This window comes from Girardinichthys multiradiatus, chromosome X, assembly GCF_021462225.1.
Source record: "Girardinichthys multiradiatus isolate DD_20200921_A chromosome X, DD_fGirMul_XY1, whole genome shotgun sequence".
Classification (NCBI taxonomy): Eukaryota; Metazoa; Chordata; class Actinopteri; order Cyprinodontiformes; family Goodeidae; genus Girardinichthys; species Girardinichthys multiradiatus.
This window is the reverse complement of record NC_061817.1, coordinates 18,450,721-18,522,809: the sequence shown is the minus strand read 5'-3', so window position 1 is coordinate 18,522,809 and position 72,089 is coordinate 18,450,721. Positions and strand designations below refer to the sequence as shown.

Here is a 72,089-nt window from a genome sequence, read left to right as displayed (position 1 = left end):
GGGGACAAACTTCAGCCATTAGTGCTGACAGGCACCTTTCCTCTGAGAATTAGGTGCAATGAGCGAGTGGATCTCTTTTGTTCGTGTGAGTGAAGGAGAAGATGAGGGAATGTATATTCAAACAGGCACTGATGCAAATTATGCCAGAGTTCATAAAGGCCAGAGAGCTGCTTATTTGAATTTAGAGCAGATAGGGAGCAATGAAGAGATTGTAGTAGCTTCAGTCATCTTCTGAAGTCACAGAGACAGAGGAGAAAAAGGGAGTAAAAGAACAGAAAAAAAAAGTTTAAGTATTGTCTCATGATTGAAAGCTATTTTGTTTTATTTATACAATCACCTCCTTTCATTGGCATCTCATTATTCCCTTTTCGTTGTGCAGCCCTTTCGACCTGCCTTATCTGGCTCTCTGAGATAGGATCAGTGGGTCTGGACAACTCCCTGGACACTTAGCCTTGACAGCTGACAGGAGCTGGTTTCCATGCACGGTGCACGTATCTCAGGTGTGTAGGTTGGGTAAATGTTGGGCAGGCTGATTTAATTGAATAAATAAATGAAAAGAAAAATAGAAAAGGTTCGGGAAGTGCATCTAGGAGCTACATTTTCACAATAATAATCCCTCGCTGCTGCATTATGGGGCAGAATGGCATCCATTTATCTTCATTTTCCAGCCATACAAAGGGTAAAAAAAGTTCACAGCAACATTTCTCTGTAAAAGTTCCCACACTGTTCACTGACCCTCTATTTTTTTGCTCTGCATGGATGATATAGTTCAACCACAGCTGCCCAGTATTTCAGTTTTATAGTCAATGCTACTTGCATATGATGGCAGGCCATCTCTCAACACTTTGAAGATATACTGTCTGCTCACATAACTCCTTAATTGGCTAAAACCAAATCCACACATTCCCAGTAAATGTATGTGTTTATTTTTGCATAAACAAACTTTGTTGTACTTTTTAATTATAAATTACTTGAGTAGAATCCATATAATCCATTTTAGCTGGTTGGTGTGATGGAATGATTAACTGCAGTCTGTGGACATAAAGAACGTAATGGTTTTGATGCTGTAAGACATTACAGCACATCTGGAGGAGATCTGGGTGGAGATTTTTCCCTTTGGATTCAAATGGTCTGCATCTTATTTAGAATCTCTGACTTTTTTTGTATGTTTTAAAAGGCTTTAAGGTAGCTGTGATTAAACCTTTACTTAAGAAACCTTCGCTTGATCGAGATGACTTGAAAAATTACAGACCTATATCCAATCTTCCATTCTTATCTAAAATTCTTGAGAAAATAGTTGCTAATCAAATGTGTGAACATTTACACAGCAATGACCTGTTTGAAGAGTTTCAGTCAGGCTTCAGAGCTCATCATAGCACTGAAACAGCTCTGCTGAAAGTCACTAATGATATTCGTATGGCCTCAGATAATGGACTTGTGTCTGTACTGGTTCTGTTAGATCTCAGTGCTGCATTTGATACAGTCGATCACAATATTCTCTTAGAAAGGCTGGAATATGCTGTAGGGATCAGGGGAACAGCGCTAGGCTGGTTTAAATCTTATCTGTCTGACAGATTCCAGTTTGTTCATGTAAATGATAAATCATCTTTAAACTCCAGGGTTAATTGTGGAGTACCACAGGGTTCAGTACTTGGGCCAATTCTCTTTAATATATATATACGCTTCCAATAGGTCAAATTATCAGGCAGCATAGGATACATTTTCACTGTTACGCTGATGATACTCAGCTTTACTTATCCATGAATCCTGATGAGCCCAACCAGTGAGATAGACTACAAGCATGTCTTGAAGATATAAAAACTTGGATGACTTTAAATTTTTTGCTTCTAAATTCAGACAAAACAGAAGTTGTCGTCTTTGGACCGGAGTCTTTAAAAGAGAAACTACTTAGTCAGTCACTTAACCTGGATGGCATTAAATGACCTCCGGTGATAAAGTAAAAAACCTTGGTGTTACTTTTGACCAGGACATGTCATTTAAATCCCATATTAAACAGGTTTCTAGGATTGCCTTCTTTCACCTCCGGAACATTGCCAAAATTAGAAATATCCTATCCAGGGGTGACGCTGAAAAACTAGCCCATGCATTTGTTACTTCAAGGCTGGACTATTGTAATTGTTTACTATCAGGATGTCCACAAAATGCAGTTAAAAGCCTTCAACTGATTCAAAATGCTGCAGCAAGAGTTCTGATGAAAATTAAAAAGAGAGATCATATTTCTCCTATTTTAGCTTCCCTTCATTGGCTCCCTGTTAAATCCAGAATAGAATTTAAAATTCTCCTCCTCACATATAAAGCCCTTAATGATTTATCTCCATCATACATCAGAGATCTGATTGTTCCATATGTTCCTAACAGAGCACTTCGTTCTCAGATTGCAGGTTTACTGGTGGTTCCTAGAGTTTCTAGAAGTAGAATGGGAGGCAGATCCTTTAGTTATCAGGCTCCTCTCCTGTGGAACCAGCTCCCAGTTTTAGTCCGTGAGGCAGACACCCCGTCTACTTTTAAGGCTAGGCTTAAAACTTTCCTTTTTGATAAAGCTTATAGTTAGAGTGGCTTATTTTATCAGGGAGGGAGCCTTCCTCCCTCCCTGTTGGTTGGAGTAAGGGGGAGTCAGGTTTAGCCTAAACCGGCTCAGTTATGGTTGAGGTGCAAACACACCCTCCATTTCTGCTACCTGTATGACCCCCTCTCTTTTCCAATGGTTATAATCAGTCTGACAGAGGGAGACATCCCAATCGTTGTGGGATGCATGCTCAGTATGAGGGATTGCTGCAAAGTCAACGCCAGTGACTGTCCACTGTCTCTACATGTCATCCGGGAGGAGGGAATGCTGCAAGTCACTGACTGGATGCAATCTGCTGGGTTTCCTTAGATAGAAAAACTTTTTATCGAATTTGAATAAATAACTGAATCTGACTGCACTGTTCAATGGTTAGGATTAATTGGAATGTATGTACCTGACTTTTGTGAAGTGCCTTGAGACAACATGTGTTGTGAATTGGCGCTATATAAATAAAACTGAATTGAATTGAATTGAATTAATAAAGCAATGTCCACCACCTTACTGTATGGTGACTGCACACTTAATGTTGGTTGAACCAGTCTGGGCTACTTTGTCTGTCACTGGTGCAGAATGCAGCTGCAGGCCTGTTGACAAAATGACACAACAAAATCCTCTCACATTAGTCAGAGCTGCCCGTGATACTTAGGGTAAAACTTTAAATTTAGTTTTTTGCTTTTAAGACATTTTATGGGGAAGCACAAGTCCATATCACTAACCTTATTCATCCTTAGTGGCCACCAAGAGTTGTGAGGTCAGATGACCAGATGCTTCTTTCTGTTCCAACCAGTTATTTAGATGTAAAGTCGGTTATGTTTTTTTTCCGTGGAATACGCCAAATTATGGAACAGATTCCCACTCCATCTGCACTCTTTTTATCCCATTAAATGTTGTAAATCTAGATTAAAAACTCACTCACGTTCTGAGTCCTTTCAGAAAATGTGTCCTGTATTTTATGTGATTTAATCAAATTAGAATTTTAACTAATTGTTTTTGCTATTTGGTATATATGCAATACAGTACATTCTTTGAATCTTAAACTTATAATTGTGTGAAGCACTTTGGGACAACCTTTTGCTACACAAATGAAGCGACTTGATTTGACCTTGTTAGTTTCAATAGGTAGGGTAAATCTAATTTTACTTTGTGAACCAGATTTTTGAATAATATAGTGAGATTTGCTTTTATACCTACTATTCCTACTACTAAATGAAAGCTTTGGGAAAAGTATATTTAGTCATGGAGGAATAGGGATTTAGTGATAGGGATAAATACTTAAATGTTATTTTTGTGTACTGAACAAACACAAATCCTGAGCTGTAAGATGTACGGAGGTTAGTGCTGCCACCTTGCAGCAACAAGGTCTCTGAGTAAAATATATTTTTTTAGTTGGTTGTTTCTTTTCTGGGTGGTTTCTTCTACAAACTAACAGATTTGGTTAATTCAACATTCAACCTGAATGTATGTATGAGTCTGTGAGCATGCTTTTTGCTTACTGACCTACTACAGTGCTGTGAAAAGTGTTTTGGTCATTTACTGGTTTTTTCTGTTTTTGCTTTTTTTCTCACTAACATGTATCATATCATCAAACATTATATCTGGCATACAACTAAAACAGTATTTCAAAATCATCAAACATGAGCCCCTTTTCAGACTTCAAGGTGGGATGAAGGGGCCATCTCCATGTGTTTTGTGAAAGGGCCGATGCGTCAAGGTGGTTTGAAGTCTCCTTTATGCCCCTGACATGCCAATCAAGGTTGTAAAAGCCCTGCATCAGCTGACAGGTATAAAGGTAAGCCTGCTTCATTGTCGATGGTAGGATGAAATAATAATGTGTGGTTTGTGGAACCAGCCAGCATAAAAGCGTAAACAAAATTCAGAAATCATTTCCACCGAGAAAAGTAAGAAAGCAAGATATCCACCTTCATCCTGGTGGAGGAATAATTAGGTTAGCAACTTCTAGTACGATAGCAGTAGCAACTATGCTGCTATACACAATTAGGGTCCATTTTTTCAGGTCATCCCTCAATCTTTGACAGATGAAGGGACTGGCATGATGATATTGTCCCATTTGAGATGTCAATGTTGATGTTCCATTTACCCACATGTAAAAATGCCAAACCGGAAGTTGTCAAGAAATTTTGGACAATGTATCTCGCCATCAATAAGAATATAATTTAAATTGGAAGCATTTGTTGAATTAGGCAACAACACGTAGCAACATTGACTTATCCTGCAATATTGTTTTGGTGAGAATGGAATGGAAAGACTTTTGACATAGATTTTAATGAGTAGCGCTGATATCAATGTCACACCACAGCTCCTGTTTTCCCACATTACCGGCTTCCTTAGTGAATGCCCACAGCTGTGCGGGACATCACTGTCTTTACTTGTCATTTATGAACAGACAGAGGCAGCTAGCCATTGTGGGTTTATGATAGAAATGCTTTGTGAAACAGGCTATGGAGATGGCCGTCTGATAGTCTGAGGCTGCTCTTTACAACCAGTTAGAAGGTTTTGGGGCGCTTTGGAAAAAAAAGCAATTTTGCTGTAAAGCAGGGTAGGTTGAGGCTAAAAAATGTGGTGAGTCACAAATTAATTCATAATTTAACCATTTTTTTACACATAGGCCAGTTTGGTTAGCATAGCTTTTAATCCCTTTATAAAAGAAATCATTGTTTGAAAACTGCCTTTTTGTGTTTGCCCAGGTTATCTTGTCTAATATTAAAAGTTGTTTGATGATCTGAAACATGTAGGTGTGACAAAAAAGCAAAACCAAAAGAATACTCTTTCATACTTTTCCTACCTCTTCCTCATGCAGAACAACTCAAAACATTAGAATAAAACAGTCCAACCCTATACTGGTAAATACAGAAAGTAAGATTAAATGGATTCGACCAGACCACTCTTTCTGAGATACAGTCATAGTAATTAAATACTATTTTCACTGCTTATGTTAAGTCAGTCCAGTTATATGAAGTTGAAACAATCATATGTCATTGCTCCAAAAGACATTTCTTGATATTATTAGGAAACTCCTTATTTTTTTTTTAAAGGATTGATTATGATATTATTAACTAAGTTTTAGTGAATGGATTATAAATTGTCACTATCTTATCTGCAATAGAAAACGTCTTTGGCAAACTTATATCAAGGGAAAGAAGTTCAAACCATTCTGGTGACCTATTAGAGGGTTAGAGTGGGGCTTAGATTGAAGGAGATAATGTCAGCTTAAAACAAACAAAAACAAAATGTTATAGTGGTTCATGATACTATCTTAAAACCTTTTAATTTTACTAGCACTAGATGGTTATTAACATGGAAGTTTTTAGTTGCAACAAAGGCTATGTTAGTCTGCACTGTGCAAGCGATGATCTTTTCATGTAAAACACGTACTGGAAAACATTTTAAATGTAACAAATGATTACAAGTTAAGCACTATCTATTTTATGTTTTTTTATAGTTCTTAACAATGTGTTCACTTCTGATTAGGTGACGGTGATCTGAAGTTGTTAAGTTCATTGCAGGTTAGAGCTAAACTTATCCTTTAAAAACATACAAGCCTCTTTTAATGACTTTTTAAAGTTATTTCAGGATGGTTCTCGACTTAATGTCTTAATGTCCTGTGATGTGACAATATTCATAGTTGACTTTCTGATTCAACAGTAAATATTTAAAAGGACAAAACCCATCTGATCATGCTGAAATACATTGCAGTGAAAAGGTTTTTGCCCCTTACAGTTTTCTTCCATTATTGCCTTTGTTTAAACACACTTAAATGTTCCAGATCAACAAGCAAAGATAACCTGAGTAAATACAAAAAAGCAATTTTCAAATCATGAATTCATTAATTACAGAAAAAAGCTGCCATCACATGTTGATGATAACTGAAAATTTGTCTTTTACATCACTCTGGAGGACATTTGGTACAATGTATTTTAATTAATTGTTTTCAAGCGTAAATGGCATGTTTAAGGTAATGCCACAGCATTTCAATTGAGTATAGGGCCAGACTTTGACAAGGCTAATCCAAAACCTTCACTTTGGTTTTAATATATGGAGAGCCATTTCATTCAAAATTAAATAAATAAATAAATACTGCTATTGATAAATTATTAAGAAATATTCCATGAAATAAATATCCCATTAAATAAAACAAAATAATATTGTTAAAATACATTTTCATCTTATTTTAGTTAATTTATTTCAAGATTTATTTAGGGGCTGCACAGTGGCGCAGTTGGTAGCACTGTTGCCTTGCAGCAAGAAGGTTAGGTGTATGAATGAGTGTGTGCGTGGTTGTCTGTGTGTTGCCCTGCGATGGACTGATGACCTGTCCAGGGAGTACCCCGCCTCTCGCCCATAGACCGCTGGAGATAGGCACCGGCTTCCCCATGACCCACTATGGAGTAAGCGGTAGATAATGACTGACTGATTTATTTAATTTACTTAAAGATTTATTTATTTATTTCATAATGCATTTTTATTTTGTAAAGCTACTTTATGTATTTCAGTGATTTATATTTTTTAACCCCGTTTTTAATTTTAAGCTCTTTTTATTTAATGTTCTTTTATCCAAATGAGGGGACGTAGTTTTACCTGTGGGGCGGCGCTGGGACAGCAGGGCCGAGCTCAATTTGTGGCTGTGGCCGGCAGAAGCATGCCGCTGTCTGCCAGAAGACAGCATGCTGGAGGGAGCCAGGGGATTCCGCGAGGAATCAGCATATTTATTTTCCATCTCAGGTAAATACAGCCACCTTATGTTATGGGTCTAACGCTGTTTATTAAATAAAAACCAATAAAGACATCATCATTTAAAAGTAACAGCCTATGACAATAATGACATCCCGTTTCCCGATAATCAGCATTGGTTTCCACAAAAACAGCGGCAACCGCCGTGGCCGGGGGGACCCCTGTATGGAGCTAAATTGGGGCCAAAGTTTTGGAACTGAAAAAAAAAAAAAACAGATGTGAAACTGGAAAAAAAAAAGTTCAAAACTACTTTTCAGATTCAAGTTTTTTTTTCGAACTTGCAGATTGTTTTTCGGCTTCAAACTTTTGGCCCAGTTTTGGCGTGGGGGGCGGGGCCTCAGATCACGGGGGTGCGGAATCATGACTGACAGCTCAACACAGCGGCTGAACAACAGCTGTTGCATTCAGGGAATTGGAATTATCTGTAATACATCATCAATATTCTATATATATGTGATTGGTTTTGAAAGATAACATGCTTCACCAATAGAAGCGGCTTGCGTGAATACACGACGCACATCTCAGAGGAGAAAATATGATCTTGACAGATTTGCACAGCATTTTAAGTCCGTGTTGGAGATTTCCCATGCTCTCAACATCAAGCAAAAGAACCGCCAGACTAAGCGGCGGTATGAAACCAGATGCAAAACGAGCCGGTATTTTCCGAATATGCTTGCATAGTTAAGCCTGGACTTGTTTTTGATTTACACGTGTTTGGTCTCCATTTAGTGAAGTGACTCACAGCCAGGGGCAAACTGGTACGGGGCAACCGGGGCAACCGGGGAAATCCCTGGTGGACCGCTGGCTTAGTGGGACGGTGGTTCACTTCAGCCCGTGAAGATATAAATCTCAGTTTGTGCCTGGGATCCAGCAGAGAGGTGCGCAGTGCATCTCTCTGCTATCTCTCTCTCCCTCTCTCTCTATATATATATATATATACAGGTCCTTCTCAAAATATTAGCATATTGTGATAAAGTTCATTTTTTTCTTTAATGTCACGATGAAAATTTAACATTCATATATTTTAGATTCATTGCACACTCGCTGAAATATTTCAGGTCTTTTATTGTCTTAATACGGATGATTTTGGCATACAGCTCATGAAAACCCAAAATTCCTATCTCACAAAATTAGCATATCATTAAAAGAGTCTCTAAACGAGCTATGAACCTAATCATCTGAATCAACGAGTTAACTCTAAACACCTGCAAAAGATTCCTGAGGCCTTTAAAACTCCCAGCCTGGTTCATCACTCAAAACCCCAATCATGGGTAAGACTGCCGACCTGACTGCTGTCCAGAAGGCCACTATTGACACCCTCAAGCAAGAGGGTAAGACACAGAAAGACATTTCTGAACGAATAGGCTGTTCCCAGAGTGCTGTATCAAGGCACCTCAGTGGGAAGTCTGTGGGAAGGAAAATGTGTGGCAGAAAACGCTGCACAACGAGAAGAGGTGACCGGACCCTGAGGAAGATTGTGGAGAAGGGCCGATTCCAGACCTTGGGGGACCTGCGGAAGCAGTGGACTGAGTCTGAAGTAGAAACATCCAGAGCCACCGTGCACAGGCGTGTGCAGGAAATGGGCTACAGGTGCCGCATTCCCCAGGTCAAGCCACTTTTGAACCAGAAACAGCGGCAGAAGCGCCTGACCTGGGCTACAGAAGTCCAGTGTCAAGTACCCACAGTCAGTGATGGTCTGGGGTGCCGTGTCAGCTGCTGGTGTTGGTCCACTGTGTTTTATCAAGGGCAGGGTCAATGCAGCTGGCTATCAGGAGATTTTGGAGCAATTCATGCTTCCATCTGGTGAAAAGCTTTATGGAGATGAACATTTCATTTTTCAGCACGACCTGGCACCTGCTCACAGTGCCAAAACCACTGGTAAATGGTTTACTGACCATGGTATCACTGTGCTCAATTGGCCTGCCAACTCTCCTGACCTGAACCCCATAGAGAATCTGTGGGATATTGTGAAGAGAATATTGAGAGACTCAAGACCCAACTCTCTGGATGAGCTAAAGGCCGCTATTGAAGCATCCTGGGCCTCCATAAGACCTCAGCAGTGCCACAGGCTGATTGCCTCCATGCCACGCCACATTGAAGCAGTCATTTCTGCAAAAGGATTCCCGACCAAGTATTGAGTGCATAACTGTGCATGATTATTTGAAGGTTGATGTTTTTTGTATTAAAAACACTTTTCTTTTATTGATCGGATGTAATATGCTAATTTTGTGAGATAGAAATTTTGGGTTTTCATGAGCTGTATGCCAAAATCATCCGTATTAAGACAATAAAAGACCTGAAATATTTCAGTTAGTGTGCAATGAATCTAAAATATATGAATGTTAAATTTTCATCATGACATTATGGAAAATAAATAACTTTATCACAATTTGCTAATATTTTGAGAAGGACCTGTATATAAATAGTTTTTAGTAAGTGCCACTGTTTGTTTTAGTAGCCCGGGCTTTTTTTTCTGATCTCCGCTCTTCATTGTCAGCTCAGCGGGCCGCCCTGCAGCGCATGTTCATGTGTTACAAATCAGCTGTTCGCCAGCGCGCAGCAGAGCTGATCTACCTGACTGGAGCAGAGGAGAAGTTTGCCCGAGCTACCGCACCTTGTTGGCGGTCAGACCTCTCGGAGTTTCTCCAATCCTTGGTCCCCAGAAGCGATCACACTCTATCTAACACTGACTCTTAAAGGAACGACTCTCAAACAGTTTCTAACTTTCAGCTCCTTTAATCTAAATTAGGCAGAGGAATGATTACAGAGATCAGCACCGAGGCTCCCGTCTCGGACCGTCGCGTCTGTGAAAGGATGAGGAAGAGCCCCGAAAGAAGGTCACATGTAGTTTTATATCTGGCACTCCGATGCAATGGATGTTCCCTCCCTCAGTGTTTGTCAGTAGACTATGTGTCACCATTGTGGTGTCTATCTGGTACGTTGTGTAGTAGCTGGTGTCCATCCTTAATCTAAGTGTGCTGCTGCATTCTAATCAAACCAGTTACAGCCTGCTCCACCATCAAACCCAGTGCCCCAGCCACAAGTCATTCATGACAAACCTTGGGCCATTTATCCTTGTATTGTGTGTCAATGAGCATTCTTGTCCTATTCTAACAAAAAGGAAACATTAGAACTTATGCTTTATATCATTAAGGTATAAATGGGAAAAACTGCTATGAGTCATATAAATAAAGGTTATCCTTAACAGGTTGATATGGCATAGTTTAGGGCACAATGGTCCAGAAAAATATCAGCGCCCCAGAAACTGTCGCCTCTTGCATACTTGATGTCGCGCTCGCCCTGCGTCTGTGAAAGGCGGTTATTAAAAACTAAACATTCACAAAATAAGAAATGCCTAAGCCGGCGGTCCACCGGGGATTTCCCCAGTTGCCCCGTATGCCAGTTTGACCCTGGCTGTGAGTCACTTCACTAAATGAAGACCAAACACGTTTTAATGAAAAATGCACCAGAAACCGAAACCTGAGTCCAGTCCATGTGAAAACAAGTCCAGGCTTAATTATGCAAGGATATTCGGAAAATACCGGCTCATTTTGCATGTGGTTTCACACCGCTGCTTAGTCTGGCGGTTCTTTTGCTTGATGTTGAGAGCATGGGAAATCTCCAACACGGACTTAAAATGCTGTGCAAATCTGTCAAGATCATATTTTCTCCTCTGACATGCGCGTCGTGTTTTCACGTAAGCTGCTTCTATCGGTGAAGCATGTTATCTTTCAAAACCAATCACATATATATAGAATATCGATGATAGATAATTCCAGTTCCCACGGTCCCTGAATGCAACAGCTGGGAATATGTTGTTCAGCCGTGTTGAGCTGTCAGTCATGATTCCTCACCCCCGTGATCTGAGGCCCCGCTCCCCACGCCAGAACAGGGCCAAAGGTTTGAAGCCGAAAAAAAAATCTGCAAGTTCGAAAAAAAAACTTGAATCTGAAAAGTAGTTTTGAACTTGTTTTTTTCCAGTTTCACATCTGTTTTTTTTTCAGTTGCAAAACTTTTTTTTCCAGTTTTCAAATTTTTTTGGGGGAGGTTCAAAATAATTTTTCAGGTTCAAATGTTTTTCTTTTGAACAAACTTTTATTTTTCAGGTTCAAATTTGTTTCTATTGTACAAACTTTTATTTTTTAGGTTCAAATTTCTTTCGTTTGAACAAACTTTATGGCCCCAATTTAGCTCCATACGCCAGGCATCCTCCAGCATGCTGTCTTGTGGCCAGCAGCCACGAATTGAGCTCGGCCCTGCTGCCCCACAGATAAAACTCCGCCCCCTCATTTGAATATAAGAACATGAAATAAAAAGAGCTTAAAATGAAAAATGGGGTTAAAAAGTAAAACTAACTGAAATACGTAAAGTAGCTTTAAAAATAAAAGTGTCACAAAATAATAGGGCATTATGAAATAAATAAATATCGAATAAGGGGTAGAAAATAACTGAATGACTGACTAAATTAAATAAATCTTCATGTAAATTAAATAAATCTTGAAATGAATTAAATAAAATAAGATGAAAATTTCTTTAAACATAATTATTTTGTTTTATTTCATGGGATATTTATTTATTTCATGGAATATTTATTAATAATTTATCAATAGCAGTATTTATTTATTTAATTTTGAATGAAATGGCTCTCCATATTAATAGCCATTCAGAGGTAGACTTAGTGGAGTGCTTTGGATCGCTGTCTTGCTGCATAACCCAAGAGCATCTGTGCTAAACATCACCAACTGATAGCTGGATATTCTCCTCCAAGATTTTCTGGTACAGAACAAAATTCATGGCTCCACCAGCCACAGAAAAGTTCAGTATCTTGGTCTGTAAAAATAGCAAAACAGCTCCACACCATCATACTACCGCCTACATGTTTGACTGCTTTCTAAAATGCTGTTAGTTTTACACCAGATGGGACATACTGTATGTCTATAAAAACCAACCACTTTTGTCTTGCCAGTTCACATATTTTCCCAAAAGTCAGGGGAAACATCAGGATGTTTTTCTGACAAATGTGTGATGGATCTTTGTTTTCTTTTTCATTTTCACCTTGACTTTAACTGCAGGTGAGGTCTGCAGGGCTTTTTATGATGTTATTGGTTCTTCTATTTCTTCACTCACCCCAGGGATGATCACCACTTTGGAATAATGTATACCTTTGTGGATAATTCTTCTCACTGTGGATTTACTGGATACCCATAACCTTATACAACCCTTTCCATATTGCTAGAAGTCAGTGAATCAAATCAACAAAATCCAACCTCTCCACAATGGCCAAGACCAGAGCTTTGTAAGGAAATCGGGGATAAAATAGTAGACCTGCACAAGGCTGAGATGGGCTACAGGAAAAAAGCCAAGCAGCTTAGTGAGAAGGCAACAACTGCTGGCGCAACTATAAGAAAATGGAAGAAGTTCAAGATGACGGTCAGTCTCTCTTGATCTGGGGCTCCATGCAAGATCCCACCTCGTGGGGCATCAATGATCATGAGGAAGGTCAGCCCAGAACTACAGGGCAGGACCTAGTCAATGACCTGAAGAGAGCTGGGACATTGCCATGGATTATAATCCTGCAGCGCAAGCAAGGTCCCCTTGATTTTAGCCAATAACCTCCTTCCCTCAGTAAGGGCATTGAGGATGGGTCATGGCTGGGTCTTCCAGCATGACAACGACCTGAAGCACACTGCCAGGTCAACTAAGCAGTGGCTCCGTAAGCATCTCAAGGTCCCGGAGTGGCCTAGCCAGTCTCCAGACCTGAACCCTATTGAAAATCTTTGGAGGGAGTTGAAAGTCTGTATTGCCCATCGACAGCCCCGAAACCTGAAGCATCTGAAAAAGATCTGTATGGAGGAATGGTCCAAAATCCCTGCTGCAGTGTGTGCAAACCTCGTCAAGAACTACAGGAAACGTCTGATATCTGTAATTGCAAACAAAGGTTTCTGTACCAAATATTAAGTTTTGTTTTTCTGATGTATCAAATACTCATGTAATGCAATAAAATGCAAATTAATTACTTAAAAATCACACGTGGTTTTCTGTATTTTTGTTTTAGATTCCGTCACTCACAATTGATGAGTACCTATGATAGAAATAAAAGACTTCTACATGCTTTGCAAGTGGGAAAACCTGCAAAATCTGCACTGTATAAAATACTTCTTCTCCCCAAAGTAGGTCTGTCCATGTTTAGCCTAAACAAAGAAATGGAAAGTCAGGCTTGGTAAGCCTATTTGATCAACCCCAACTATCTTCCATCCACATTTAGACATAAGTAGATTTCTTTAAGTTGTCTTTTCTCCTTTCATTTTTCAACCATCATTTCCATGTATATTCAGTCAAAATTTCTTAGAGGGAACCATGTTACTTAAATTCAACCTTTTGAAAACCATATTGCCATCTTGTTTCATGTTCTAAGACAGTGGCACTATTTTCATTTGTAGATATGAACAAATTGCTAAAATATTTCTATTTCTCTTTCTTGTACTCAAAACACCAATACATTTATAGGACACTGCCATGATCTTTCCTTTTTAAAATCAGACTTTTTTTTTGTTGTTGTTGTGGTTTGGATACATAAATAAAAGGCAGAGGATTCTTTACTTATATTTTCCAAATACCTTTTCTCCTTATGTCTAGAAGAGCCTTGAACAATGCTGACTCATATCTGTCCTGCTAAAAGGAAAATACATTTGATTCATTTATTTCAAAAACATATTTCCATTTTTATCTTTAGAAATGTTTAAACAAGCTTTATTAGTCTGAGATCTCCTGTGCAGCTGTAAAGATATCAATATTTTCATGCTGGAGCAGAATAAAGGTTGCTACTGAGGCACAACCAGGTTGTTTTTAAGTCAAATTACTTTTTTTAAATCCATGTCTCAGGGGATCTTCTAGTTGCCAAGGCTAATCAAATCCTCACCACTGGGGCTCATGCAGCTGGATAGTATTTTATGAGTACACTCTTCCCAGACAGAAGGAAACAAAAGGAAAATCCCTAAATTTCAGATGACAAGGCATTTCTTCTGAAAAACCTTAGCGATAACTGACACATCCAGAAATCAGCACATATAAAAACACATTTAGAGCCACGGAGATGCAAAACACACCTTCCAGTCATTACACACATACTCCTCCACACTCTTGTGGTGACATTTGAAGGACAGCGGCCTGGAGGGAGAACTGGTTTCGAGAGACTAGATGAGGCAAAGGGCTGGCTGACTGGCCGACTGGTCGAGGGTGTGAGGTAAACAACACCTCAGAGTTTAGTGTGCATGCCTAATGTGCTCTCTCGCGCTGACGGCTCCGCTGGGCACTGCTGCTGATGACAAGCTGTCTGCAGAAGTTCCCTCTTCTCCAGTATCTCACCGATGTTTGGTAACTTCACTCAGCTGTCTGTGTCATCTCTGGGCTCTTCCTGCTCTCGTGTCTTCATCCTGTCTTCAGCTTTCTTTCTTTAAACTTTTCTGACTAGGCTGCTGTCACGACCAATTCTCTTTCAATGTAAATATTATATATGAAGATGAAGACTAGACATATACCATCATATAAAAAAAACAATCTTTTTAAATTTTTATAGTCATGTGCTGGAAGAAAACAATTGTTTCTGACTCAGACTGATTTTTTTTGGTGGTTTCATAGCAGAGGTCAAAAACACTGGGGCATTTCTTTTACCTTTGTACATTTTCTTATAAGATGCATACTAATTATATTTCCATGATCATTAGCAGCAATGCATACATGCAGCTCAAAACACATAGATATGTACAATTATGAGTTATACACTCAGAAAGTGTGTTTAGACAGAAGGCAAAGCAGGTTTGGTCCTGGGTTGATTATGTCTTAAATACAACGTAGAACCTAAAAATGGCAAAATTAACAAAAGGCAAAACTGGTAAATATTTACAAAAAAAACCCTCTGTGCCATGGTAAAATGTTGCCATTTTAAGTTTATAAAAATCTTAGATCCAAATCAGCTGTCTTTAACAAAAGAATGCCTTGCCATAACTACTTCGGCATCATAACGATGACTTACAAGAAACGTAAGACTTTTATAACCTTTTATTTAGAATCAAAACATCACCCTTTTATAATTGAGTTGTTGCTGTAATCTGACAAACATGAGGCAGTTTGTTGTACTGAGTAAATGAGGCCCTCATATGACAAAGTGATACTCTTCAGTACTTTTAAGTCATAAATTATATTGTGTTCTGGAGGTTCTAGCTTCAAATCATTAAACTAATAGGACTTGGTACCTGGTCATGTGCTAATTGCCATTAATAATACAACATATAACACATTTTTTATTCTATAGATTCTAAAACCTAAGAGATATGTTTACCAGTAAATATGGTACAGCAATTTTAGTGTCACTGGTTTATGTTGATACCATTAAGACTTTTTATTCCTGCAATTTTCATTATATTTTGTGTGTGCTGCAGTGATATTAGACATAAACCTCTGTAATGTTCTGGGACCTATGACGTTCCAAGGTAGAATTCCAACTTCTCTGGGTATTTTAGTTAATTTACTGATTTAAAGCTATAAAACTATGTCTTGTGTGTAATGCATAACAGGCCCCATCCACACTGAATACATGTATTTTGTAAACCAAATTTTATTATATCTGTTTTCACCTAGCATAAGCATTTAAGTGGGCGAATTTTTGGGAAAACGGTAGTGTTAAAGCACTTGACAAATGTACATTTTGGTAAAAGAATGATGTCACAAGGTATGCCATCCCACTATTACTTTCTTTAATTGTATGAAACCAGTAGATCTATTTTAACCATATTTTTAAAAATGCAGAGATTTCCCTGAATCACGGTGCCATTAAAATTAATCCGTCTGGTACAACAAGTTTAATACTGCAGGGAAGTTTTAATTGAGTCAAATAAAAGAAATTGCTAAAGTTTTGTGGATCATTAGCCATGTTCAGACTGTTGACTGTCTTGTTCTTCTTTTATTCAAATGTTGACACCTGCAGGATCAAAATGGATTTCTATGCATTTTAAACAAGCTTGCCAGAGAAAAAAAAACTAATAAAAAATTTAACTCCTGTAACATATTCAACGTTGTTGAAAATGAACTGCAACTCTGTTCATCTAGGTTAAGATTTGATTTCTTGTTTTGTTAGAGATAAATTTTTTTCAAATGGAATGAAAAAATATAAATAATAATGTTTGCTACTTACTGTATAAGGCACATGCCTTTGCACAATAATGCACATACTAAGCGGCAGTGTAAGAAACATTGAGATTACACTAAAATTCATCTAGAAAAGCCTCATATGCTTGCATAACCATAGTATTTTTAATTTTTTGTTAAACAGTACTTGACTATGCACTAATGTAAAGAAGAAGAGTGTTTAAGTGTGATCTTTAAGGCCAATTCAGTGCTGGCACTTATCTGAAACGAAATGGTAAATATAGTCAAGAGGGTCATTATCTAATCCCAACCTTTATGTTTTTGCAATATAATACAGTTGTACATGTTTTTTGAGTAAACAATTGCCTTCAAGTGAACATTGATATGTTCCTATCAGTATCCAAGGATCTTTTTCTAGTCTCTATCTGGCGACTGGATGGGGAGGTCATCCTCTCAACCTATATGCTGCAGGGGCTGCTAGATGTTGGATCCTGTTGACAAAGTTTTTTCACTTGTATCTGTATCCATAGTGTCACCCTTTACTTGACTTAGGTAAAGACAACAAGACATGAGGTCTCACCTAATTTACTTTATCCATGTCTTCTTTGGTGCATCATGTTGGATTCTCCGGTTTAAGAGGTTGCTGGCTCCAAAATACTTGATATGAGATTTGCAGACATCACCACCATGTTTTCATAGATAGTGCTGTTAGGAAATTTATCTTGTAAAGTGACTCCAAGAATTTGAATACACACCACAATTGATAAAGCATGAGTTGTTTGAAAATGGTCTGATATCCTTAAAGATCAAGTAGTATTTGAGAGCGGAAGAAGCAAATAAAGATCGTAAGGAAGAAACAGGGCTTCTTTCAGATTCAGAATCAAATCAATGCAAATTCAGAAGCTGTGGACCTAATTAGACCATGGAACTTTTTGATGCTACCTTCTGCAGTATGTCCAAATACCTGATGTAAATAAAGTCCTAGGCCTATTTGATCAGAGCGAACAATATAATTGGCCTCAGCATCATGATCTGCAAAAATTACCATGTTGCCATAATCTGTCGCAAACTAACGAAGTTGATGTATTTTGCCTTTTAACTCCTATGATATGATGCATCAATCACAACACTGATCAAGAGTAGGGAAAACAAATCGTGTATATGAAGAATTCTTCAGAAACGTGTAAATGTTACTCTAGTACACACAAAGAATCATGCATAATAAGCTGCAATGTGTATCTAAATAGGTTGCGTTTGGTTGAGGTGCTGTAAATCTTTGGAAATTTGTTTAGATTTGATTAATTCTTTTAGCAGTCCCTCTTGTTTGACATACAGTAAATGGGACCAATGAGTAAAGGAAAAAGTTGGATATATATTAATATGTCACCATGTTGCTGAGAGTTATTTCTGTTTCCAGATCTCAGGAGAGTGTTCTCTAATGATCCAAGACAGACCCTAAAACCAAAGTCTGTATAAACTGGGTCTAATGTGGACTTAAGGTGTTTATTTTCTTTAGCATAAATAGCTTTAGTTTGTACTGTTACCCTTAAGATTAATAAATAAATAAAAAATAATAAAATAAGTATAAAATAATAAATTAACAAATAAAAAATGACAATAGTTAACATTAAACAAAAGGTAATTAGAAAAAAGTGTTTGCATAAGGAAAACATGGTAAAATCATCTTAAGTTACTGGTAACTTTTAAAATCAGACTGAACATGAGCTGTAGCACGCATAATGTATAAAGGCACGGTTTGTTCACACAAAGATTTAACGCGGTCTTACAGCTCCTGTCTGGCTGCTAAAAGAGTTTGGGAACAGTGCAAAACCCTTTCAAAATTCAAAAGTGAGTCAGACCAGGTGAAATTCTGCTTTGCTTTATGTCTGAGCACAACTTTACAGCTATTGTATAGGATATTACTAGTGGTTTTTACCCCCTGACCTGAGTTCAATAACCTCATTTGTTCAAGTTGTCCAATTGGAGCCCATCTCTTCTTTGATTGGTCTCTGAGAGGGCAGAGGTACTTTCCGATTGGGTGTTATTTTTCAGACAAATAAAAGCGAAAAAGGACACTGATGAATTCTGTTGCTCTGAGGAGATAAAAATCACATTGACATCATTTACTCAGGGAACACACATGAAACATTTATTGCTGTGTTGTCAGGCTTAACCTTTGATGCCATGTTCATTGACAATGATTTGTCTTAAAAAGATATAATAGGACAATATATCTTTGAAGCTAAAACAGCCCTTGGTTGCTTTGCCTTTTCATTTTCATCCTTAGACCACAAGTACCCTCCTCACTGACAAACAGGACACTTCAGGAAAAGGCAAATCACTTTACCTAAAGTTATTGACATGCACGTACGCATGCACGCACACACACACGCGAACACACACACACACGCACACACACACACACACACACACACACTCACATACGTACAGGGGTTGGACAATGAAACTGAAACACCTGGTTTTAGACCACAATAATTTATTAGTATGGTGTAGGGCCTCCTTTTGCGGCCAATACAGCATCAATTCGTCTTGGGAATGACATATACAAGTCCTGCACAGTGGTTAGAGGGATTTTAAGCCATTCTTCTTGCAGGATAGTGGCCAGGTCACTACGTGATACTGGTGGAGGAAATCGTTTCCTAACTCGCTCCTCCAAAACACCCCAAAGTGGCTCAATAATATTTAGATCTGGTGACTGTGCAGGCCATGGGAGATGTTCAACTTTACTTTCATGTTCATCAAACCAATCTTTCACCAGTCTTGCTGTGTGTATTGGTGCATTGTCATCCTGATACACGGCACCGCCTTCAGGATACAATGTTTGAACCATTGGATGCACATGGTCCTCAAGAATGGTTCGGTAGTCCTTGGCAGTGACACGCCCATCTAGAACAAGTATTGGGCCAAGGGAATGCCATGATATGGCACCCCAAACCATCACTGATCCACCCCCATGCTTCACTCTGGGCATGCAACAGTCTGGGTGGTACGCTTCTTTGGGGCTTCTCCACACCGTAACTCTCCCGGATGTGGGGAAAACCGTAAAGGTGGACTCATCAGAGAACAATAAATGTTTCACATTGTCCACAGCCCAAGATTTGCGCTCCTTGCACCATTGAAACCGACGTTTGGCATTGGCATGAGTGACCAAAGGTTTGGCTATAGCAGCCCGGCCGTGTATATTGACCCTGTGGAGCTCCTGACGGACAGTTCTGGTGGAAACAGGAGGGTTGAGGTGCACATTTAATTCTGCCGTGATTTGGGCAGCTGTGGTTTTATGTTTTTTGGATACAATCCGGGTCAGCACCCGAACATCCCTTTCAGACAGCTTCCTCTTGCGTCCACAGTTAATCCTGCTGGATGTGGTTCGTCCTTCTTGGTGGTATGCTGACATTACCCTGGATACCGTGGCTCTTGATACATCACAAAGACTTGCTGTCTTGGTCACAGATGCACCAGCAAGACGTGCACCAACAATTTGTCCTCTTTTGAACTCTGGTATGTCACCCATAATGTTGTGTGCATTTCAATATTTTGAGCAAAACTGTGCTCTTACCCTGCTAATTGAACCTTCACACTCTGCTCTCACTGGTGCAATGTGCAATCAATGAAGACTGGCTACCAGGCTGGTCCAATTTAGCCATGAAACCTCCCACACTAAAATGACAGGTGTTTCAGTTTCATTGTCCAACTCCTGTATATCCGTCTCACCCATCGGAATCGAACTCCTTATGATAAAACATAGTCATCATAGTGATTTTGCATGATAAATGAGGTCGAACCCTCTTATTTTCTCACATCACCTTCATGTTTTGTTAATTCTTGGAAAAATTTAAAATGTTAGTTTTTATGTTTTTTTTTAAACAGTCTACCTCTAGAAATCAGGCTTCAGGATCTCCTGTTTGGATGGAGTAATTATTTAAATGGCAGTAACCAAAATACATTTTTGTTAAAAGTGGAAAAGCTTTGCACATTAGTTTAAAATTAAATGATAAAATTGGAAAGGGTTGCTACAATGAGATGGAGAAGATGAGTGCATCAAAATATCATGTCATAAATTAGCATACTGTATTGCAATCCCAGAACCATGCTTAAGGTGCACTAGGGTGCCCATAACCGATATGTTGTGATATAACTCTAAAATTAAAGCTTTCCTAGTGATGGTTTATGCTGTTAGAGATTTTCAGTCATGAGGCTACGGGCAAAGAATGTTGCAGCCATGTCTGTGAGCTAGACCATCCACAAGTGTTGAGTGAATATGGCTGTTCCCATTTCTGGTTGTCCACGCACTTCGACTCATGGGAAACTAAACACAAAACCTCCCAGAAGTCCTTGAGGAGCAAGTATTCCCATAGAGAAATGTGCAAGAAACAATCACTTCAGCGCAAAAGTTTCTTTGAAATTTTTTGCTTTGTTGTTTTACGCACTCTCCTCACTTAAAAAAAATTTTACAAAATTGGAAGCCACTGGCAGACGAAAGTCTTAGACAAGTCAAAGACACTGCAGGGATTCAATAAGGACAAACTAATGGCAATATGCAAACGTGCCTATTCTCTTGTCTACAAAAATAGTGGAATAGGAATCATACGGTTATCACCCAACATTGAAATCTTAATTCACATCTGTATATAGATAAAAAAAAATCATGGTTAAATGCAATCCCATCATGCAGTCGAGGTTCTGTGCAACAGTTTCCTTTCATTTAGAATCCTTGAAGAGGGAGAGAAAGAGTGCAGTCAAAAGAAGTGCACTTTGAGCTGCATTTCAGTGCACAAAAAGTTGTTCCATGCACGCACTTATGTGCTTGCTGACAGGATTTAGAGTTCCTTTCACTCCACCTCTCTTTCACACTTATTTTCCATCTTTTTGAGTGAGAGATGCTGGAGATAAAATGAAAAATAACCAATTTCACGAATCACTCCATGCAGTTATGCCTCCTCCGTCCCTCAGTTTATTTCCATTTTCCTCCAATGATGACCAGGTTGACAGACACGCAATGTCAGTACCTATATTCAGGTTTCAAATACACTGAGATGTGGTACAGCCAGTGATGAGAATGATTTAATTCATGCCTTGGATACCTGAGGCAGTGCTCGGACGCTCAAACAAAGACTGGGAGCAAACTACATTGAACTCGGCTTCCTCCTCACATTTAACTCAGATCTAAGCAGAAGGTTTGCCAGGAAAGATGGATATTGCATCTGCTCACTCCTTTTCTAGTCTTCTTTCTATCTTGATATATTCTAACCCAATACGTAGGTCCTACACAACCTCAAATTTAGCCCTGTCTTAGAGACACAAGTCTCTGTCTAGAAATGGATAGTTGGGTTTCCTTCCATTTTCCTTATTATCAACCCCCAAAAACTTTACACGTTAGAGAGAGGAGGAAACTGCTTCAGAGTAATTCCATTGCTGTTGGATTTTTTAGTTTTAGCTCCTTAGCCTCTACCTCAATTGACTTCCTGTCATAAACAAACTTAGTTGTTTTTCAGTGTGAACACAATGTTCCTTCGGATCATGTAGGACGACATCTCCTAAGACAGTAGAGAGGCTACTCCTGTGCCCCTGGGCATTGACTCTATAAGCCAATTTGGCACCATTAACCATAACCAAGACCACTCCCCTAAATAGCACACACAGGACTTGTCAAAAATGTATATAAAGAGGTTGAGAGGGCAAGATGAGGGTTTGGTGTTGAAATGCAGGGCATCATGTTTCATCAGACCTCTGTCTCACTGGTGAAGCAGAGAGAATAAGAGGAACAGCAGTGGGTTTAGTTCCAAGTAATGGAAAGACAAAAAAAGACTAAACAGTAGGATTCATCTGTTTTTTCGACAAGACCCTACTGTCATTTGGCTTGAGCTCTTTGCTTTCAAACTGTGCTCTGTATCTTCTATTACCCCAGTTCCTTCTCCTCCTCTGCTATCACCTAATACTCCTGTCCAGGGGTTGGCCAAAAAACCCTGGGGGTCCATTAGCTCCAGGCCCATAATTTTCCTGCGGCCCTCCCTGCACCGGGAAGAGAGCAGTAGACCCCCTTTGTCAAGGCTGCCTGTGCTGTTGCACTTCTTCATTTGCCCTCCAGGGCATAGGATGGTGCTAGGTGGCAAAAGGGATGTCAGTGACACGCTGCTCAGTGCCTCTGATAAGTGTTCAATGTTGCCTGTTTGGCTAGAGCCACAACCACCAATAGATGAGCAAATGCCTATGCCCAAGTCTTCATCTGAGGGGTCAATGGAGTCATCACGATTGTACCCAGGGCTTGTGCTACCCCGTCCACTGCTCTGGCTTCGTTGGTGACCCCTGGTGGCAAGAAGGGTAACAGCAGATTGAGGATTTGCCCTTGGCTTAAGGGCCTGAACTGGAGAAGAAATAGTAATTCTATCTTCAGGCTGTGAGATAGGGCACATGGGTGATAAGGAAGCTGTTGGGATTGGCAGTCCCAGGTTCTGCGGTGGAGAAATGCTGAAGCTCAGTCCTTCTTCCAGGGTTGTCTGAAGGCTACCTTCGGAGCTCCCAGTGGCAATGGATGAGTCACTGTGGGATGGGTACTAAGAAAAGAACAGATAATGAAGTGGAAAAGAAAAGTAAATGTACCAACCTATGTTTTTTCTCTAATGAAAGGTGCAACTGCTTACATTAATTTCTTTTAGGATTCTGATAACCTACAAAACCTCACAATTATATTTATATTCAGCTCCCCTTGTGCTATTCTTTCACTTTTTATTTAGTTTGTAACCTTCCTCCACTTACCTGTGCACAGAACATCTTTCGAGGGGCTCCAGGGGAGCGGAATGAGACCCAAGAGGCTGGGGAGGTCAGCCTGAGGCCTCTTGACAAACGCAGGCTCCTACTGCGGGAAGGTACCGGAATGGTTGCTCCTGCTGAGTGAAAAAACTCAGCAGGCAGATTGAAGAGGGAAGAAATGCCACTGGCTCCCTTTTCCTCATCTCTTTTGCCTCTTTCCTTGTTGCTGACGCTGGAAATCCCACCTTCAGAAGAGAACCACAAATAATAATTTCTAGACTTTCTTTTTCATAAATCCTGTATTTTATCTGACTAATTAATCTGCTTTAGTTATATATTTTAAATTTTATTATTTTAACGGCTATCCAGAAAGCGAGATAAGTACAAAGCTTGCAACTGGTAGCCAGGAGCAAATTATTAAGTCTTTCCAACACTAGAGGCTTGTAGCTAGTAGGCCTGCAGTTAAGCTTTAAGTTATCATAGATTATGTGATGCTAAAAAAGGGGAAAACATTGCTAATGGTTTTGGACTTTGATTTAATTTAGATTTTTGTTTGTGTTTACTAATTCCTTCAAATTTAATCCTATTTATGTATTCATAATACTTAACCCTACTTCTATCCCTTGTCTATTTTAGCATTTTTAGACTTTTGCTTAAAACTGTCAACATTCAACTGCTGTTAATCAAACAACCCTTTTTGTATTCTTCTCTTCATTTGGAATTGACATTAAAACTGTTCGAGTCCTCAGTCTGAAAATGTTATAAATTCTGTTTGCTGTCCCTCTACGTAATACTTCAAAACAATGTTGTACTTTGCCATGACAAATCATTTAAAATTGTGTTTTGGTTTTACATACCTCATCTTCTCAATGGACTCATGCAGGGTTAAGCAAGTCAAAATTTTACCTCAAACCACCCTTTGCTTCATTTGACTGATCACCTTAAAATTGATACATAATTCTCTTCAAAACATAAACTTGTGTGACTTTACTGACCAGGGGAGCAGAGAGGTGAGCACATCTTTGTTTGGTATGTTTGCATTTCCATCTCTTGCTGCACGGTATCTGTCTCTGTGTCTGTGCTGGAAACCCTGCATTGCAGGGACGCCCCCTGCACCTGACCTTGTTCCTCAGTCTGTTGACCTCCTAGGAGGCCTACTCCTCCATCACCTGCCTCCTCAGAGTGTGAGCCACTGCTGCACCTTCCCTAAAAGAGAAAGGAAGCAAAATTCTTAATAAAATGTGTAGGGTTATCTATACTACAGTATAAATTAAATATGTGAAAATTATTCAATATAACAATTTCATATATATGTTAAATGTTAGAATTGTCAAACAAAATTAGTTGACTTTTAAGAAAAGCTTAAAAGGATCAATAAGAGCACCCAAAGGTAGGCCAAAATATCTAATAGGTTTTCCAAAGGGGCAAGTCCATCTCCGAATATTATACATGCAATGTGACAATTCCTGGTTGAGAACCAAAATTATAGAAAATGAGAACAGAAAACTCCCTGAGGCTTTACGCGGATATTAAACATGTCCTCAGATTCACATCATCTGGCTTTTCATTTAAGTGCTACTCAAACAGTTGGAAATGATTATTAGATGCTATTATCATGTTAATGTTATTGTTCTGGATGGAAATAAATAACATAGGAAATTACTGTTTTCATTACAAGCTGTCTCGGACAAATATTCATATACATTTAATTATTTCACATTACTACCACAACCATTAATGTTTTTTATTGGGATATTATGTGACAGACCAACACAAAGTAGTGCATTATTGTAAAGTAAGAAAACTATATTACATGGCTTTCAAATTGTCTTTTGATAAAAATTTGAAAAGTTTGCAAGTTTAATAGTATGCCCATGGACTAGTAACTAGTTACATTTACTGTTACATTTACTTAAGTACCTTTTTAGAAATTAACCTACTTCTTGAAGTATTTTATACTGCACCATGCTTTGTATTTCAACTTGAGTCATATTATTTTGAAGTAAAGCTATGGTTACTTGAGTACAATTTTTGGCTAATCTACCTCACTGAAAGAAAAACAAGCATGTTTTAACCAAAAATCCACCAGGTAGCTACATGTTTACTGTATCTGTTGCAATTATTTGTTTCAAAGTTTTCATGTTTTAGAAACCTGAGATTCAGAAACATGCGTTTCTTCTGCCCAAGTTTGGTCTTTTGTAATGATGCAATTTATTTTTACTCATTTTGTGTTTTGTCATTCAGAGTAATAGTACCTGAGCATAATTGTATATGTATGATTATATGATTTTCAAGGATTAGGGAATTTTGTCCAAAATTGGGATATTGTTTATAAACCTGGTCCTGCTTTAAATTTCTTCACAACGTTTTCCCTGATCTGTATGGTGTGTTCCCTGGTCTTCCTGATGTTTGTCCAGAAATGTTTGGCTCTTACAAAACCCCTGTAATTACTCTGATTAAATTGCACATAGGTGGACTTTAGTAACTACTTAAGTAACATCTGATGGCTACTGATTGGTGCCATATAAGAAGATGAGGTTTTAAGGATTGAGGTTTGAGGTTTTACCTGGGCAATGTACCAGGCAGCTTGAATTGGAAATGAGAACCCCTTAAACAGGACAACTTTCCTTAAATCTCTTCTAGTCTTAAGGCAGTGAGTTTGGTGTATGCATCTCATTAATGACTGTTGATTCATATTTCACACATACCAAGGATTGTACTGGAAACAGTTTGCTACTACCTAGCCGTCAGATCGCCTCCCGATTATGCCTAATTTTGGTATTTGCAAACTAAATACCTAAATTTATGTCTATTGCAGAGGTTATATTCAAACTGCCAATCTCTACTTAACTTGGCATTTGCTTTACAGGAAGAACACAAATAATATTTTTTTCTATAATTGTAAATAATCTTAAGTATAAAGGGGTTAAGATGATTGCTTTGAATTTTTGTTCATATGAATTCATTCTATCCTTGTAATACAGAAGTCCACCTTTGCTTTTGCATTAGAAGTAGCTCAAGGAGAAGTTCGGTTCTGTTTCCGTCCCATCAGAGGACAGCATATCGATTTTCAATAATTTACTGCAGATTAACCTGAAACTCTGTATTTTAGTAAGGTGTAATAATTATATATAGACATCCTTTCCATCCTCCAGAAGTAGAATGAGAACATAATGTGTCTCCGGAAAGAGATCAAAATGATATGTGCATAACATGGGGACTCCATTGACAACCATATGATTTCTAAACTATGCAATGCTTAATGATTTATATTTTCTCATTTAATGCCTGCCCCTTTTTTGCTCTTGCCCCAGTCATTCTCTAAAAAGCAAAAACAGATTTACAGCAGTGATTTCTGATTGCACCTTTATCTGGGTATCCAGAACCAAGAAGCAATACCTCAGTACTGTTGGGACCAACCAGCCATGGGTTTTCAACACTAAAACTCCAGTACATACTTCCCTGGAACTTTTCAAAATAAAGTGCATTAACCTTCTTCCAGCACAGCCAGGAAAGGGGGTAACTGCGGACTTCCTGTGGCGCCATTATCCAAATAAAAGCCCCACCTTTCCACAAGTCTTTCTCTTCCACGCGGCTCTCCATAGGAACCGGATAGGAGGGGAAAGCGCGCTGAATGTCTTTTGCTGGTAAAAATACATAAATTCAACTGGATCCAAGGACCGATCACCGATCATATGCAAAAGTTAAGTAGAATGAAATACTGTCTGTGTATCCGGTATTTTCATTCATGAACGGGGAAATTAAGGTGTAAGAGTTGCTTACATTTTCTCTTCGAGGCCTGTTAGGGTTAATTAATGATTATATATGTTTTAACTTTAATAGAAGTGAAGCTTGCTGTTCAGAGTGATTATATCTTATATGTACAAGAGCTGCAAGATAGAGACAGGATGTTCTAGAACATTCTGTCGGTGCAGCTGTATCCAATCTTATGAGTGTGCATCCCTCCCTTTTAGTGGTTGGAGCATTTTGTAACCAGGGCGTTTTTTCTCTTATCTCTTATCAATAAAATGCAGAGGGAGCAGAGGCTGTCTTCAGAGTGTGTTTGGAGGATTGTAATTGAGCAGCCTCTGAGACACTCTCACCTGCAGGTTAAAATGAACTAACTTCTCTGTGTCTTTCTTTGTGCAGAATTGTGAAAGTGTTTGGTGTTTAAACCTAACATAAATGGTCCTTCGAGCCGGAGACCAAGACGCTTGACGATCCCAGTGGGTGAGTGAGATTCCAGACAAATCTGTGGCCACAGTACTAATACCCTTTCCGGGACTGGTCCCTCCCTGACAGGCTGGGGTCTGACAGCTGACGGTACTCCCGAGGACACAGAGAACCAGTGAGTAGGTCTTTCATTTAAAAGGAATGAGTGATGAAATGCAAATGACCTAAAATAGTACAGTATAGAGAAACCCTGACAATTCTAGACACTATCAGGTGAACTAAAATAGACAGTTAAATTCCGCAGGAGGGTAGACTCCCTTAGTTGAAATAGACTAATTAAACTCTACACAGGACGGCGGAGTCCTCTGTTGAACTAAAATAGACAGTTAAATTCCGCAGGAGGGTAGACTCCCTTAGTTGAAATAGACTAATTAAACTCTACACAGGACGGCGGAGTCCTCTGTTATGTTTTTGTGAAAGTAATTACAGTAAGAGTAAAACGCGTAAAAAAGTGTGACTGAAAAACGTGTGGAAGAATGAATGGAATCGTAACGACCATTAGGTCCTTACCTTTCATATAAACTGAAAACAGATAGTAAATGGTGAGCCTTTGTGGATGCTTGTAGGCAAGAAAATCCCACCTGAACAGGGTTGAAGTGGATTTTACCACAACTGACTTCTTGATCACCATCCTGTTTTCAAATACATAAATCCAGTATTTAGAATACACCAGGTATTAAAAAACATACTGGATCTAAATCTAGTTCAAAATGGGAAAGGGGCAAAGTAAAGAGAAACAAAGTAAACTAATTGACTTAGAAGGGGAGGTAAAGTTTATGGAGAACTATGTAAAAGGAGCAGGTATGATCTGTCATAGATGGAATAAAAATAAAAAACATGGGTTTTTGGGCAAATTAGATACAAAGGATGTCTTAAAATTACAAGGGGATCTAAAATTAGCAATAATGAAAACTAAAAGAGAAAAATAACAAAGAACAATGGGGGAAGAACAGAGAAAAAGCTCTGATTTAACAGAAATATGTACACGATGGCATAAAAATACGGATTTTCAGGTAACTTAATTATCACTGAAATCCTAAAACTACACGGGGATCTTAAACTGGAGATTATGCATTTAAAAGATTCAAGAGACAATAAAAAACCTTGCCAGATTATAATTTCAAAGGGGACTTTTCAGTCCCTGAGTGCACACAGTTGATAAACAGATTAAAACAAAAAGTTTAATTAAAAGAACAACAATAAGAGCAGCTTTTAACTGACAGCCATAATACTGAGGCCTTAAGAAAAGCACAGAAAAAAAAAAAAAACTTTCAGCTTAACTGAAAACAAATAAAGGGGGGCGGACTGCCACCCATCCCAGTTTAGAATACCAAGGTAGCCCCAAATTATAAAGACTAAGAGGTGGTTTTAGAGGACGTGGTAAAAGAAGTTAAAAGAGGAGGTGACAATGTGGACAACATGGAAACTGTCCAACTGGACAACCCAGTGAACAATGACTAGAGTTGTTAAAGAAGTAATCTGAGAGTAAAAGATTTTGTAGGCAAGCATTAGTGAGAAACAGGTGCTTTAAAAATCATTCTATGGTGTTATACTACCAACAATATCATGATAAAATGCAAAAGATTCATTTTACAGGGAAATAATTCCATATTTGGCTCAGATTGTGTGCATTCTTGATTTTTCCTCTTTGAGAGAAGTTAAATTTCAGCTCTGTGAAACGACCTTGACAAAGAGGTGCAGCTGCCTGAAAACAAAGATAAAACTTCTGCAAACAGCAGAAGCCTGTCTCTGCTGAAAGGTCTGAAAAAATTGTAACTCTACCCTGCATGTGTCAAACTCAAGGTCCGCGGGCCAAAACCGGACCCCAGAAGTTTAGTGATTCTCTAGAAGTAGAGCCTTTTAATATGGTGATTGTGTGCTTGAATGTTATTTTGTCAATCAATAAGCAGTTTTGTTTACATTCTGCCACAATCTGCCTTTTGAAAATGTTTTGAATCTTGCTCTTTATGTATAAAAAAAAAAAAGAAAGAAAAGAAAAATTGGCTAAAGTCTGCAGACATAAAATGAACCTGGATTGAAGCTCTAACTAAGTTTATTTAATCTGAGATCTTCTCCAAATGCAACAGTATATGTCAGTCTACATGAGATACTAACAACTTCACCTACTGATATAATATAAAGATGTGAGTGAATATGTGAAACAAACAATGATGAAAGTTTTTCAACAGGTGATGCTCATCCAGGAGGAAGACAGTGTTCCTAGGAAATGCAGCTCATTCATTAACAATCATTTTTTCTCCTATAGGTGGAAGTTTTGCTGATTAATCATAGGCTGGATCTATGAAACATTATGTGCACAGAACAAATGACCAAGGTTCTGACTGACTTATGAACCTCACTGACCTGACAATGATAACATGACACCCAACAGACAACACCTTTAAGGTGGACCCCACTAAGACCACCTTATTGATTCTTGGTGAATAAAAAAAAAAAGAATTGAAGCGTTCAAAACAGACCTTGTGGAAACAAAAGGGGTTATGAGGAAACAATGTGCATTTTAAGAATAATAGAAGTCAAATTATGTTCAAATCTTTGCAAATAAAAATTACTCTGACAGAGAAATAAGTAAGTAGTGTGTGAATGTGTGTGAATGGGAATGACTGATTTCATTGTAATGCATCTTTGAGGGACATTAAAAGCGCTAATAAAGGTCTGATGTTCTGATGATCTTTGCCAAATTTATATCTTAATAAGGTTTCCAGAATCTTTTCCGAAAAATCATATAAAGATAGCAAAGGTTCTACCTGTATTAAAAATACTGATAACTATAGGAAAGTTCATAGATCTGTCTTCAATTTTTCCTAATTCTTTTACAAACAGGTTATTTAAACTTTCATGTGGCCAAATGTCTGTGTTTGACTTTCTGTTTTTGTGAAATAAATGTCTGTTTCATGTTATGTAAAAATTAGAGTCCTCAACATTACCATAATAATATTAGGTCAGTTCTCTATAGTAAAACAAAAAGATTTTAACAGATGTTTAGACTTTTTCCAGTCAGGTTCAAAATGATTGAATTAGACTCAAACTTAACATAAGATTAAATTAACCTTAACAGAATTACTGGACTGGACTGAAATAGAGAAAACTTGAGTTAATTGAAACAAACTTTAGTTACTTGAACTAAATACAAAGCTGACTGAAACTGTATGTTGTATCTATAAAACTGGGTAAAACAAACTAAGATTATAAGATATAATATGCCCTTCATTTTTTGTGTTCATCAGTGAGTGAGTTTTTATTTTTTATTTTTAATAAGAACTAAACCAAACATTATCTGAAGAAATAGCAAAAAGCCGAAAAGACTTAAAAGATACCCCTCTGACAGATGGAGAAACATTATTTGTAGACGGGTCTTCCAAAAAAGATGAGAAAGGTAAAACAAAAACCGGATATGCTGTAGTGACTCTTAATAAAGTACTAAAAGCAGAAGCACTCCCTTCACACTACTCAGCGCAAGCTGCTGAGTTAGTAGCCTTAACTGAAGCATGCAAATTAATGACAGGAAAAAGTGCAACAATATACACTGATAGCCAGTATGCATATGCAACAACGCATACTTTTGCACAACATTGGAAAAATAGGGGTATGATTACCTCCACTGGAAAACCTGTAACACATGCAGCACTATTAACAGAGCTATTGCAAGCAGTCCAACTGCCAAAAAAGCTTGCAATATGCAAATGTGCAGCACACACCACAGGAACAGACACTGTGACTAAAGGCAACGCCTTTGCTGATAAAACTGCTAAAGCAGCTGCAGAACAACAACCAAGTAGTCTTCTCCTAGTAACAATGGAACTAAAAGATGAAACGTTACTGGAAATGCAACAACAATCACCCCAAAATGAAATACAAAAATGGCTAAAAAAGGGAGCTCAACTTAAAGAAGGGATATACACCTGACCAGAAAATAAACCTATCCTACCAAAAAACCTATACAAATGGGCAGCAATATCGAGTCATGGAGTTTCTCATGTCTCGAGAGGAGGAATGGTAGGATTAGTGAACAAAATATACACAACATATGGATTTAACTCTTATTCAAAAAAATTTTTGTAGAACATGTTTGATCTGTGCTAAACACAATGCACAAGGGAACTTCAGACTAAGTGGGAAGGTCCCTATCAGGTGTTGTTGACCACTGGAACTGCAATTAAGATTGCAGAAAGAAACTCATGGATCCATCTGACACATTGTAAAAGAATAATAGAACATGACTAAAATAAGTTTCTTAATAGCAGTGTATATTCTAACCATCATAATTTGTGTTGTGGTCATAGCATTGTGGTATCTGCTGTAGCATTGTGACTTTTCAACAAACCTACAGAGGAAAGTCCGGCTACAAAGGGAATTGTAATTATAGTTTACAATTGTCTCAAACCGGTGAAGATCTCCACAACTCTGTTTAAAGGTGCTTAGGAAAGGTTCCAATCTATAAGTAAGATGTACACCCCCACACACAAGAAAATAGTGCTAGTAGCTGGAATAATCTCAGTGGTAATTGTAGGAGCTATTTTACTATGGGAACGTTTTTACGAAGAAAGAAAAGATTTGAGTAAAAGACAAATAAATGTTAATTCCTGCCCAAATGATGTAGGCATCAGAACCACAAAACTATGTGTACCAATACAAAAAACCACTACAGTAAAAATACCCTGGGGAACGCTTGGAACAGCACGTGATGGCGCAAACAAACATGCCGCATTGTATAAGAAGTGGGAGTGGTATTTGACCTATGGAGATGTGCAATGGTGGAGTTGGAAATACTTAGTAGCAGAAACAGGACAGGACTGGTCTGATTGGTCCACAGGTCCAGCAATTAAATGGAGAAGACAATTGACCCTGATAAAAGATGAAGGAGGTCTAACCTTGACTGTAATCTCCCCCAACAACACGGGATGTACAGACTTTGTGGCGGCACCATATGTAGATTCTAGCCAAGGCCAATATTACTGGCAGATTCAAATATGCGTTAAAAACATTACTGAGCCACTTGCGGTAATACGGCATGATGCAGCCACACCTGAAAACAAAACAAACAAATGGCATATGGGGCTAAAACTATTAGTGGAGTTCAAGACAGAACCAGTAACCCCAGATGACTGGTTCAAAATATCTACAGGAATATCTAAAATAGATAACAACTGGCTTTTAATGGCAGAACAGGCTGCCCAGGCAGCAAAAACAGATTGTGTAGTATGCATGGGAGCCAGACCCCTGCTACAAGTGGTTCCCTCAACGTTGACAGAAAAATGCCTAGTAGAAGTAATGAACAGCACAAGACCCTCGACAAACTGTACTATGTGGGATAAGATTTATCCTTTGACTACCGCCGAAAAACAAAAACCGATGTTTTCAAATAAGGTTGCTCCAGGAAATTTTTCCTGTATAAACCGAACAGGTGTGGGATCAAACATAAGCAGACTCAATAAAGATCAATGTCACTCCATCATAGCAGTAGGTGTCAGCTTTAAACCTAAAGCACGCAGCGACATCTGGTGGTGGTGTGGAGACGATAAACTGTATGACAGGTTGCCATACAACACAACTGGATTGTGTGCATCAGTGTCATTAATATTTCCCGTGTCTGTTATTCCACTCTCAGTAGCAGATTTGTTGGGTACAGTAGCCAGCATATTTCCACACACCTGGAAAAATAGAGAAAAAAGATCAGGATGGAGTAAAGACGACCCTACTTATATAGATAGCATAGGAATACCAAGAGGAGTTCCTGATGAATATAAGTTAGCAGATCAAGTAGCAGCAGGTTTTGAATCCACCATATGCTGGTGGTGCACAATAAATAAAAATGTTGACAGAATAAATTACATCCATTACAATGTGCAACGACTAGGAAATAAAACTGAAGAAGGATTCTCAGCCATCCATGAACAATTGTCAGCTACCTCTTTAATGGCTTTCCAAAATAGAATTGCTGTCGATATGCTCTTAGCTGAAAAAGGTGGAGTATGTTCAATATTTGGGCATCAATGTTGTACATTTATTCCAAATAACACCGCAGCTGATGGGAGCCTCACCAAGGCCCTGGAGGGCCTTAGGTCACTTAACAGCAAAATGAAAGATCATTCTGGAGTTGACACCACAATGTGGGATGGGTTTGGAGAAATGTTTGGTAAATATAAACAATTAGTGTTGTCTATCCTTATGTCAATAGCAGTCTTTGCAGCTATTCTCACATTGTGTGGATGTTGCTGTATTCCGTGTATAAGAGCTTTGTGCACTCGCATAATAACCTCTGCTATTCAGCCAGTCAAAACAGAAATGTCAGAGATGTATGCCCTCCTGAGACCTGAGGAGACAGAAGGAGCCAGTGATGATGATGATGATGACCAGGAAGAAGAAGAGACTTCTCTGCATTTCCCTGATCTGTATCTTGACCCTGACGACAATTAGTTGTATACAGTAAACTTAAAGACCTCCTGCTACTTTTTTAATGACATGTACAGATAAAACACACCATGATGTCTTAACTGAAAATCTGAGAAGAAAAGGTTAATGATTGATGTATCAAGTGTTTAAAACATTTATAAAGAGGAGGAAAATGTTAGGGTTAATTAATGATTATATATGTTTTAACTTTAATAGAAGTGAAGCTTGCTGTTCAGAGTGATTATATCTTATATGTACAAGAGCTGCAAGATAGAGACAGGATGTTCTAGAACATTCTGTCGGTGCAGCTGTATCCAATCTTATGAGTGTGCATCCCTCCCTTTTAGTGGTTGGAGCATTTTGTAACCAGGGCGTTTTTTCTCTTATCTCTTATCAATAAAATGCAGAGGGAGCAGAGGCTGTCTTCAGAGTGTGTTTGGAGGATTGTAATTGAGCAGCCTCTGAGACACTCTCACCTGCAGGTTAAAATGAACTAACTTCTCTGTGTCTTTCTTTGTGCAGAATTGTGAAAGTGTTTGGTGTTTAAACCTAACAAGGCCCCACAGAATCAAACGGTGTTCCGAGAGAAGCCGGTGGAGAAGCTGTTTCGACAAGCCGAGTCTGGAGGAAAGACTACGGCCGCAACCGTGTTTACGGTATCGAACAGCTGGTCACCTTCTGATCGGGAGAAACTGAGGAAGTTAGCGGGAAGCTAACCTTTGTTCACAGAATGAACGCACCTTCGGATCGGAAGAAACTGAAGAAGTTAGCGGGAAGCTAACTCTTTGTTCACGACGGATATCTTCTTCAAACTTCGCCCTTGGACAACATTCCCTAAACAGGTTCAGAGGCTGGGTTTTGGGCAGATTAACAGATTGGTTTAGGATGAAATGATCTAAACGTTTTCATGTTATGAAGTTTGTTTTGTGGAACTCGGCTATCTTGGTGCTAGCATGCTACCTGTAGCACACAGGCCGGTTCGTGTTCTTTGTATGTTTTGAAGCTAAGATAAACTTTATTCAAAGGGTGGTTTTAACCAGAACATTGCTCATAACGCGCTGTCAGCGCTTATGCATTTTAACCCTGGTATTTTAAAGGTGTGTGTTGATTCTGGCGCTAAGCTATCTCTAGCTTAGCACTTTAGCTAGCTTCTTTGTTAGCACAACGGCCAGCCGGTAAGAACCCGTGTGCTAGCATTAAGGCTAGTCAACAGAAAGGTTGTTAGTTTTCAAGCTAGTGAATAATAGTCCCTGAACATCATTTGCTAGAGTTGATAACTAAGTAAACACCATTAAGCCCCATTTCTCCAGAAAGATTTGGCTCTTTTCCAAAATACTCAATAATATTTCTTCAAATATTATTTTAATAAATAAAGGCAGTTAATTAGACACCGTTGAGAATTAGTCGTCCAGGAGGTTGGTTTATTCAGCAGATCATTATTTAAAACATTATTTTATTAAAATAATATTTAATCTGATCTTGCATTGTGAAGGGTTGTCTAAAGGTTGCTGATTATTTTCTAAGTTAGTTCCAAAACTAACTTAACTTCACTTCCAGATTCTTCAAGATAATCCTTGGTTCTCAAACATAAACATTGCATGGTAATGTTGCATCACTCTTTTTGGTCATGATTTCTAATCATCTTTAATCAACTTGTTTATTTTGTACATAGTCCATTAGTCTTCATTATTCTTTAATTCTGCTTGGTAGTTTAGTTGGATTGTTTTAGCATAGTAAAGAGTTTGTTGATTGAAATATGTTTGACTTTGAGTTGACTTATTTTTGTTAATAAATTCTTGTATTTTAAGAAATTGTGTGAATTCATTCCATTTATGTGCAGAGTTTATGTTGTTCAATAATGCCTGAGCTCGTCTCACACCTTTCTATTCTGTCCTAATACCATCGCCGTAATGGGGCTGGTATTCACAGGACAATCCTTAACAGACCGGAATATTATTTGGTAAAATATTAAAATATTAATATTAAAATATTAGTATTTTATATTAAATAATATTCTCAGATTCATATTTACAACATTACAAAGAAAAATGATAAGGGACAGAGATAGTTGGGCTGAAGTGGGGGCACAGGACAGGTGTAATTACCAGAGGGGTAACACTGAAAAAGGTGAAGTATAACAGATAATTTCTTCACGGTGAGACTAAGTCAAAGGGTGTATTCACACTTGCCACTTTTGGTCCGCTTTAAACGGATCAGAGCTTGTCTCCCCCTTTGGTCCGAACCTTTTGTGCAGGTGTGAATACACTCAAGCGAACCGAGACCTACTTTTTGAGGTGGTCTCGGTCCGCTTCCAAACGGACTCTGGTGCGGTTCGCTTATGGTCTGAATACAAACCGGCCCCGAACCAACTACAAAAAGCGTACATCTCTTTGGTCATAAAAAGCCACCGTAGCTGGTAGCAAAGGTGTGTGTTGTAAGGTAATCATACCTGACAAGCTGTGTGTTGCTTAGCAACGCTACTGGCTTGTTGTGGGACAAGGCACGTAGAAAAAACGTCGGCGTTCAGCACGCATTCTCCGACGGGTTTCCAAAATTATAACTGGAACGTCTCAAAGTCTGTGTTGAATGAGCTGCTCTTCAGTCTCACAATAATATTGCAGCTGTAATAACGGCATAAATATGCAGAACAGAGGTGCTGCACGCAGCACGTCTACAGATGTTTTCCTAAATTTCTGGGTCTGTGCTCGGTCCCGCCGCCGTCATTTCTGTCCAATGCAACAATGATCGTCACCCGCGTGGCTTTGTTTACAATTAATAGTTCACTTGCAAAAAGTACAATGTGAAAACAAACCACACCAAATGAAAAAAATAAAGTTCGTATTGGTCCGGACCAAACAAGCGGACCAAATGACTTTCCTGGTGTGAATACACCCTAAAAGCGTCTGTAGAGATTTTATGTTTCTTAATAGTTTCAATTGTTAACATTTGCAATCAGCGACTAAAGCAGTAGGAAATGGGAACAGTTATGCTACACCACACAGTGTAGCTACCAATTGTGCAAAGCTACTATCTTTCTGATTAACACTAATGGTTGGACTAGAAATACCTGTTAATACAATAATGACACTGCAAGATACAGCTTTTGTTTTGTCTATGCCAGGTTTTACCTTTGAAAATCTCTGGGCTTTTCTTTTGAAGGCAGGTTTTTCCTTTGGTCTACCCAGAAAGACCTGGTAGTAGAACAATTTATGAGTGGCAGCTTTGCATGACGGAGCAACATTGTGTGTTGCAGCATCACAGTGCCCATCCCACTATTAAGGTGGTAGAGCTTAAAATTACCCTTCAACTCCAATAAAGTCAAAGAAAAGCTGATAAATGTGCTCTTCTAATCAACAAGTTAGCTAAAATCCCCCAAAATGCACAAAAAACTACTCCAATCGCAAATAATTTTACTAAAATCCCTTGTAATACACAGAAAATACTCCAATATATAGCAGATGTTTTGATATCTTAAAGCAAAAGCACTCCACTGTCTACCTGAATTTTCTCATCAAATGTGTAAGTCAGCCACACAAGTGGACCGAAGGACTTTCCTGGTGTGAATACACCCAAAGAAAACACGGCATGAGAACCGAACAGGGCCATGACTAAAGGAAATATGGTGCAAGGATTTATTCATGAGATGATCTGTGGTGGTTAGAGACTGTGGGCTCCTCAAAGACAAGATATTTTGTCCTCATACATACAAAGCAAGAGATAAAGAGGCCCTTGGAACACAATTTTTAAAGAAAAAATATCACTATTGAGCCAACAGGATAGTCGTAGAAACAAAACAAAGCAAAGTAGATGTATTAGTTAGTTTGTAGCCCAGTTCCATCGGTCCTTTTCTGAATGTATGTACCTGACTTGAAATCTGTATGATTCGATTGCCTTGAGACAAGTATTGTGAATTGGCACTATAGAAATAAACTCGGATCACTCAGATATTCAGATTGACAGGGGCCCTTTTTTTTGTCTTTTGTAGTAACAGTGACAGATAAGGAAACTGGTTGGAACGCCCCACCCCAACAAGATGCAGAAAACCTTTCTGTGCATTTATGACTTATTAAGGTTTATTAAGGTTTACCTTTACTGAGGTAAACTACAGAAATTATTAAATGTCCAAAGAAATCACAAAAAACCATTAAATGAAAAAAGGCTGCAACTGGAGTTGCATATTCTAATTTATTAACTCTCTCTCTCCCTCTCTCTCTATATATATATGTTAACAGTCAGTTTTTTTAACCACAGTCAGAATAAATGTATCTTTAAAAAAAACAACCTTTAAGCAGGTATAAAATCTACTTTATTTTATTTCTGTATGAACAATGTTTTTTTCTTTTAGGTGTAATTGGAAAATCATAATTTCTAGAAGGCTTGAAAACAAGTTTTAGATTTGAAGCAAACATTTTTGATCCCACAGAGGGTTTTTACAAATGATTTGTCTTGCACAAAACTATTTTTTCAGGGATTTGTCATATTTGCATCTGCTGAGTACACCCTTATGATATATATATATATTTTTTTTTTCTAAAACTTTGCAATTACTTTTCTTTGCTTCATTGAGAGGTGTATTGAATTGAATCTTTTCCTTCATCTCCATCAGTTCAAACTCACCTTCCCTTCTTGCATCAGCAACAGATAGCTGGTATGTTCGTCCAGGCTCAATTCATCAGGGAGAGCAGGAGACGAGGACTTATCCGAGAGTTGCACCGACTTCAATGATGCCTGCTCAATCTCTGCCATTCTGATCTGCTGCAAAGAGTTTATTTCACTTACTGATGCCTTTAAAAGCCAATGAAAGAAGAAAGAGTGATTGGTTCCAACATCCTGCAAGAACACAATCTCCAGTGCTCATCATGACCATTTGTAGCACTGGAGACCTCAATGTAGTTAATTTTTCTGCATGTAAGTATTAAAACAAACATGATCATGCCTTATTTATTTGTTTATTCATTAGCTCTAATAAACCAGCATAAGTTGCATAGACAAGACATAAAAAACCTCAACCAAGCTGAAATGAGATGCAATAGCTGTTGACAAGTCTGCAAAGAGAGAACGGTGAGACATTTCAAGCAGTACTTTGTAATCATCGAGTGAAACCACCATGTTTTCAGTTTTATAAAATGATATTAAAGCTTTTTCAAAACTATTTGAAACCAATTTTCTTTATTCAAAGATCATGCAAATCAGCTTATATGCTTTTACCTTATTGGTTACTCAGTCTTTCTCAGCAATATTTCAAACAAGCCGAAGCTGGATTTCTGGAAATGCTGTCTGGGCATTCTAGCAATATTTATTTATGGAGGTATAGCAATAAATATTAATCGAGGTACTTAAAGTGGGCCAAGTGAAATTCAATGGAGCGAGGCTGCTTAGCCATGTATTAACGCGTGAATAAAGCGGCTCATAAAGCAAGATTCACTGCTGATATGTGCCAGTTAATCACCACTGCCACAGGTCCCAAAGAGAGACAGAAATGTAATGAAGCAAAGCAAAGACACAAGCACATCAAAGCGACTCATTAGCTCAAAGAAACACTTTACATCTGTACTGTTTTGTTTCATGTAGTAGCCACACTATATCTGTGACTTGTGCCTCATAGTTAAGCAATAAATGGCCCCAACAGAGACCCTTGCAAGTCATTAGCAGGTGTTTTTATCGACACGTAACTGAAACTACAGCGTCCATGTTCTTCGCTGTGCCTTCGGGGAGAACCCAGAAGTACAATGGGCAGAGGGAAACTTTGCTACAACAGAAATATTGCTGTCTTTACTAACAAGATAGGGAACAGCAAACTGAAAGTAATCACTTCAGTACAAGCAGAGGGAGAAACAGCATTGTTCTATTCAACAGAATGGACTGAAAAGGAAAATAAATGTGTCTCTCGTGACTAAAGCACATGAGTCATACTAGCCAACACATACTGTTTGCTGTATCATATATGCTTTAACCCTGCAGGGGTAGTAGTCAGAAGATAATTTCTTACAACACACACAAAGATTAACAACAGCATTTATGAGAAATGCACTGCTATGATTACAAATGAAGCAATATAGAAGGATGCTGGTCTAAAGGAAGCATAAGGTCAATACATGAGGCTAAATGAATGGTAAAGGTTGAACTGTCACTTTTCAGGTCATCTCAAGGGCTCTTTACAGAGTAACATGATGAATTATTCTCTTCTAACATATATTAAGCCCAGATTTCTAGTGGGGCCTTTGTGTCACCTCAAAAATACATGTGTTTTGCAAAAGTGTTCATAGCTCTTGATATTTGCAACCTCTTGCTGAGTTACAGCCATTAAGTTAAATGTATTTCATCAGGATTTAATGCAATACACCAACAACGAAGTCCTGGATGACTGGGAAGTGAAAATGTCGGCATTTGGACGCTGCTTCCCTGGGTCAATACTTTGTAGAACCACCTTTCGCTGGTGGTTCTACAAAGTCTTGGCAAGTCATTTTGGGTATGTTTGTACCAGCTTTCCACATTCAGAGAGTGAAATCTTTGCCCAGTCTTAACTAGCTTAAACTTGCTTTGCATGGAGGGCATCTTTAACCATCAGTTTCAAGACTTGCCAACTATTTTCAGTTGGATTTAGGTCTGCATATGCTTTGATCTAAACTGGATGTTTAGGATTGTTGTTTGTTGGAGGGTGAACCTCCACCCAGGTCTTAAGTCTTTTGTAGCCACTAACAGGTTTTCAGGATTGTCGTGTAAAAACTCTGATTCAGCTGCGATGTCCCTGCAGAAGAAAAGCATCCCAACAGCACTATGCTGCCACTACCATGTTTCATTGTGGGGGTGGTGGGTTAAGCGTAATGTGCAATGTTGATTTATCACCACATTTTGCATTTTGCAAGTAGACCATGAAGGTTAATTTTAGTTCCATCTGACCATAGCACCTTCATTGATATGTTTGCTTTGTTCCCTAGATGGTTTGTGGCAATCTACAGGATTGTTAATAGCCTTTTTTCAATTATTGGTTTCTTCTTATCACTCTTCCATAAGGGCCAGATTTGTGGATTGCACTACTAGTAGTTGTCCTGTTGACTGATTTTCTCACCTGAACTTTAGATCTCTGCAGCACCTCCATAGTTACCATGGGCATGGGCATGCTCGCAGGCTTTCTGATCAGGTGATTAGTGAGTGAGTGATTTTAACTTCAAAAATATTTTGAGAACTGTGGATGAATTTTCTTCCACCCAACACTAAGCCTCCTAACCCAAACCCTCTTGGATGCTTCTGCTTTAAAGCTGCCCTTATATAGCTTGTCGGCTTAAGAGGTGTTGGTAGGTATGCAGTACCTTTTTTCAGATGAAGTATTGGACGATGCTTTATGAAATATGTTCAATGCTTGCAATATAGTTTTATAACCTTACCCTGATTTATATGCCTTCACAACTTTATGCCTGACCTATCTGCTGTGTTCCTTGGTCTTCATGATGATGTTTGTTCACTAATATTCTCCAAAAAACCTCTAAGGCCTACACAGAATAGTTGTATTTATAGTGAGATTAAACTTACACAGGTGAAGTCTATTAACTAAGTAGGACTTTTCAAACGAATTTTAGCACAATATTTTATCAAGGGGAGTCAGAGTAAAGGGAGCAAACTACAAATGCTTGTCAACCATTTCAGACTTTTTACATCACACAGAATCAAGTTTGTTGTTTTAATCTGATAAACTATGAACATTCAAGGGGTATGAATACTTTAGCAATGCATCGTATGCAAGTTTAATGTTCACGGCAAACTGAAGCAGAGCTATTCTGGATCAGATATAGTAAGTCAGAGACCAAACATACATAGCAAAAGTAGTGGAAGTGCTCATAGAGGAGAGGAAACATGTAAAAAAGAGAGAGGGAAGATTGATGGTCTGACAGCAGTTGCAGACAGGCTGAAAGCGAAGCTGACAGGTGAGGAGGTGTAGATCCCAGTTACTTCCTCCTCTGAGCTGACCCACTGCACTTTGTCACTGTGATAGACAACACTCGCACAGGACAGTATGTTTCTTAGTGAATGTTGAATGCAAGACTTTCCTGTTAACAAGACACCTTGGAATATAAACTCAAGGAGACTGTGGGTGGCCATGTGCATGCTCTCATGCAAGCATACAGTCATGAGGCATGGGTGCATTTGTGGTGTCGTGCAAAGGGGCCTCATTAATCCACTAAACAGCCATGCAAGATGGTTTTATCAGCGTATTTTCATGATAGTACAAGCAAATGCATCTTCCTGAGTATCTACATACACACTGATTTGAAGTTTACTGCATATATTTGCGTTCATGAATGTAAATGTCTGTTATATGGGTTTCTAGTAGTAATGAAGGATGCATCCAGAATTTTCAGTCTGGGTTTCTGATGCAGCTGAAATTGGATGCTCTACCTACACACTAGTCCATTACACTCTGAATTCTGGCAGCTGGCAAAACTATCCATATTTGGCAGATACAGTAAAGTATCTATGAGGGCTGATATTTAGGTGTTACATTTTTGCTTTATTCTTTATTAATGCTCAAATGTAATACTAACAAGTTAAAGTTAATGTTTGGTCATTTTGCTCCTGGCGCTACATTGAGAAAGCATCTAATAACAGCTGTTTTAAATTTTCCTAGCTACACATAAAAAGTAGGTGCAGAACATCCCAAATCTTGCATACCCAGCAGATTTACAGTATATTAGGTTTCCTGTGTTTTATATCAATGAAATGCAACTAAAAGAACAATATTTTTGTCCTTTTGTTTCTGTAATAAAATTTTGTCATTTCAAATTCTGCTTTCCCTAACAACATAGCATTTGATTACACAAAAGCTGCTAAGACTATTTTTATTTCAAGCAAACACTAAAGCAATTGTATTTGGAAGTATACTCCAAGAAACTGCGAAGATCCAGTCCTTCTGTTGTGTGCTGAATGCAGTTGTCTGCCTGAAAAACCACAGCAGCACTGAAGAAAGAAGACTTCAGATTCACCTGCATCTCTCTAGATGAGTGGTTCTCAAACATTTTAAAGTGTAACATTTTGCTCATTGTAGCAGTTCTTCACCAGGTGCATGAAGTTCAAGCTACTTGTTCTTCAGCCCTGTGTTGTTGCTTGAACTGTGCACATTTTTAAATACAGATTGGATACATGTGCTGTGATTATTACAGTGTTCCATATTTCATTGACCACAATATAATTTTTTGGGATGGGTCTTAATCTGGCCCACATGACCTAAATAATTTAATTGCAGCCCTGGCTTTATGTTTAGGGTGAGTGTCCTTCATCCTTCTTTCCATAAACCTTGTCCAACATGGTTCTCCCTACTAAAGAGAAACATCCCCACAGCATGATACTGCCATCACCATGTTTTACAGTAGGGAAAAACAGGGAGATGTGGCTTGCTAGTTCCACATGACATCATTTTGCAAATGTGACCAGAGCACCTTTTTCTATTGTACATGATTTGTGGGAAAAAAAAGAAAATGTAACAAGAATAAAAAATACCTCATATAACATATATTTCTTTATTTTATGGTTCATAAAAATGGAATTTTAGTTCTTCTTTTAGGTTGAAGAACAAAGAAAAATATAATTGTAATATGTCTTAATTTTAAATGATAACTAGGACATTTTCATGCCTAGTTTGAGGTCTAATGACAAAAACAAATAGAGGTTTTTTCCTTGCACCATTTTTGTCATTCTGTTGTTTAACATGAAAAACTGGTAAAATATGCTTTTTTGTCACTTTTTATTTTAAAACACTGTTCAGTTTTCTAGTATTTTAGGCCATTTTTACTAGGAGCCACGGTGCAAGGCCTGTAAAGTCATGTGTTTTTGGAGGCACTGGTTGCAAACATGCTTTATTTTTGGTCAATCAAGTTTTCAAAGGGGTTTCTATAATACTGTCCAGTACACTTTTTCATTAGTTTACAGTTAAAGCTGGGATTCCAGTGTGCTTGAACCAATCATGTTTTTGACTATCACCAAGAATATTTCTACAGTGAGCCTCGGTTACCCTCATTAGTAAAAGTAGCACAGTTTGAGAACCACAGATATAGATGTAAAAGCATTACGCTTGCTCTATCAGCCTGTAGATGTCTTGCAAGGCTAATCTTTTCTGCAAGTAATTTCATTAAAGGTGCTTTAATGTTTTTAAACTGGTTGTGTTGTTTCTTACTGAGCAGTCTGCGTATGAGGTGTGAGGACATTTTTTTTTTTTTTTGCTTCTGTTCAGCTTTGAACATATTAAGCCTTTCATATTTTCTTGCACAGCCTTGTCCAGGGTTGTGTACGTATACTAAACAGGGTTTTATGTGTGTCCAGGGTGGTACCTCTTGCGGGTGGCCCTTGCAGTCTTTGCAGACAGGCGGAGAGGAGTAATGGTGGAAGACGGAGCCGGAGAGGTTGTCGATCATCAGCATCTCCCCTTCTATTGTATCCTTGATTAGGAGAGAAACGCTGTCCAACCACTGGCTCTCCTGGAACACATACACACACATACACACGCACACATACGGACAGAAACGCACACGGGACGCAGGCCGGCAGACCAGGATGCACGCAGGCGCAAACATGTGCACATGCGGACATGCGAGGACAAAAAACACGCAGGGAAATGCATACACCATTGAAAGGATTATTAAAGTGCTCGTTTGAACACGCAGATATGCTTTTTTATAAACGTTTACAAATTGCAACTGGTCATTCATGTAGAGTGCCTTGCAAAAATATTCATACCTCCTCAGCTTCTCTAATTCTGTTATGTTACAACTAAACATATCAATATATTTTATAGGGACCTTATGTGATAGACCAATACAATTGGTCTATAGCATAATTTTAAAGTTGAAAAGACACCGATTTAAATTTTTACGAATACTAATCGGAAAAGTTTAGCGTGCAGTTGCATTCAGCCCATCAGAGTCAATACTGTGCGGGACCACCTTTTTCTCTAAAGAAAGATCTAAGTATTTTGGGGCATATCTCTACCAGTGTTGCACTTCTAGACGCTTACATTTTTGCCTATTCTTCTTTGTAATAAAGCTCATGCTTAGCTAGGCTTGAGGAAGAACATCTAACTAATACATTTTAAGGTCCTGTCATATATTCCAAATTTGATTTAGATCTGGGCTTTAAGTGGGCCCTTCTAAGACATTATTATGTTTTGGTATAAAAAATTCCGTTGTATGCTTTGGGACAGTGGTCTGTTGGATGGTGAACTTCACCCTTAGTCTAAAGTCTTGCAGAATTCAAGTTTTCTTGCAGAATTGCTCTGTATTTGGCTCATACAGATGTATTTTTACTGTACGTCTGAAGAGAATTAATTGCAGACATAAGAGGTATCAAAATAAAGAGGGCTGAACACAAAAATATGCCACACAAAACTATGCACTGTTTTCCTTTTGCATCACAATGATGCTTCATTTTGGGTTGGTCTGTCAAATAAAATCAAAATAAAATCCATTGAAGTTTGCAATTTTACTGTGACAAAATTAAAAAAATTGAAGTTAATTTAATAATAATAATAATTTTGCAAGGTACTTTTCTTATTGGCGTCTGCAATGATAAATGTTTATTGTCTACGCTGTCACAAACCATTTATACCGAAAACGTATGAAGCAATTTGTTTTGCTACTCAAAGGCATTGTCAGAGATTATGTACCAATCATTCTTTCATCTTAATGAATCTTTTTTGTTTCAAAAAAATAAAGACACTCAATGATAAAGCTCTAAATGGCCATTAGTCAAGTAACATCTAATTTTGCTATCAAAGCTTTGGGCACTTATGTGGAGTAATTACGTTTGATATATCACCTCAATTAGGCTGTTCAATACCTTCTTGAAACAATTTTAGATTTAAGCATTAGCTATTTGCTCTGGGCATATTATAAGCTTTAAAGTAATTTAGCCTGAATCACTCTGGGGTTCTTTTTGTAGATTAATTTCTGGATAAGCATCTACTGTACCAGCAACAGAAAACTGCTTCAAGAACGAATATGTAATATATGTCTAGCATGCCTTACTATGGTTCTGTATTTCCCAATGAATTGGATGCATTGTGCCTTTAGCCAAATAACTATTACATCAGAAGATATTTCCCAAAAGATACTGTGGAAATAAGGTCACTCCTCTTCAATCCCTGAATAAGCCAATTTTCATAACAAAATTCTGCAATGGTGCTTATGGGACTATACTTAGATCTGTTATGCAAACATATCATCTCATATGACTCACATGGCTTTATTACATTTACTCATGACTTATGTTTTAAAAAAATGAGGGGGTTATGATTTCAAGAGCCAACCTACTGTACTGTGAGCTGTATATTACAGAAATGCGGTTGGTTTATCAAACAAGGCTGCAGAGCCATAAACTCCTAGCTAGCTTTAGCAGAGTCAGTATTAAAAAACACACTATTTTGCAGGCAAGCTCAATATAGTTTGCTGAATGTGTAGGTGGAAAGCCTAATATAAAAATAATGTTTGATTGACTGCCGTTGTCTGTGTACTGGCCCCCATTAATAACTGTATTAGTGGACAACAATAGGGCTTGTCTGACGGGACTGGAAGTTGAGAGCAAGAGAGGGGAGAACTGAAATTAATTACTGCCTCTATCTGACTGTCACGGGCTCAGCCATTATCTCTCCTCTCCTTTTCCTGGATGGTAATTGTGTGTGTGTGTGTGTGTGTGTGTGAACTTCCTGCAGTGTATTGTTTGGAGTTTGTGGAGTACTTTAGCAATGTTTCTGCATAAAGCTAGAAACAATAAAAAGTCTCGCAAGAACATATCAGCTGTAAATGAAATTGGTCTCTTCCATTCATATGTCTGCCTTGCACTGACATGCAAAACCTTGGACACCAATCATTTAAACAAAGGGATTTTCAGTCGGTCTAAAGTTAACAAGTACATTTAAAGCAAGATTAGCTTTTTTCTTTTTTTTTTTTTTCCGATTTCAAAATTAAAAAGGGGAAAACCAATCATGCAAAATGTAAAATCTCAAATCTTGATACCCCAGATGATTTTTAGGTTCAAGACCCAAATTAGCCTATGAACTAAAACATTTTTGTAACTGTAAACTATGCTTAAATTTATTAATCCCTGCCCCAACATTCTGCAATAATAAGTACCCAAGTTGATAATGTATTAAAGCTCGTTCGTTCGTCATCTTCCGCTTATCCAGGACCGGGTCGCGGGGGCAGCAGACTCAGCAGAGACGCCCAGACGTCCCTCTCTCCAGACACCTCCTCCAGTTCCTCCAGGGGGAGCCCAAGGCGTTCCCAGGCCAGCCGAGAGACATAGTCCCTCCAGCGTGTCCTGGGCCGTCCCCTGGGCCTCCTCCCGGTTGGACGTGCCTGGAACACCTCCCGAGGAAGGCGTCCAGGAGGCATCCGGTATAGATGCCCGAGCCACCTCAACTGGCTCCTCTTGATGTGGAGGAGCAGCGGCTCTACTCCGAGCCCCTCCCGGATGGCCGAGCTCCTCACCCTATCTCTAAGGGAGTGCCCGGCCACCCTACGGAGGAAGCTCACTTCAGCCGCTTGTATCCGTGATCTCGTTCTTTCGGTCATGACCCAAAGTTCATGGCCATAGGTGAGGGTAGGAACGTAGACCGAACAGTAAATTGAGAGCTTTGCTTTTCGGCTCAGCTCTCTCTTCACCACAATGGACCGGCACAGCGCCCCCATTACTGTGGCAGCTGCACCGATCCGTCTGTCGATCTCCCGCTCCATTCTTCCCTCACTCGTGAACAAGACCCCGAGATACTTAAACTCCTCCACTTGAGGCAGGAACTCCCCTCCAACCTGAAAAGGATAAGCCACCCTTTTCCGGTCGAGTACCATGGCCTCGGACTTGGAGGAGCTGATCCTCATCCCAGCCGCTTCACACTCGGCTGCGAACCGCCACAGCGCATGCTGTAGGTCTTGGCTAGAGGGGGCCAGCAGGACCACGTCATCCGCAAAAAGAAGAGACGAAATCCACTGGTCCCCAAACCAGACCCCCTCCGGCCCTTGGCTGCGTCTAGAAATCCTGTCCATAAAAGTTATGAACAGGACCGGCGACAAAGGGCAGGCCCTGCCGGAGTCCAACATGCACTGGGAACAGGTCCGACTTAGTGCCGGCAATGCGGACCAAACTCCTGCTCCGCTCGTACAGGGACCGGATGGCCCCTAATAAAGGGCCCCCGATTCCATACTCCTGGAGCACCCCCCACAGGGCATCACGAGGGACACAGTCGAATGCCTTCTCCAGGTCCACAAAACACATGTGAACCGGTTGGGCAAACTCCCATGAACCCTCGAGCACCCTGTAGAGGGTATAGAGCTGGTCCAGTGTTCCACGGCTGGGATGAAAACCACACTGTTCCTCCTGAAGCCGAGGTTCGACTATCGGTCGGACTCTCCTCTCCAATACCCTGGCGTAGGCCTTACCAGGGAGGCTGAGGAGTGTGATCCCCCTGTAGTTGGAACACACCCTCCGGTCCCCCTTCTTATAAAGGGGGACCACCACCCCAGTCTGCCAGTCCAGAGGCACTGTCCCCGACCGCCACGCAATGTTGAAGAGGCGTGTCAACCATGACAGCCCTACAACATCCAGAGACTTGAGGTACTCAGGGCGGATCTCATCCACCCCCGAAGCCTTGCCACCGCGGAGCTTTTTAACCACCTCGGTGACTTCAGCCTGGGTGATGAAAGAGTCCAACCCCGAGTCCCCAGCCTCTGTTTCCACCACGGAATGCGTGATGGCAGGATTGAGGAGATCCTCGAAGTACTCCTTCCACCGCCCGATAATGTCCTCAGTCGAGGTCAGCAGTCTCCCGCCCCCACTATAAACAGTGTTGGCAGAGCACTGCTTCCCCCTCCTGAGGCGTCGGACGGTTTGCCAGAATCGCTTCGAGGCCAACCGGTAGTCCTTCTCCATGGCCTCACCGAACTCTTCCCAGGCCCGAGTTTTTGCCTCTGCCACAGCCCGGGCCGCAGCACGCTTGGCCTCACGGTACCCGTCAGCCGCCTCAGGAGTCCCACAAGCCAACCACAGCCGATAGGACTCCTTCTTCAGCTTAACAGCATCCCTTACTGCCGGTGTCCACCACCGGGTTCTGGGATTGCCGCCACGACAGGCACCGCAGACCTTACGGCCGCAGCTATGGGCAGCAGCATCGACAATAGATGCAGAGAACATGGTCCACTCTGACTCTATGTCTCCAACATCCCCCGGGATCTGGTCGAAGCTCTCCCGGAGGTGGGAGTTGAATACATCCCTGGCCGAGGGCTCCGCCAGGCGTTCCCAGCAGACCCTCACTATGCGCTTGGGCCTGCCGAGTCTGTCCGGCTTCTCCTCCTCCAGCGGATCCAACTCACCACGAGGTGATGATCAGTGGACAGCTCAGCCCCTCTCTTCACCCGAGTGTCCAAAACATGCGGCCGAAGGTCTGATGATACGACAACAAAGTCGATCATCGACCTCCTGCCTAGGGTGTCCTGGTGCCAAGTGCACTGATGGACACCCTTATGTTTGAACATGGTGTTCGTTATGGACAATCCGTGACTAGCACAGAAGTCCAATAACAAAACACCACTCGGATTCAGATCGGGGAGGCCATTCCTCCCGATCACGCCTCTCCAGGTGTCACTGTTGTTCCCCACGTGGGCGTTGAAGTCCCCCAGCAGAATAATGGAGTCCCCGGGAGGGGCACTATCCAGTATCCCCGACAGGGACGCCAAGAAGGCAGGGTACTCTGCACTACCACTCGGCCTGTAGGCTGAAATGATAGTCAGAGACCTCTCCCCAACCCGAAGGCGCAGGGATACAACCCTCTCATCCACTGGGGTAAACCCCAACACGAGACGGCTGAGCTGGGGGGCAACAAGCAAACCCACACCAGCCCACCGCCTCTCCCCGTGGGCCACTCCAGAGTAGAAGAGAGTCCAACCCCTCTCAAGGAGATGGGTTCCAGAGCCCACGCTGTGCGTGGAGGCGAGCCCGACTATTTCTAGTCGATATCTCTCGACCTCCCGCACAAGCTCAGACTCCTTCCCCCCCAGCGAGGTGACATTCCACGTCCCTAGAGCCAGCCTAAGCATCCGGGGATCGGGCCGTTGAGGTCTCCACCTTCGTCCGCCACCCAATCCTCTTTGCACCGGTCCCTCACGGTTCCCCCTGCAGGTGGTGGGCCCACTGGAGGAATGTATTAAAGCAATTTTCAAAAACACAGAAGATTAAAGGTTTATAGCTGGAAGTACAAACACATTTTCAGAGAAAACTAATTGCAGCAATCTCATAATGTCAAATGATAACTCTTTTTGGACAATAAAGCTGTTTAAGTAAAATTGCGCAGATGCAGCAATGCACAACTGAAGTGTGTTGCAAGAAAGCCAAAAAGCTTTGCTGGATCTTCACCAGAGAACTTACAGCATTAGCCTCACCTACAGGGGTTGGACAATGAAACTGAAACACCTGTCATTTTAGTGTGGGAGGTTTCATGGCTAAATTGGACCAGCCTGGTAGCCAGTCTTCATTGATTGCACATTGCACCAGTAAGAGCAGAGTGTGAAGGTTCAATTAGCAGGGTAAGAGCACAGTTTTGCTCAAAATATTGAAATGCACACAACATTATGGGTGACATACCAGAGTTCAAAAGAGGACAAATTGTTGGTGCACGTCTTGCTGGCGCATCTGTGACCAAAATAGCAAGTCTTTGTGATGTATCAAGATCCACGGTATCCAGGGTAATGTCAGCATACCACCAAGAAGGACGAACCACATCCAACAGGATTAACTGTGGACGCAAGAGGAAGCTGTCTGAAAGGGATGTTCGGGTGCTACCCCGGATTGTATCCAAAAAACATAAACCCACAGCTGCACAGATCACGGCAGAATTAAATGTGCACCTCAACTCTCCTGTTTCCACCAGAACTGCTCCACAGGGTCAATATACACGGCCGGGCTGCTATAGCCAAACATTTGGTTACTCATGCCAATGCCAAACGTCGGTTTCAATGGTTCAAGGAGTGCAAATCTTGGGCTGTGGACAATGTGAAACATGTATTGTTCTCTGATGAGTCCACCTTTACTGTTTTCCCCACATCCGGGAGAGTTAGGGTGTGGAGAAGCCCCAAAGAAGCGTACCACCCAGACTATTGCATGCCCAGAGTGAAACATGGGGGTGGATCAGTGATGGTTTGGGCTGCCATATCATGGCATTCCCTTGGCCCAATACTTGTGCTAGATGGGCGTGTCACTGCCACGGACTACCGAACCATTCTTGAGGACCATGTGGATCCAATGGTTCAAACATTGTATCCTGAAGGCGGTGCCGTGTATCAGGATGACAATGCACCAATACACACAGCAAGACTGGTGAAAGATTGGTTTGATGAACATGAAAGTGATGTTGAACACAATTTTCTCAGGAAATCAGGCTCAAGTGGTGTATCTTAAAATATGAAATCTAGAAAAAAATCTAGGTGATCAAATCTAGGAAAAATATAATAATTCTTATTTAAAAGGAGAACTACCACTATAACATAAGGCTATCAGCTTTGTAGACTGTTATGTGACTTATAAGACCTGAAGTCAACAAAATATGACCACTCAACCCAAGAGGAGTGAACGCTTGGTTGTTATGATTCTGGCATGTCTGCTCTACCCTGTCTCCCTGGCTGCAATCAGCAGATGAGATGCACCTGGTGGCTGCTGCAGTGCAGTGCAATCTGTGGAATGCCAAGCACCTGTGTCCTCCCTGATATATACTGACTCTGACAAGCAGACGGTGCCAGATTTTTGAAAGCCATCGTGTGAGTAGATATCCAGCGTTCCTTCCTGTCTGATCATTGTTCTTGACCTTGCCTTGCTCTTTGGATTTATGCCTCTGCCTGCTCCCTGTTGGACTATTGGATTTTGGTTGTCGACCTTGTTTCCTGCATTTGGTTTATGCCTCTGCCTGCCCCTTGCCTGACACCTCTGTTCCGATCGTTGACCCTGTTTCTGTCCTTGGATTATTGAGCCAGCCTAGCCCTCGGATTATTCAGCCTGGAGTCACTTCTTACCTGTGCTGTGGAGATCACCGCCTGCCGCCCACTGAGGTTTCCCCTCTGGGTTTCAAGTTCCACTCAAGACAAAAGCAGGTTAGTGGCTTTTCTGATCCCTGCAAAATCTGGAGAGACTACAAGTCACTAATCCCTCTTTCTGCCTCAGTGATTCCTGGAAGATGTGAGGAGTGTTACCTGTGTGACGTTTTCCTGTGGCTGAATAAACCTTTTTAAACTTTCAGTACTTTGTCTGGCTGAATCTTGGGTCCACCTTTTTCTGATTCATAGCAGAAAAATCTGGCCAAAAATGGACCCATCGCCAGCACAACAGTGGTGGTTCCGGCATGGAGGAAATTATTTCCACATTACGTTCTGGCATCTTGTCTTCGAGCCGCCACCGTCACAAAGGAACCACGCCCAAGTAACACGGACAACAGCAGAGGTAAGGGAGCCACGCCTCTCTCCGCCTGAATGTTCAGGGAGACTCAGACCAATGTCGAGCTTTTCTAACTCAGTGTGAAATTCATTTTGAGCTTTAGCCGTCATCCTTTCTCACTGACGTTCCAAGGTGGCGTTTGTTATATCTCTCCTAGCAGGAAAGGCAAAACAGTGGGGAACTGCTGAATGGCATAACAGGTCTACATCTTGTAATCTTTATGAACTTTTTCCAAGGAACTCATTCGAGTTTTTGACCCGGTCATTCCAAGTCGTGAGGCCGCAAGAGGATTATTGTCCCTCAAACAGGGTGATCAACCTGTCTCGACCTATATAATTGACTTTCATTTGTTGGCTGCAGAGAGCTGTTGGAATGAGGCAGCACAAATGGATGCATTCATGAAAGGATTAAACGAAGACATCAAGGATGAGCTAGCGACCCGTGACTACCCTTCTTCCCTGAAACAACTCGAGGATTTGGCTGCTCGCATTGATATTCGGCTGGCAGAGAGAAGGAGGGAGAAGTGACATGAGAAGGGTCGCTCATCATTATCTCAGGTTTCTGCACACCGGCATGAGAGAAGGAGTCGGTCACCTCTCACTGAGGAAAATGATAATTGTGAGCCCATGCAATTGGGCAGAACCAAGATTACCCCTGAGGAGAAAGATCGTCGGAAAAGATTCAAGCTCTGTTTTTATTGTGGAGAGAAGGGACATTTAGCACTCAGGTGTCCATTAAAAGGACAGGCTCAGGAGAGGAAGGGAGGTCTCTACTGAGCCGAAGTCAACTATCTGCCTCCTCCTTCTTGTTTCCTGCCCATTTTCAAACCTCTTCTTTGTCTGTCCAGGGGCCGTGTTTATTGATTCAGGAGCAGACACTGAATTCATGGACGAAACATTTGCAAATAAGAACGGCATAAAACTTATTCTGTCAGCTGACACAAGAAACATGCTAGCTTTGGATGGTCACAGCATGAACAATTTATACCTCAGGACGGAGGGAGATTACCTTAACAGTTGGAAGTAATCATCAAGAAAAAGTAACTTTCGTGATCATTAATTCACCTGAACTTCCTGTAGTCCTAGGGGCCTCCTGGTTGCAGAAACACAACCCTCACATTGATTGGAAGAAAAAAGAAGTTTTGGGTTGGTCTGAGTCATGTTCCGCTGACTGTCTTTTGTCTGCTGCTACGGAGGTCAGTATGGAGAATGAGGTTGAGGAGACCTATCCGGATTTATCCAAGGTACCGCAAGAATACCATGATTTAAAGGAAGTATTTAATAAAATGAAGGCCATAGCTCTGCCACCCCGCAGACCATATGATTGTGCTATTGATTTGCTTCCTGGCACATCACCCCCTAAAGGCAGAACCTATTCATTGTCTGGTCCAGAGCACAGAGCCATGAAGAATTATGTTGATGAGGCATTAAAGGCAGGGCACATTCAACCTTATTCCTCTCCTGCAGGTGCTGGTTTCTTTTTTGTTGGGAAGAAGGATGGTTCGTTGAGACCATTGCATTGATTATAGAGGCCTTAATGAGATAACAGTTAAAATAGATACCCCTTACCACTCATGAACACAGCTTTTGATCAGATCCAGGGAGCCAAGATATTTTCTAAGCTGGATCTAAGGAATGCATATCATCTGGTCCGAATCAGAGAAGGAGATGAGTGGAAAACGGCTTTCAACACGCCTATGGGCCATTATGAATACAAGGTTATGCCATTGGACTTACTAATGCTCCTGCAGTTTTTCAGTCATTGGTCAATTACGTTCTAAGAGACATGGTGGGTCAATTCGTATTTGTTTATCTTGATGACATACTGATTTATTCTCAAGATCTGGAAACCCACAGAAAACATGTCAGAGCTGTTCTCTTGCGTCTTGTCCAAAACCAGTTGTTCGTCAAGGCAGAAAAATGTGAGTTTCACATCACTACCACTTCCTTTTTAGGCTTCATCATTTCCCCAGATCAAGTGCTTGTCGATCCCTCCAAAGTAAAGGCTGTTTTGGAATGGCCTGTTCCAACTGATCACAAGCAACTTCAAAGATTTCTGGGCTTCGCAAACTTCTATAGAAGGTTTATTAGAAATTACAGTCTGGTTGCTACTCCCCTGAACGCTCTTACCTCTTCCAAGATAATATTTTTGTGGAATAAGGATGCAGAGAAGGCTTTCAATAAGTTGAAGGAGCTCTTCACGTCAGCTCCAGTGTTACAGTCTCCTGACCCAGAGAGACAGTTTATTGTGGAGGTGGATGCCTCAAGCATTGGGTCAGAGCCGTATTAAGCCAAAGAGGTGAGGATGATTGTGTTCACCCATGTGCCTTTTCTCAAGGACTCTGAAACTGGCCGTCAAGTTGGCAATGACAGAGTGGAGACATTGGCTGGAGCGGACCTAAGGAGCCGTTTATGGTGTGGACTGACCATAAAAAACTTGGAGTACCTGAAATCAACAAAACGGCTGAACCCCGGGCAGGCAAGGTGGGCTGTTTTTGGTTGTTTTAATTTCAGGCCAGGGTGTAAAAATGGCAAACCTGACGCCCTATTCCGGATTCAAGAGCCCGCAGAATCTCAGTCTGCGGGTGAAGACGAGTTTATCCTTTCTGAAACCGTCAGGTTGTCTGTATCCCGAGTTGAGGTGGAAAGAGAGGTCCAGGAGGCCATTAGGGATCTGCCTATCCCACCATCATGTCCACCGGACCGCTGTTTTGTTCCTGAACGCCTTGTGCCAAAGGCATTGGAGTCTTGTCATTGCTCTCGCCTCGGTTGTCATCCTGGAATCAGCAGAACGATTCAGACAGTTCAGTCTCAGTTTTGGTGGCCATCGCTGGTCAAGGATGTCAAAAACTTTGTTTCTGAATGCACTCAATGTTGTCGAGCCAAGCCTTCTCGTCGCCCCCCTGCGGGGTTGTTGCACCCATTGCCCATTCCGCCTCGCCCATGGTCGCACATTGCGATGGATTGTGTGACAGGTCTACCGGTTTTCTAAGGGTCACTCTGTACTACTAACCATAATTGACAGATTTTCTAAGATGGTTCATCTGGTGCCCTTGAGAAGCTTCCATCTGCTAAGGAGATGGGTGAGATATTGACCCGAGAAGTTTTCAGGCTCCATGGTATCCCTAAATACATTGTTTCCGATAGAGGACCCCAATTTGTGTCACGTTTCTGGAAGGAGTTTTGTTCTTTGTTGGGAATTTCTGTTAGTCTTTCCTCAGGGTTTCATCCTCAGTCTGATGGCCAAACCGAGAGAGCCAACCAAGAAGCTGAAACCAAACTTTGTATAATTATGTGAGTCTGACCCGACCAAGTGGTCACAAAATTTGCCCTGGGTTGAATACGCCATGACTCTATGCAATCAAGTGCCACTGGTTTGTCTCCTTTTCATGTTGTGTTTGGTTTCCAGCCACCCATGTTTTCAGTTCAGGAGAGAGAAGCTAATGTTCCGTCCGCTCAAGTGGCTGCCCTAAGGTGCCAAAGTATATGGAGAAAGGCCACGAGGTCGATGATCAGAAGTCACTGGTTCAGGTCAAGAACGGCCAACCGGAGACGGATCCCTGCCCCCAAGTACCAGGTGGGGCAGAAAGTTTGGCTCTCCGCCAAGGACCTCCCATTAAGGGTAGAATCCCAGAAATTGGCACCCCGATTTGTTGGACCTTTCCCAATCTCCAAGATCATTAACCCTGTCGCTCTACGACTGAGATTACCCAACTCCATGAGGATTCACCCCACGTTCCATGTTTCTCAGGGTCAAAACCCTTCGCGGAGCCCCGACTGAGGTTTCCCCTCTGGGTTTCAAGTTCCACTCAAGACAAAAGCAGGTTAGTGGCTTTTCTGATCCCTGCAAAATCTGGAGAGACTACAAGTCACTAATCCTCTTTCTGCCTCAGTGATTCCTAGAAGCTGTGAGGAGTGTTACCTGTGTGACGTTTTCCTGTGTCTGGCTGAATCTTGGGTCCACCTTTTTCTGATTCATTGCATTGGTAGGCTATACATGACCAGCAATGGTGCTCTGGAAGTGTGTCTGATTTTGGTTTTATGTTTTTCTTTTTTACAAATGTTTGCAGGCCTAAAATGGCAAATCACCAATCAAGATGATGTTAATACAGCACTGTCTCCAACAAAACACTGTTAAAAATGACATCTTCTGTGTTTTATGGTGTTCTTTATTGGCACCCCTCGTAAAGATAATAAATAATCTTTTTTTGCAAAAGCATGATCCCACACCTAAAATGTTTCTACAGCAATAGTTGAGAGGTGTCTGGAGAGAGGGAGGTCTGGGCGTCTCTGCTGAGTCTGCTGCCCCCGCGACCCGGTCCCGGATAAGCGGAAGACGACAAGTACGGGTTAGTTTGAGATTGTTTTATCTGAATATCTTATTTATCCTTACATCCCTGCTCAAATGGTTTTTACACTTTCAATTATTTTAAACATTTTGTTTTTGCACTGACTGTAAATATGGACAGATTTAGGTGAGTAGCCATTTTCTTGTAGCCATCTGACTTGAATTACATGTTTTCATGTGTTTACCGTTTTGAAAAATGGAAGATAGAAATTGGCCCCTGTGTTGTGTAATGTGCCAGCGAAACAAAAAGTAGAAATTCCTACACTGTTAATAATTTTAAATAATTTAAAGTGCTACATATAGGTATAGTCAGGGCTGCCAATAAATCTGGCATCAGTGGTTTTGTTAGAAAACAAAACAAATCTTAATGTAGATTTGTTCCCTACTAAATAACTGCCTTTATTAATTAATATTTATTTTCAGTTTCAAACTTTTCTACTGCAATAAAAAATGTATATATTTAAAAGCTTGTGACACATTTTTACTGGGGGTTGCAAATAAATTTGGGATCACTTTTTAATTCACAAAGGTCAAGTAAAGATTTTTTTTATTCTTCAGCTGCACACAAACACTTGAACTAACATTCACAATAATACACAAGGTGAAAACCCCAAGAATAGTGCTTTGTAGAAATTACGCTGGTCTGCTTGATCCCTTAATGCATCACTCATGAGACAGAGAAAACAGAGGAGGATGGATATAGAAAAAGCGGGGGGTGGATCCTGCCACTGCATTAACTTCCTTTGTCAGCCAACACTGAACTAAAAATGGCTTCACACAGCCCAGATTATCTCTACACAGGTGAACCTCCTCACGGCAGCGGGTGAGTCATCTTTATTTTTGTATCCGTGCGGCTATCTCAGGCTATCATTCGAAATTTCATAATGGAAATGGGAGTCTCTCTGCGAGTTCTTTCTTACAAACTGGTCTAGGAAGTGAAATTATGATTAACTCACACATATGACCCTGCAAAACGCAAAAAAGTGTAATTAAAAAACACAGCAATCCTCCTGCCGATAACAAGGGTTGCTCTAACTACTGAGATGTAACTTAAAATTACATGACTTAACTCTGTCTTTCATATAATTATTGTAGCTGTTTTCTACAGGATATTTGAAATGCTGCTTATATTTTCTCAAATTAGTTATTTCAGCGGCCCCATAAGGCAAAACAATTGTGTGCTCCTCTTCTTCCCACAAACATCTGGCAATTAATTTTGCCGACCCATCTGCAAATACATGCCTCCACACACTAAGCCTGATGCACTACAACAGCTAATTTATTACAGGAATTTACATGTAATTTTGGTCATTTAATACATATGTTTCACTTTTTTACTTTGCATGTAAAAAAAAATTAAAGCAGTCTATAATGATTTATGTCATGCATGTGTTATACCATTGTATAGAGAAAAAATGCCCTGAATGTTTGTTGGCACACCTGTTCATGTGTATAAAAAACCCCTTAAATAAATAAATGTCTTATTGCAGTAGCAAAATATCCTGAAAATCTTGTAACTTTTCCTTTACTGAAACACATTTATTCATTGGGGAAAAGCATCCCACATTAATAAATATTTTTAACAAAATAATTAATGCTCAGTGGCATTCTGAATAATTTTATTACATCAGAATCAGAATAGCTTTATTGCCAAGTACGTTTTGGACATACAAGGAATTTGTTTTGGCGTAGTCGGTGCAATACAATACAAATACAGTACATTCAGTACATTCAGTACATTAATGAAAATGTATTTCAATTTATAACTGAAATGTATTTCAATTTATATGAAACTATTTTTATGCTGATTAGAGCTGCATTTGTATTCGGCCCCCTTTACTCTGGTTACCCTAAACAAAATATAGTTCAACCAAATGCCAATTGTCAGGTTGTTAGTGAACCCAGAACTTTGTTACTTTAATGTGACAATGTGAAGAAGTTCAAGGGGTAGGGCTAAATTATAATTAAATTATAAATAATTTTTTCTTAGCAATATCTGTCAATCAAGAAATCCTTTAAGAATCGTTTGAGATGCCTGTATGGTTCTGAGTCTTAAAGTTTTCCTAGTTTTGACTATTCCATACCCTCCTCTTTTTCAGTCATTAGTTTACCATTTGTAAACCGTAGCACATTATAACATGTATGAATAATGATTTTAGATTTATGGAGCAGAACAACCACGCATGAAAAAATACTGACCCTCGGAGGCCCTGGTTTTCATTGAAAGATCTTGTTATAAATGACAGTGGAAATTGCAGAGTGATCAGTTCTTATCAACAGCAATCACAAAACAATTACTAGTTTTGAGGTCGCATAGACGTATTTTAGATGTCAAACTCTTCTTTATTTGACTGGCAGAACCTTTCTATTTTAAAAGAGGTTCCTAATCAGGTTTAACAAAGGAGCACATCTAAGCTTCAAGAGCCCTTTTGATTATAGTTGTGTGAAGACTTTCATCTTGGATCGGTCTGATCTTATTTTTTGACTTTTGAAGCATTACTGCAGACAGCCTCGCCCACCAACCGCAAGCATACAAATAAGCTTTTATAATGTCACCCAATCAAAAGCACCCATACCACACATACAGAAATACTTACTTGTGCCGGCGAATATGACTGGGGGGAGTCGCAGGAGTTATAAGGTCCCTGGTGCGTTACAGCCTGTCGCAGGTTCCTCACTCCTTCTCCTGTCTCTCCCCTGGAAACTTCCCCTCTCTCTTCTCCCTGGCCCCCCTCCAAGGCCTGATCCAGCGGCCAAGAGTCCTTTGTCAATCCCACCACCCCCACAAATGGGGGCGCCCATGCAACAGAGGGTGCCCTGGGGCCAGCTCCAGCTCAATTTCTGCATCCATCTCCGCCTCCTCTTGGGCCTCCTTGTTGGAGTCGTCCAGGTGCTTCATCAGCACGGCCACCACCACATTGATGAGCACAAACTGGGCGGTGAGCACAAAGGAGACAAAATACATGGGCGAGATAAACTGAAGGCTCGGATTGCAGGGCATAGTCCACATCTGTGTTATGGTCTGGTGGGCACTCCCGCAATGTGTCCTGGTGAAGCGTAAAATGAGGAAAGAAGTCGGGGATTACAAAAGTTACAAAACAAAAAAATACATTCAGAGTATTGCAAGTTTTGAAATAAACTTGAAATCTAATTAAACTTTACTCTTTAATTACTTTGACTTTTAATCCAGCTCAGTGTGAATGATTTTACTGTTTTTTGCTGTTTAATGTGTGAAGTGTGTCTCTCTGAAAACAGAAAACAGTAGAGACTCTCAGAGCGAGATAAAACAAATTAGATTATATTAGGCTTTGTGCACTTTGTGAGTTCTCACAAAAATATTCATACACCTTGAATTTGTTTCCATTTGTGATGTTACAACCACAAAAGTCAATATAATTGGTCAAAGTTTTATGTGATAGACAAGGTGGGTCATAATTGTGAAGTGGAAGAAATTGATGCATGGTTTTAATTTTTTTTTTCTACAAAAATCTGATAACTGTGACTCGATGCTTCATCATGAGGTATGTCACTTCCCAGCTATGCCTATCTAGAGACTGACCCTTTGTCTATTTTCTTCACAAAATAGCTTCAGCCCAGTCAGATTGGTTGGAAAGCATCGGTAACATTAGTTATCAAGTCTTGCTACAGATTCTCTATTTGGTTTAGGTCATCGACTGGGCCTTGTAAAACGTCAAAATGCTTTGATACAAACTATTCTAGCTCAGGCTGTATGTTTAGGGTTGCTGGTTTGCCTGAAGGTGGACCTCCCAGGCATATTGTTTTCCAGACTTGCCCTGTATTCAATGGCATCGATCTTCCCATCAATTCTGACCAGCTTCCCTGTTCTTGTTGTACAAGTATCCCACCAGCATGATGCTATGACCACCTTGCTTTACTTGGGGGATTGTGTGTTCAGAGTGATGTGCAGTTTTACTCTTTCCCTAGAGATACCATTTGTTTGCATGTAGTTAAAAAAGTTGAATTTCTGGTGATAGAGCCTTATTTCACATGTTCGCTGCGTCCTCTGCATGGCTTGTGGAAAACAACAAACAAAACATGTTAAGACTTTCATTCAGGAATGGCTTTTTTCTTGCCACTCCTCCATAAAAACATTTGTGTATGTTCTGGGCTAATATTATCCTATCAAAAGATGTTCCCACCTGAGCTGTGGATCTATGCAACTCCTCCATATGCCCATTGACTGCTTCTGTGTCAATGCTCTTCTTTGCCTTAATACCTTTATTCAGATTGAAGGTTGGATTTTTTGTGTGATTTTACAGTACTGCAACAAAACAATTTATTTTAAAGTGTTTTACACATTTGTACAGCAGTGTCAATAGAGGTCAAAGGTGCTATAATATTAAATAATGTTTTTGTTGTTTTATTTTCTAGATTGTGATTACGTTTTCTATTGAACATAAGTACTGTGGACATTCATCACAGCAAAGCTAAGTGACAAGAGTTTTCTGCAGGACGAATGCATATCTCAGCCAGGCTGCGACCACAACAACAATTTAGGCCTCTGAGCTGAAGCTGGTCTTTTCTGTCTAATTTGGCTTGACATTTACACACTGTGCTCCTTCACAAACATCTCCAATTTCAGAGTATGTCCCCTTTCCATCTTATTTCTTTGCATATTTCAGGCAGTTGCTAAATTAAATCAGGTATTTTGTAAAACACACACACACAGACATGCTATCTCTCCCTTTCTTCTCTTACTGCTAGGCTATTACGTTATTCATTTTCTGTTTCCATTTTGGCTCTGGTTAGGAGAAAGCATAATAAGTGTAACTTTTAACCTCTTTTCACTTGTGGTACAGTTCACTGTTGTCTCCCTGTAGTTGTCCCCTGGTATTTTATTTGCTCTAAAGACTTCATCACCAATTCCAACTTAGTTTCACCTGCCTCTTACTAATTCAAAGCAGGTTTTCCGCTCTCGATATGTAGATACGGTTTTATGTCTCAAATGGCAGAAATTCACTCAGGAGAGTAGCATCTGCAGTCTACCGGTTTGCTTTATGCTTGCTACAATCTGTGCTGCATAATAGTTTGAGCAACATGATTTGTATTCTCATCACAGTGTAGGTATGTTGAAGAGATACTGATAGATGTTTAGTAATTATAAAATGGTGTTGTTGCTTAGAGAGTCGAATTCTATCCTTTTACTGAGGAGTCATCGATGTGCTAAGCTAACCCGTTTTTTCCGCTAATTAGTTCAGAGCAAGGCACACGATGCTAACGATTTTTGTTTCACATTTTACTGAAAACGACACAAATTAACCTGGCAACGCCACATGCTTTATAAGCACTCTTGCAAAAGAATGTTCTTGATATTTAGCGCATTAGAAAATGATTCTAGTTCTTTAGAAGTCATGTTTCATGCAGTAACTGAAATTTTGATCATTTTGTTTTTGCAAAGTAGTTCTAGCTCAGCCATGATGGATAGAGAGTGTGTGTGGTCCATAAATCTGTGAAGTCTTGCCAGAGATTCTATAAATATATTCTAGATTCTAGAATAGGATTTAGATCTGGATTATGATTGGGCCATTCTACAACATTAATACTTGATCTAAATCCTTCCCTTGTAATTCTGACTGTATGTTTAGGGTTGTTCTCATGGTGGAAGATGATGCCCACCCCAGTCTAAAATCTTTTGCAGCCTCTTCCAGGTTTTCTTTCAGGATTTCCCTGTATTTTGCTCATCTATCTTCCAATCAACTCCAGCTTATCTGCAGCTACTGAAGAAAAGCATTCCAACAGCACGATACTGCCACCACCATGTTTCACAATGGGGATGGTTTGTTCAGGGGATATGGGAGTGTTAGTTTTTGCACACAGTGTAGAACAAAAAGTAAATTTTTTTTGGTCTCATCTGACTAAATCTTTTTTCAGGTTTGCTTGTCCCCTACATAGCTTGTGGTAAACTGGCAATTGGGCCTTTAATTTCTTTTCTTTCAACGAGTTTTGTCATGGCAATCATTTGCAAAGACCAGAGCTGTGGAAAGCATGTCTAACAACTTTCCTGCCAACATTTTCTCCTACCTGAGCTTTTAATCTCTTCTGCTCCTTCATGTTTACCATGGGGCTTCTTAGCTGCTTTTTAGTTAATCAACTAATTAGCTGAATTTCTGTAGGCCATTGGCTGGGCAGGATGTACGAGTATCAAAATAAAGGAGGCTGACTAGAAATTCACTCCACATTCTATTCTAAAAACCACTAAAACATTTATCAGTTTCTGTTTGCTTTACAATCATGAGCTACTCTGTTGTTTATCAAATAAAAGTCTGAATGGAATGCATGTAAGATTGTGGTTGAAAAGTACAAAATGTGAAAACGTTTAAGAGGTGTAAATGCACAGCAGGGACATCCTGTGAATCCGAACTTGAAATTTATTTTAATAACTCTACAATACCAGTAAATATGGAAAAAACTGACTTACCTTCATGATGCCATTCCAGTTGTCGCCCGTGGAGACTTGAAATAAGGTAAGGAAGGCCATGCCAAGTTTTCAAAAGTAGCGTGACGACTCATACCTTCACATGGATAGTCCTTCATTGCAAACTGAGAGTGAAAGTTAAACGATGTAGGTAAATTAGAGAGAAAAGGGGAAATGTTATGAAGAGGTGGAGACAGGAAAAAAAGGCAAGGAAAGGAATAGAAACAATCAGTACCTAAAAGAGATTTTTTTCCAAACTAGAGATTAGTGGTCAGGCTGTTATTGGCAACTACTGCCTTCAAGTTTTCTTTTAGCTCTGACCTCATGATTATTATTTTTTTCTAAACTTTCTCTTAATTCAACAATTAATGTCACAAACATCACTATAAAAAAGAAAAGATGTGCTGCTGTTCCAAAACAGAGGTAGACATTTTTATACCACATCTTCACTTCATTTTTGACAGAACACAACATTGTCCTTTCAATGTAACATTATGTATTTATACATGTGTATAATAAAGATACATATATATTTATATAATTTCCTTAAGAAACCCATTGCATTGCATTTTTCCATATTGCTGAAATTTATGTGCACCACAAAGTAACCAAGACAGTCTCAATAAGAAAGTGGATAACAAAAATAAAAACCATCAAAGATTATCTTTGTTCCCCAGTATCAACATCCCTGAATCATTGCAACTGATACCAAGATAAACTGTAAAAACGTACCAAGTTCTCCAAAAAGCTCTACTCCTAAGGCGGCGTAGATGAAAAAACAGCAGCATGAAGAGCAGGCCAGGTTACCCACCTACAACATATATACGCACATGCATAAACGTGCACAGAAACACACAGAGTTACATAAGTAATCAAGGCAATTTCTTGTTGTGCAGCTGCCTTCTGTTGTGCAATAAAGTTCAGACATGTGCAGCAACACATTAGGTCCACAGCATCTCTAATTATCCATTAATGTGCAATATGCACATAATGAAAATCAATTAAGTTTCATTTAGCTGACCTTTAAAGGCCAAAATATTAAAATGTGGCTTGCCTACCATTACCCTAGAACCATTGCTTTATTTTATTTTATTTTATTTTATTCAAGCAGCACATAAAAACTTTAGAAACTGCTTTTCAGTATAAAACTCTGTCTGTTAAATCTCTGGATGTTTCCAGTTAAAAGAAAAATTCACAGGTGGAATAAACGTAATACATATTAAACAGATCAACATTAAATGTTTGGTATTACAAGATTCATAGTTTTTTGTTTTTTTTTCATGCAGTTCTTATGCAGCCTTGTTTGGATCTATAACTGCAGCACCTCTTCCTCAGAGACGTTACAAGTGAACCTCATATGCTTTTATGAATTTGGGGGTTTGGGGACTTGGCTCAGTTCCACCACAAAACAGCCTCCTGTTAACACAACTTAATGGGGAAGAAGATGTTAGACAGTAAACACTCAGGGCTAACTCTAATCCCATTACAGTGATATGAAACAGCCTTTTAACAGAGCTGCTCCACTGAGAGTGAGGACATTTTCTTGGCTTCTACACCTAGACATTTGTCCTAAAAATGACTAAAGTATAAAGCCCCACCTATTTTTCCAACAAAATACAATAGGATGCAAGTTTTGTTTTTCTTTTTACTTTGCACAGTCCATCAACAAATTTCTCTTTTGAGACCTGTCAGATTAAGAGAAAAGCTGATTTGGATAAAGAAATATAAATGTAGAGTTTGTTTAAATAAAGTTAAGGAGGTCGTTAAATTAATAAAAAAGAATTAAACTGTGGAAGATTTTGTTTACAGCAAAAACTAGCTGGCACTGAGGAGAGCAGCAGTTTATTTACATAAAAGCATCCAAACAAAACAAATGTAAATTAAACTGCAATCCTGTGTTTAACTTATCTGGAAATTATTTAATTTATATTTACTTAGTGACATTGCTAAAAGATAACTGGAAAGTATTCTTGGTTCACTTGTGTGATGTTCTCCTAACTATAAGATAATCCATATAGGTATAGTTAATATATTAATAAGCTTAGATCACCTTTTTATATTGGTCAGGCACAACATTATGACTAACTGCATAATACAGTGTTGGTCCCCTGTTGCCGCCAAAACAGCCCACATATGTAAGAAACTGCAATGTAATGTGAATTCTGAGACCTTTTAGAACCTGTGTTGTTTTAGCAGTCTTCTTTGGCAATCTAGCTAATCTGTTGAATTGGCCACACGCTACTGACTTCGCTCTCCACATGCATTATGTTCCTTGTTCACCCATGACCCTGACAGCAGTTCACCTCTATTCCTTACTTTGATCACTTTTAATAGATAGTGACCACTCCAGACCGGGGACACCCCACGGGAATTGTTGTTTTGGAGCTGCTCTGATCCAATCATCTAGCCATCACAAAACTGGCTCATATTAAACTTGCTCAAATCCTTTTGCTGCCCCTTTTTCATACTTCTAGCACATCAGTTGCAGGGACAAAATGTTTGTTTGCCGCCTAATATATTGTCCAGACAAGCAAGTGCCATGATAAAAAGACATTCACTTGGTTTATGCTTGGTTGAATGTTGGGTTCTATGCTACTTCCTTTTTTAAATAAATAAAAAATACTCTTAAATAACCAAAGGTTTTATGATATTATGAAAAGTTTAGGTGGTATCAAATACATATTACATATACATTTACACTTTAGGAAATATAAATCAGTATTTTAATTAGAATTGCAAAGAAAACCATCCAGATGTCATCCTAATGTGGTTTTTTTGTGTCATTAATTAAAATAGAGGCTAATCTTAATTTAATGTTGGCGCTATTTACAAATGTCGAAAAAATTTGTAGAGTTTAGTGAGCCGCTTTACCTATCATAGAGACCATTAGTGTTAGTTGATGACATGCTACAGTCATACACAGTTGAGTGAGATAGAGAAGTAAAGGAAACTATAAATATATTGCATTCGTAGGGTGTAACAAGCTGTTAACCTTAATTATTCCTTTAGGGTAATTACTGTGACACTGTTTTGCATTATTATAATAACTCTGGACATATTCTTAAAAAAACCCTAACTGTATGATTTGTTTATTTTGCAAATACCTCATCTGAGTGTCTTATAAGTATTATTTCCCTTATTTTTCTCTTTCTGTATCATTTTTATTACCATTCTTTGTTTAAATCAACCTAGAGAGTTTGTTAAAATCATTGGTATCAGTTGTGATGGAATAAAATAAAATTAGCAGCTTGCCACTCCAACTGCACAGTGAAATATCACCTCAGGTAAAGACTGTCACCAGGTGTAGCACTTTCAGCATCTCTATATGCGCACACATCCCAAGCAGACACAAAAGAGACCTCCTGGAGCTCTTTAATTAGCCTTAGTTTTAATTACCTGCCTGACTGCCCTTGGGACAGAGCAAAAGCCTGGTGTTAATGAGGGAAGGATCAATAGAAAGAAAGATGAGGAAGCCACTCTCCTTCAGACCTGGCAGCCTCTCCTCTCCCGCCACACCACCTGTTCTATCTATTTGCTTCATCTTACTTTTAATGGTCAAAAGATTACATGAGTGTGTGCCTTTTCCATAAATATGAGGCTCAGCACATGTGGTTGTGCCTGTCTGTGTTGTGACAGCAACAACACCGAAGGCTATTTAGATCTTTAGGAATTATACTCTCTTGCCTTCAACCGCACACAGAAGAGATAATTCCGCTTTTCTGAAAAAGTACCGTGAAAAAAGTATTTGCTCCATTACAATGTTTTTTCTTTTTTAGTTCTTTTGTGACACCTACATTTCTTAATTCACCAAAATAGAGAAATTAGAGAACAGCCCAGAAACAACATCACTGAGAACTGTCACTATGAAAAGCCTTAAAGTGTTAAGACTGTGGACTCCAGAGACCCCAGTGAGAAACAATCATCCACAAAGAAAGAAACATGGAACCTTAGGAGTGAATGGCCTACCAAAATCACTTATTAGTGTATTGACAGCTCATCCAGGAGGTCACCAACAAACAACATCTAAAGAACTCCTGGTATCACTTGCCTCAGTTAAGATCAGTTTCTTGATTCAACAATAAACTAATAGATTTAATTTCTGCATTCCTCCCATGCATGCAAAATTTGGGTCCATGTTAGAGTTCTAAGGCCATGGAACTGTTGAACAAAAGTCCACAAAGGCTCGTTTCACAATTTCCAAAAACATCTCAATGATCCCCAAGGCTTTGGGAAATATACTGTGGGCTGATAAGTCAAAAGTGGACCTTGTATGATATGTGATTATGTATTACATCGGGTGTGTAAAAAAGAACATCACATCCCTCATTAAACATGGGGTGGTTGTCCTAAAGGTCTGAGACTACCTGCTTTTTCAGGACCTGTCTGACTAGTCCTAACTGATGGAACCATGAACTGTGCTCTCTCCCAAACATTCCTGAAGTAGGTATATCTGGCCATCAGTTTGTCATCTTAAGTTCAAGTCTACTTCAGTATGCAGCGGACAGTGATCCTAAAGAACACCTACAAGTTCACCTCTGAATGGCTCAAAAAAACAAAAGAAAAACGAAATGAAAGTTTTGGAGTGGCCAGGCCAAGTCAAAGTCTTGACTTAAACCTGACGAAGTTGCTGGAATGTGACACTAATGTCTGTTCATGGTAGGCCATTCATACTCTAAATCCTCAATGTGACTGATAAAAAAACAATTCAGCAAAGACGAGTGGGACAAAATTCCTCCACAGTGATGTAAAAAATTATTTTATCAGAATGTTTGTGAAGACCAACAGAAACGTGATTCCTTAATTGTGGCATAGATGGAAACTGATAAGTGGGTTTAAATGTTTTTTAATAAATCTGAAAAGTGGTAAAACATTTGCACTCAGTCCTCCTAGGCAATCATTTGTAGAACCACCTTAAGCGTAACTACAGCTGCACGTCTTTTAGAGCATGTCTCCACAGGTTTTGTCCATGTAGAGAACTGATATTTCTGCTCATTCTTCTTTCAAAATAGTTTGTCAATCTGTGGACAGCAACTATCATGTCTTGCAAAATCATCTCAATGAAATTAAGTTGGACTTGACTGGGCTATTCCAAATACATTTATATGCTATGATGTAAAACCTCTCCATTGCAGCTCCACCTGTATGTTTAGATTTGTTGTTTGCTAAAAGGTAAACCACAGTCCTAACCTAAAGTATTTCACATTCTCTAATAGCTTTCCTCCAGAGTTGTTATGTAATTAGTCCCATCACTTTCCCATCAGCTCTGATCAACCTCATTTTCCAAAAACATGGTGGTGCAACCATCATCATGTTTTATTGTGGGGATGGTGTTTTCAGAAGGAGTATTCTGCATGTAAGCCAAGAATTTCCATTTTGGTCCCATCTGACCAGAGCACCTTCTCTTCCACTTTCTCTGCGTCCCCTACATGGTTTCTTAGCAGAAACCAAGCATCTGTGGGGATGCTGGGGAATGTTAAGAGGATGCTGGTAAATGCTCAAGGGATTCTGTGGGGATGCTGTAGGAAAGCTCCTGGGATGCTGTGGTAGGGCTGGTGTGTGAGCATGATGGAAGAGCTTTAGCTTTCTCCCTTCTTTACAATTACAGACTTCTTTGAGTCAGGTTGTCACCTGGAATCCCAATTCGATCTCTACGTCTAATAAAGCATCTTGAGATATATTTGATAGGAGTCACTACTAATAATAAACTGAATTGAGTTCAATATATGAAGTAAAAAAATCAAATGAAACAAATGGAATAGATTTGAAGCAATGTTTCATGACTTTATGTTTCACATTTATTAATAAAATCTTAAGAATGATTCATTTACCCTCATCTTAACTTCTAAACTAATCCTTTTTGCAGCATCATTCTATACAAAGCAAGCTAACACTTATCACTGTAGCTGAATTTTAAGTGCACTAGTAAAACAGAGACGTCTAGAAATGTAAGCCTCTGTTGGACAGTTTCCCCACTAAACCTGCAGGCTAGTTTCCTGGTTCTCATTGACTATGGCCCGAGGGACTATGCACTATCCATACACTCAAAGTAAAGGCAAGACAACTTCTGTACATATGCAGAAGTGTTCCACCCTCCATGACTTTGATGTGACTGAGGGTCAACTAGTGTTATCTAAAGGCCAACAGTAAACCAGAAGCAGGGTGGTTTTCCCACGACTATTGTTTGAAATTGACCAAATTTCTCTGAGGAAATGGTGGGGTGTCTGTGTCTGGGAGGAAGGAGGGTATGCAGACAGTTTTCAGGTGTACCTGAGGCAGGGCTTGAACAACTGTATCCAACAAGGCTCTCATTCCAGTCGCCATCTTCAGCAGCTTCAGGACTGTGAGTAAGTGAAGACACAAAAAAAAAAAAATGATCAGGGATGATTTGGTCGGGGAATTTGTTAGGTTTGACAGTATATAATCAGAATCAGAATCAGATTCAGCTTTATTGCCAAGTACGTACATACAAACAAGGAATTTGACTCCAGTACATTTTGCTCTCTGGTTTTTGTTTTGCTTTACAGAATGTACATATACAGGGGTTGGACAATGAAACTGAAACACCTGGTTTAGACCACAATAATTATCACAGTATCTGTAGGGCCTCCTTTTGCGGCAATACAGCATCAATTCATCTATGGGAATGACATATACAAGTCCTGCACAGTGGTCAGAGGGATTTTAAGCCATTCTTCTTGCAGGATAGTGGCCAGGTCACTACGTGATACTGGTGGAGGAAAACGTTTCCTGACTCGCTCCTCCAAAACACCCAAAGTGGCTCAAGTAATATTTAGATCTGGTGACTGTGCAGGCCATGGGAGATGTTCAACTTCACTTTTATGTTTCAACTTCACTTTCATGTTCATCAAACCAATCTTTCACCAGTCTTGCGGGTGTATTGGTGCATTGTCATCCTGATACATGGCACCGCCTCAGGATACAATGTTTGAACCATTGGATGCACATGGTCCTCAAGAATGTTTAGTAGTCCTTGGCAGTGACTGCGCGCCATCTAGCACAAGTATTGGGCCAAGGGAATGCCATGATATGGCAGCCCAAACCATCACTGATCCACCCCCATGCTTCACTGGCATGCAACAGTCTGGGTGGTACGCTTCTTGGGGCTTCTCCACACCGTAACTCTCCCGGATGTGGGGGAAAACAGTAAAAGTGGACTCATCAGAGAACAATACATGTTTCACATTGTCCACAGCCCAAGATTTGCATTCCTTGCACCATTGAAACCGACGTTTGGCATGGCATGAGTGACCAAAGGTTTGGCTATAGCAGCCCAGCGTGTATATTGACCCTGTGGAGCAGTTCTGGTGGAAACAGGAGAGTTGAGGTGCACATTTAATTCTGCCGTGATCTGTGCAGCTGTGGGTTTATGTTTTTTGGATACAATCCGGGGGGTAGCACCCGAACATCCCTTTCAGACAGCTTCCCTCTTGCGTCCACAGTTAATCCTGTTGGATGTGGTTCGTCCTTCTTGGTGGTAATGCTGACATACCCGGGATACCGTGGCTCTTGATACATCACAAAGACTTGCTGGTCTTGGTCACAGATGCGCCAGCAAGACGTGCACCAACCCAACAATTTGTCTCTTTTGAACTCTGGTATGTCACCCATAATGTGTGTGCATTTCACTATTTGAGTAAAACTGTGCTCTGTGGGCACCAACAGAAATAACACATTAGACTGTTGCTATGCACCTAACTGATCTATGAATATTTAACAGTTTAACACTTTAAGCTTTAGCAGACTAACAAGATCACAAGCTAATATCTTTATTTACAGGAAGTGTGGGTGTGAAATGGATGTGTGTGAGTGACGTTTCTGAAACGTTCTGGCATTTGTACCTCGTGCTATCCTCAGAACCATCCTGATTCTGATGATAGTAGGGTGATGGGCAGGGCAGCGCGGATACTCAATCCTCCAAAGTGATGCCATTACTGACAGGAGGACAATGGCTAGGTCCAGCTGGTTCCACCTAATGCAAAGCCAAATATAGACAATCAGGATGCACTTTAAACCTCTCATATTTTGCTTCTAATGAGCCGCACTTTCTTTACAGTAGTCTTGATATCAGGTTGGTTTTTAGATCTAGGTTGCAGGTTGGTTGATTTCCTGTCATATCCAGCTTGACAGCATACAGTGTGGTCTGTGCTTAAAAATGGCAAAACTTCACACAAGTGAACAACCAAACTAAAAGGTTCTTGTTCAAAAAATCTATTACTGGAGATGGAAATGATCAGAAAGCCATTCAAAAAAAGGAAAACAAAAATATCCAGCACAAATCTGGACTTAAGACCTGAGAGCTGCAAATTCTCTTTGGGAATTACCTGATACTATTTTATGCGCTAATTTTTTAATGTATAAAATGTGATATATTTAGTGCTTGGCTGCAATTTTATGTCTGAAGGATTTACATTTAAAAAGAAAACGGCTTAAAAAGCAAAAATACAAACCTTTTCTGAAAACAGTGAAGTAGTAAATAATAAAAAGACAAGTGAAAAGGTAGACTTAGTTTAAAAGCCTAAGGTAATACTAACTTAGACATGTTGCCTGTGTTGTGACTTTCAATCTGCCGAATGTTTGACTTACCAAAAAAAAAACAAAATCCATTGCAACCCGGCAGGAGGAGATAAAATGTCCCATACTACAATATCAGATGCATAGAAACACAGTGCTGCTGCATTATTTACCTAAACCTGTGTATCTTTGTACTTGAAGGAAATGCAAAACATGCAAAGTAGTGAGATGGAGTTGCTATTCATTACGTCTCCTTGATATTTCAACATCCCTACCTGTGTGGATGCTAAGGCACAAGTCTGTAATAAAGCCACGTCCTATTAAAGTTTTTGCTAAAGGACATTTGGTCCTTTAGGTGTTAAAATATTCATCAAGGAACAGGATATAACTTATCACAAAGTGTGATGTGCAACATCTGATGATGAT

The 72,089-nt window shown here is 39.8% G+C and overlaps 1 pseudogene; it reads right to left on the bottom strand.

The window, feature by feature from the left end:
• Positions 1 to 20,077: 20,077 nt before the first annotated feature.
• On the bottom strand, positions 20,078 to 71,265 carry LOC124863113 (annotated as a pseudogene).
• Positions 71,266 to 72,089: the final 824 nt, after the last annotated feature.